Source organism: Manis javanica, chromosome X (genome assembly GCF_040802235.1).
Source record: "Manis javanica isolate MJ-LG chromosome X, MJ_LKY, whole genome shotgun sequence".
Classification (NCBI taxonomy): Eukaryota; Metazoa; Chordata; class Mammalia; order Pholidota; family Manidae; genus Manis; species Manis javanica.
In genome coordinates this window covers 27,167,178-27,239,266 of record NC_133174.1, presented here as the reverse complement: position 1 = coordinate 27,239,266, position 72,089 = coordinate 27,167,178, and the positions used below count along the sequence as shown (strand labels likewise).

At 37.8% G+C, this 72,089-nt stretch overlaps 1 protein-coding gene across 1 annotated transcript; it reads left to right on the top strand.

The window, feature by feature from the left end:
• Nucleotides 1-36,629: 36,629 nt before the first annotated feature.
• On the top strand, nt 36,630-65,241 carry LOC108397665 (transmembrane protein 47). Its single transcript, XM_036992419.2, has 3 exons — nt 36,630-37,130; nt 52,219-52,359; nt 61,880-65,241. The coding sequence occupies exons 1-3, from the start codon at nt 36,905-36,907 to the stop codon at nt 62,056-62,058; spliced, it is 546 nt and encodes a 181-aa protein (XP_036848314.1). The 5' UTR covers nt 36,630-36,904; the 3' UTR covers nt 62,059-65,241.
• Nucleotides 65,242-72,089: the final 6,848 nt, after the last annotated feature.

Here is a 72,089-nt window from a genome sequence, read left to right as displayed (position 1 = left end):
CACACATGCATTCATAAATATGTACACATGGACACACATGCACAATTCACAAATAGCCACATGTTCATAAACACACACACCCCTATTAACATACACATGTAGACATTCATGCACACAGAGAAACCTGAACTAATCCTTACATATCTTGACTATCTCAGATCTTCTAGATAAAATAGACAAAGAAATGTCCACAGTGTTTTGAGCATAAAATTTATAAACAGAATTTCTGATGTGTCACCACTGAAGTAAGGAACACCATGAACTAATGGCACCTAATTCATTTTTAAATAGGAAGAGAGAAGCCCCAGACCTCAGATCCTGCAACTGGTATTGTTTTAAGAGAACCCTCTCCCACTTGTATGTGAGTCACCCACACTAGCATTCATTTCTGTGCCATCTTCCTTCCTGAATCAGGGACCATCCATGTTGTTTCTCTCTGTCACCTAGTTCACTGGCACTTTTTTTCCAAATTCTGGGGTAAATGTCCCTTCCTTAGGGAAATCTTAACTGGAACAAGTACTAAGTGAGTGCCTCCTTTTATAGTCTTTGATAACTTTGAGTATATTGAGCTCACCAAAGGTTGCAATTGTATATTTATTTGTGTGATTATTTAATGAAAGGTTATCTCCTGCATGAGACTGTAAGCTAAGAAAACAAGGGTCATCTAATTTGTATATTATTATCTCCCCTGCACCTAGTAGAGTGACTAGGTGTACCCATATTAGATGAACAATAAGTATTTATTGATTTGACAGAAAGTTATCTCTGAAAGATCAGAAAACATGATCTTGTATCAGAACGCATTCAGCTGCAAAAAGACAAGCTGAATACGACGCAGACAATAAAGTCTGGTTCACGTTGCCAGAAAGTCCAGATGTGGGGTGCACTTCAAGGATGATTGGACTCAGCTGATCACTGGGGTCTACAAGAACCCTGATCCTTTTCACCTCTCTCCTTTGGCAGCATCATCTTAGACCTGGCCCCCTCCATGGTCGCAAGATGTCTGCCCCAAACTCCAAAGATTCCAGGCTTTCTTGTCCATATTTAGGGGAAAAAGTATCTGCCACAGTAAAATAAAGAAATCTACAGGTTCATAACAACTGTGGCCAAAAAGAATGGAATATGCTGATCTAAGCCAATCCAGGCTTACTTATTGGTGCTAATGAGCCCATAAACAGGTGAATATCTGAGGGACTTTCTTGGTAGTCTGAAGAAAGGGAAGAGAGAAATGGATATTGAATAACCATATAACTAAAATGTGCCTTAATATCAGTATGCAGCAGTGCAGTACATATTAAAGTACAGCAGATTAAGAGGGTTACAGATCAGTGATAAAAGACTTCATGAAATGTTAAGGACTGAATTGTGTCTACCCCAAATTCATATGCTGAAGCCTTAATCCCCAGTGACCCAACAGAGTGTGACTCTATTTGAAGATAGTATCTTTAAAAAGGTAATTAAGTTAAAGTGGGGTTGTTAGGGTGGGTCCTAATGCAATATAACTGGTGTCCTTATAAGAAGAGGAGATTAGGACACAAACAATACAGAGGGTCAACCATGAGAGTTCACAGCAAGAAGGCAGCCATCTGCAAGCCAAGGAGAGAGGTCTCAGAAGAAACCAAACCCTCCTACATCTTGAACAGTTCTACCTTCCAGAACTGTGAGAAAATACATTCATGTCATTTCAGCCACTCACTGTGTGGACTCTTATTGAAACAGCCCTAGAAAGCTAATGTATGGAGATAATGTAATTTCTAAATTAATTAACCAACTATATAGACCGTAATGAACCTATGGTGATAACACAGAGTTCAGTCAGAGGTATCATGCACTCACGTGGCTTTCACCTGGATTCTGGGTTCCTCCATCATCAACAGCTTCCTGTGACACTCTCAGGCCTGGCAGAGTTGAAAACATTCAAATTCCTGTTCTTTAATCCTTGGGCTTTTATACTATACAGTAATTTTCTTTTTTATAATCAGGCTTACATCATCCTCCTGGAAGACTTAACATAAGAATCTATATGTTTCTATTTAAAAGATGTTTATGATTACTAGGTATTTTTGTCTCTTGAACAAAACAGAACAAGAGCATGTTCACATTACTTACTCATCAAGAGAAATGAAGGACTTCCTAAACAGGGCTCCTTAGAAAATACCCAGGCCTCAGCTTTCCAGGTATCTGGGAAGCCAGTAGCCCCACAGTCTAATTCTAAGGACAATAATGCAAATCTACCTCTTCAGTAGATGTTCCCACTTCAGCAATGTGATGATTAGTAAATGTGAGGTAAGACTTGAGATTTTCCAAGAGCTAGAGAATGATAGACAAATTCAGGGCTCTGCATCTACATACGCTCCAGGGGATTTATTACAGAGACTTCCAGATCAGAAGAGGAAACAACTGCAGCATAAACCTACTAGCCCTTGAAAGAGTTGAAACTGGAGTCATCTGCTTTCCTTCTCCTGATTTAGGGTTCCTATATCACATATGAACACTGGGCCATAAACTCAGCTGTCCAGCAGAATTGTAGATGTATTTATTACCTCAGAGCTCATTTTAATTTCTGTAATGATCTTCTATTTCACTGTTATGCTGGTTATACTCCATTTTTCCCATCAGATTCATTCTCACCTCTCCTATGCCTGGTTCTGTGCCCCAGGAGGCTGACCTTTACAGACTGCATATCCTAGATTCCCTTGTTCTCTGGCTTCCAAGTGGCTTTGGCCACTGAAATTAGAAAGCAGGAGGCAGTCAGATCCCCACTCCTCACTTCTTTACTACGGTGAGCAGGGTACAGGAACTTTCTGCTCTGCCAGTCATGCTTTCTGCCCTACTGGATTGTGGGGAAATCTAGAAATTCCCAGGTAGGGAGGTATCAGGCAGGCTGGTGCAAGGCAAGTGGGAGATCCACATGGACGTTCATGGCAGCAGCAAACTACCAAATGGTACAGTAGTATTTCCAAATGTTAACAGTCATTTTAGTTAAATTGGTTCTTACTGGCTGAACATCAGCCCTAGTTCTGCTCTAATTCAGTGCCCTGCCTGTGGAGTGGTGTGAGGCTTCTGCTGAACTGTCCTGTGGTCTAAATGAGACACACTGACCTCACAGAGCTATAACCCAATATTTTTAAAAAGAAAAGTAAAGTGAAACTTGATTTTATAGTTCAATAAAAAACTAAACTACTCTGAGCCTCAATTTTTTCAACCAAAAGTGGAGATGGTACATACTTCATAGGATAACTCTAAAGGTAAATGAACTCAGCATGTGTAATATACTCAGTATTGTGAATGATACCTAGTTTAAGATGGTACTGGAGCAACCAGTCTATGACCAGAATGAGGCAAAGTAACATACACACACACATGTATATGTCTGTGTGTGTGTTGTGAATTTAAATCAGTACTTTGAATTTGTAATCAATGTGGTTAGTATATACTTCTATAGCAATATAGAAATCATTACTTTTCAAAATAATTTGGAATACTTCTCATTTCATTGTTTGAATTTAGTTTCTCTAAATTTCAAGTAGAAAAATCAGGATGGATCCATCCCCTCTTTCTGACATGAAAAAATTTTGTGAGGTTATAATTTCAACCTTAGTCCAATTCAACCCTTCCCATTCTCAACAGCTGCAGTTTTGCTGTGCTAGTTTTTCTCCTCCTAGATCAGAGAGGAAAATGCTTTCTTTTAGATTGTGAAAAGTCTTGAAATAGACAAGAAAACTATTTTTACATTGAAATGAACCATCTGGCCACTTTATCCTGTTCTACATCTAACATCCGGAGTTACTACAATATTTATTTATTAGATTCTTTATTCATGAAAGTGATATCACAACTATAAATTGCCATGAGTAGAAAGCAACTGCTTTTAACTGTTACTTTTCCTTTTTCTTTTATTAAGGTATCATTGACATGAACAACATTCTGGTTAGTAGATTCCCCCCCGTTCTCAAGTCCTCACCACATACCCCATTACAGTCACTGTCCATCAGCATAGTAAGATGCTATAAAATCACTACTTGTCTTCTCTGTGTTGTACTGCCTTCCCGTGCCACCCCATGTTATGTGCACTAATGGTAATGCCCCTTAATCCATTTATCCCTTCTGTGCCACCTACCCTCCCCAATCCCTTTCCCTTTGGTAACTGTTAGTCTATTCTTGGATTCTGTACGTCTGCTGCTGTTTTGTTCCTTCAGTTTTTGCTTTGTTGTTACACTCCACAAATGAGTGAAGTCATTTGGTGCTTGTCTTCCTCTGCCTGACTTATTTCACTGAGCATAATACCCTGTAGCTCCATCCATGTTCTTGCAAACAGTAGGATTTGTTTTCTTCTTATGGCTGAATAATATTCCATTGTGTATATGTACCACATCTTCTTTATCCATTCGTCTACTGATGGACACTTAGGTTGCTTCTATTTCTTGGCTATTGTAAATAGTGCTGCAATAAAAATAGGGGTGCATCTGTCTGTTTCAAACTGGGCTGCTGTATGCTTAGGGTAAATTCCTAGAAGTGGAATTCTTAGGACAAATGGCATTGCTATTTTGAGCTTTTTGAGGAACCTCCATACTGCTTTCCACAGTGGTTGAACTAATTTACATCCCCACCAGCAGTGTAGGAGGGTTCCCCTTTCTCTGCATTCTTGCCAGCATTTGTTGTTCCTAGTCTTTTGGATGTTGGCCATCCTAACTGATGTGAGGTGATATCTCACTGTGGTTTTAATTTGCATTTCGCTGATAATTAGTAATGTGGAGCACCTTTTCATTTGCCTGTTGGCCATCTGAATTTCTTCTTTGAAAAAGTGTCCCTTCAGGTCCTCTGCCCATTTTTTAATTGGGTTATTTGGTTTTGACGTGTGTGAGCTCTTTATCTATTTTGGATGTCAACCCCTTATCATATATGTCATTTATGAATATATTCTCCCATACAGTAGAATGCCTTCTTGTTCTACTGATGGTGCCCTTTGCTGTACAGAAATTTTTAGTTTGCTATAGTCCCATTTGTTCATTTTTTCTTTTGTTTCCCTTGAGTGAGGAGATGTGCTCAGAAAAAAGTTGCTCATGTTTGTATTCAAGAGAGTTTTGCCTATGTTTTCTTCTAGTTTTATGGTTTCATGACTTACATATAGGTCTTTGTACATTTCAAGTTTACTTTTGTGTATGGATTTAGACAGTAACCCAGTTTCATTTTATTATGCACAGCTGTCCAGTTTTGCAAACACCAGTTGTTGAAGAGCCTATCATTTCCCCATTGTATATCCATGGCTCCTTTATTGCATATTAATTGACCATATGTTTGGATTAATATCTGGACTCTCTATTCAGTTCCATTGATTTATGGGTCTGTTCTTATGACAGTACCCAATTGTCTTGATTACTGTGGCTTTGTAGTAGAGCTTGAAGTTGGGGAGCATAATCCCCCCAGCTTTATTCTTCCTTCTCAGGATTGCCTTGGCTATTTGGGGTATTTTGTGGTTCCATATGAATTTTAGAACTATTTGTTCCAGTTCATTGAAGAATGTTGTTGGTATTTTGATAGGGATTGCACTGAATCTGTAGATTGCTTTAGACAGAATCACCATTTTGACAATATTAATTCTTCCTATCTGTGAGCATGGGATGAATTTCCATTTATTAGTGTCCTCTTTAGTTTCTCTTGAGTGTCTTATAGTTTTCAAGGTATAGGACTTTCACTTCCTTGGTTAGGTTGATTCCTAGGTATTTTATTCTTTTTGATGCAATTGTGAATGGAATTGTTTTTCTGATTTCTCTTTCTGCTAGTTCATTGTTAGTGTATAGGAATGCAAAAGATTTCTGTGTATTAATTTTGTATCCTGCAACTTTGCTGAATTCAGATATTAGTTCTAGTAGTTTTGGAGTGGATTCTGTAGGGTTTTTTATGTACAATATCATGTCATCTGCAAACAGTGACATTTGACTTCTTCCTTACCAATCTGGATGCCTTTTATTTCTTTGTGTTGTCTAATTTCCGTGGCTAGGACCTCCAGTACTATGTTGAATAAAACCAGGGAGAGTGGGTATCCTTGTCTTGTTCCCAATCTTAAAGGTCAAGCTTTCATCTTCTCACTGTTAAGTATGATGTTGGCTGTGGGTTTGTCATATGTGGCCTTTATTATGTTGAGATACTTGCCCTCTGTACCCATTTTGTTGAGATTTTTTATCATTAATGGGTGTTGAATTTTGTCAAATGCTTTTTCAGCATCTATGGAGATAATCATGTGGTTTTGTCCTTCTTTTAATTGTTATAGTGGATAATGTTGATGGATTTACAAATGTTGTACCATCCTTGCATCCCTGGGACAAATCCCACTTGATCATGTTATATGAACCTCTTGATGTATTTTTGAATTCTACATCTATGTTCCTCAGGGATATTGGTCTGTAGTTTTCTTTTTTTGTGGTGTCTTTGCCTGGTTTTGGTATAAGAGTGATGCTGGCTTCATAGAATGACTTTGGAACTATTCCCTCCTCTTCTACTTTTTTAGAAAACTTTAAGGAGAATGGGTATTATGTCTTCTCTAAATGTCTGATAAAATTCGGTGGTGAATCCTTCTAGTCTGGGAATTTTGTTCTTGGGTAGTTTTTTGATTACTGGTTCAATTTCGTTGCTGGTAATTGGTCTGTTTGGATTTTCTGTTTCTTCCTGGGTTAGTCTTGGAAGGTTGTATTTTTCTAGAAAGTTGTCCATTTCTTCTAGGTTATCCAGTTTTTTAGCATATAATTTTAAATAGTATTCTCTCACAATTCTTTGTATTTCAATTGTGTCCATAGTGATTTTTCCTTTCTCATTTCTGATTCTGTTTATGTGTGTAGACTCTGTTTTTTTCTTTGTAAGTCTGGGTAGGTTTATGTATTTTGTTTATTTTCTCAAAGAACCAGTTCTTGGTTTCATTAACTTTTTCTATTTTTTTATTTTTCTCAATTTTATTTATTTTTTCTCTGATCTTTTTTATGTCCCTTCTTCTACTACCATTGGGCCTCATTTGTTCTTCTTTCTCCAGTTTCAATAATTATGACTTCAGACTATTCATTTGGGATTGTTCTTCCTTCTTTAAATAAGCCTGGATTGCTATATACTTTCTGTTAGAACTGACTTCTCTGCTTCCCACAGAAGTTGGGGCATTGTGCTGTTGTTTTCATTTGTCTCCATATATTGCTTGATCTTTGTTTTAATTTGGTCATTGATCCATTGATTATTTAGGAGCATGTTGTTAAGCCTCCATGTGTTTGTGAGCCTTTTTGTTTTCTTTGTATAATTTATTTCTAGTTTCATACCTTTGTGATCTGAGAATTTGGTTGGTAGAATTTCAATCTTTTTTAATTTACTGAGGCTTTTTTTGTGACCTAGTATGTGGTGTATTCTGGAAAATGTTCCATGTGCACTTAAGAAAAATGTGTATCCATCTGCTTTTGAGTGTAGAGTTCTGTACATATCTGTTAGGTCCATTTGTTCTAGTGTGTTATTCAGTGCCTCTGTGTCCTTACTTGTTTTCTGTCTGGCTGACCTGTCCTTTGGAATGAGTGGTGTGTTGAAGTCTCCTAAAATGAATGCATTACATTCTATTTCCTCCTTTAGTTCTGTTAGTATTTGTTTCACATATGTAGGTGCTCCTGTGTTGGATGCATTATATTTATAATGGTTATATCCTCTTGTTGGACTGAGCCCTTTATCATTATGTAATGTCCTTCTTTGTCTCTTGTTACTTTCTTTGTTTTGAAGTCTATTTTGTGTGATACAAGTACTGTGACACCTGCTTTTTTCTCTCTATTGTTTGCACGAAATATCTTTTTCCATCCCTTGACTTTTAGTCTGTGTATGTCTTTGGGTTTAAAGTGATTCTCTTGTAGGCAGCATGTAGATAGGTCTTGCTTTTTTAGTCATTCTGTAACTCTGTGTCTTTTTATTGGTGCATTCAGTCCATTTGCATTTAGGGTGATTATTGATAGATATGTACTTATTGCCATTACAGGCTTTGGATTCATGGTTACCAAAGGTTCAAGGGCAGTTTCTTTACTATCTAGCAGTCTACCTTAACTCACTTATTACACTATTATTAACACAGTTCGATGATTCTTTTTTCTCTCCCTTCTTTTTCTTCCTCCTCCACTCTTTATATGTTTAGTGTCATATTCTGTACTCTTTGTGTATCCCTTGACTGACTTTGCGGGTAGCTGATTTAATTTTCATTTGTTTAGTATGTAGTTGGTCTACTTCCTTTGCTGTGTTTTTATTTTATCTGGTGACAGCTATTTAGTCTTAGGCACACTTCTATCTAGACCAGTCCATTTAAAACACACTGTAGAGATGTTTTGTGGGAGGTAAATTCCCTCAACTTTTACTTATATGGGAATTGTTAAATCCCTCCTTCAAATTTAAGTGATAATCTTGCTGGGTAGAGTATTCCTCATTTGAGGCTCTTCTGTTTCATTTCATTGAATATATCATGCCACTCTCTTCTGGCCTATAAGGTTTTTGTTGAGAAGTCTGATGATAGCCTGATGGGTTTTCCATTGTAGGTGATCATTTTTCTCTCTCTGGCTGCTTTAAATACTCTGTCTTTGTCTTTGATCCTTGCCATCTTAATTATTATATGTCTTGGTGTTGTCTTCCTTAGGTCCATTGTGTTGGGAGATCTGTGGACTTCCATGGCCTGAGAAACTATTTCCTTCCCCAGATTGGGGAAGTTTTCAGCAATTATTTCTTCAAAGACACTTTCTATCTCTTTTTTCCCTCTCTTCTTCTGTTGCCCCTATAATGCAAATATGTTATTCCTTTTGCATTTGTCACACAGTTCTATTAATATTCTCTCATTCCTAGAGATCTTTTTTCTCTCTCTGCCTCAGCTTCTCTGTATTCCTGTTCTCTTATTTCTATTCCATTCACTGTCTCCTCTACCTCACCTAATCTGCTTTTAAATCCCTCCAATGTTTGTTTCATTTCAGCTATCCCGCTCCTGAATTCATACCTTAATTCTTGAATATTTTTCTGTAGCTCCATTAGAATGCTTATGACTTTTAATTTGAATTCTTTTTCAGGAAGATTTGTGATTTCAGTCTCACTGAGCCCTTTTTCTGGTGTTTGAGGGAGTTTGGATTGAACAAGGTTCTTCTGCCTTTTCAAATTCCTGGAGCAATGGCAGTGGTAGCCAGCAAGTGGCATGGGTGTCAGCTGGGAGGACAAAGTCCCTTCCTGCTTGTCGGTCACCATGCCTGTCTCTACTATCTGTGCCTATTAACCACACACAGGGAGCATCCTGTGGGTTAATCCCCTAAACTGCTGTGGGCCTGGTGGCCCTCAGGATGGCCTAGGACTATAGCAGGGGTCACAGATGAGTGGCATGGGTTCTGCTTCAAAAACAAAGCCCCTTCATGGCTCCTGGTCTCAGCACCCATCTCTGCTGTCTGTGCCAGTCAACTGCTCACATGAAGCAGCCTCTGGGTCTGGGCCAGTTAGCCACGCACATGGAGAAGCCTCTGTGTCAAGCTGTGTAGTTGCCGTAGGCTGGGCTGCCCTCCAGCTGGTCTGCAGCAATGGTGGAGAAAGGCTAACTTTTTGCACGTAGGTGCCTGTGGGGAGGAAAGAGTGGCAGGCTGCTTATTATGGTGAGGGACCTCGGCACTGTGTTGCTAACCAGGGGGATAGGGCACCTGAAGCTCCTTAAAGTTCCCAACCTTCTGGGCTGAGTGTGCCAGGATGACTTTGTCCACCTGTTCCTTCTCCTATACCTTTGCCCCTTGAAACAGCCCGCTGACTCTTGAGAGGTCCGTTAAATCACCTTCTTTTCTTTTGCCTCAGGGCAGCCAGTTGTGGGAACCTGCTCACAGTCTTAGTCTCTGACTTTGGTTTTCACCCCCTCTAATGTCCAGAGCACCATGCAAGGTGTGTCTGTGCTCCCGAGGCAGATCTAGGGCTGGTTATTTAGCAGTCCTGTGCTTCCACTCCGTCCCTGCTCTGATTCTTTCTCTCCCACCAGTGAACTGGGGTAGGGGGAGTGCTTGGGTCCTGCTGGATCATGGCTTTTTACTTTACCCTTTTCTGTGAGATGTTGACTTCTCCCAGATGCAGACCAGCTGGTGTACTATTACTTCTGGTCACTCTTTTAGGAGTCCTTGTATTTGCTGTATTTTCAAAATGTATGTGATTTTGGGATGAGATTTCTGCCATACTACTCATGCTGCCATCTTTTCTCCACCCTTTCTTTTCCTTTATTAACTAACAAAATTCTCTGTAAGAACTAGAATTAAGAAATGTTCATGTAAAATAACAGTAGACTCATAGACACTGAGAAGTGACTGGTGGTTAACATGGGGGAGGGGCTGGGGTGGGTAGTTAGGGAGGGTGAGGGGCATAAAAAGGCACAGAAATTCTCAATCATAATATAAGTTGGTCATGTGTATAGTACAGCACGAAGAATACAGTCAGTGATTCTGTAACATCTTCCTATGTTGGCAGAGAGTAACTGCACTAGTTGGGTGTGAGGATTTAATAATATTGGTAACTAATAAACCACTGTGTTGTATACTATAAACCAATATAAGATTGTATATCAATGATACTTCAATATAAAAATAAATGTTCATGAAAATTAGCACACCAGTTAAGAAATCTACAACCAAACTTTAATTTTGCCACTATCTAATTTTGTAATCAACTAATAATTCACCCAATTTCCTCACCAGTTAAATATAGTATTGGGATAGGTCATCCTTAAGGAACACTCTAAGTTCAATTACTATATCCTGGTATTTCTAAGGTATTTTTAGCTTAAAATAGAAGCTAATATATATTCAGCCATTATATCTTGGGCCATGTGCATTTCATAATCACAATACCTCTACTTTCCATATAGGCAACAACCATGAGGTTAACTCTCAGACTCCAATCTTATAGGTAGTTAGTGGCAGTCATAGCTTGAAATGGTCACTTTGAATTCAAATTCTATAACTCAGTGAATATTACCTTATTTTTATTATGATTTTGCAAAATAAATTAGAAGCTTAAAGGACTGGAAAAAAAGCAAAGTTTCACAACCAATCAGTCAGCCAGGAAGTAAATAAACAATTTTGGCAAATTTGAAAGTCTGATAGTTATTCACAATGTGTCAGTTGAGAAATGCGGAGATATTTTTAATCCATTTATAAATACACTATAAATGTAACTGCATTTAGAGTGAACAGAATAACAGCACAAGAAAGAACACCCTCTTTCTTCCTCAATGGAACCAGGGATTGTTTTACTCTAAGCAAATCCCAAGAGCATGGCACCTGCTGCCTATTGTCTTGCTGTGCTTCTTGGGCAGGTGTTTCTTTGTTGGGCGCTTGTAGAATCCAGTGGATGGTTGGCTCATAATCTGCAAATCATTACTTATGTACATATTTTTATAGTCAGTAGATTGTTTTCAGGATAGATTATGATGGTTTCCTAAGATTTACATGAAACCAGTGACTCAAATTCCTACTGGTGGAAGTTTCAAAAAGATTCACAAACTAGAAGTGTTTGTAATTGTTTTATAGAGTAGAAAAGAATAGGAAATATAAAATACCCTTAAATGAATTTCTAAAATTTAATATGCACTTCAAATTAACGTAGTAAAAGGAAATGACAATACCCTCTCTGTGGCAGTATTCTGGGAAGGAAAGGAATGGTACTGACAAAACATTTTTTTTAATGTGAGATGATATTGCTCTTGGTTAACTGTTAATTTCATTTGTAAAGTCTAAAAGAAATACTTTTCTGAGGTAATGATGACATTTCCCTTCACACTACACAATGTTTGGCTATGTAGAGTGCTGTAAAAATTATCTTTTGGGGGTGTAGAATTTGAGCTTCACTTCTATTTCTTGATGAAAAAGTATTAGCAAATAGAAATGTCAGTAATTAGAATCAGTAAATAGAAATCACACATTATTTATATTTGGTCTGATGTCAGTTCTTCTGACCCATTGAAATTAAAGCTTAATATATTTCTTTCCCTGGATAGAGCAATAGAAAAAATTTCACTATCAACTGATCAAGATAAAATTTTACAGCTAATGCTGTGGTGCCAGGCTTTTTGGCAATTGAGCATTTCAAGACCACTCACTATATCTGCTCTTCACAGATGACATGATCTTACATGTAGAAACCCTAAATATTCCACACAAATTAAAACTGTTAGAACAAATCAATGAATTCAGCAAAGTTGCACAATACAAAATCAACACATACAAATGAATTACATTTCTGTACACTAATAAAGAACTATTCAATAAGGAAATTAAGAAAACAATTCCACTTACAATAGCATCTAAAAGAATAAAATACTTAAGAATAAACTAACTAATGAGAGGAAACATTTGTACTCTGAAAACTATAACACACTGCCAAAAGGAATTAAAGAAGACATAAGTAGATAGACATCTTAGGTTCCTAGATTGTAAGATTTAATATTGTTAACATGTCCATACAATCCAAAGCAATTTACAGATTCAAAGCAATCTCTATCAAAATCTCAGCATCATTTTTTGTGGAAATAGAAAAAATTCCTAAAATTCAGGTGAAATCTCAAAGGACCCTAAATAACCAAGACAGTCTGAAGAAAGAACAAGGTTGGCAGTATTATACTTCCCTGATTTCAAAACATATTAAAAGCTACAGTAATAAAATCAAGTGTGGGACTGGCAAAAAGACAGACAAATAGAACAATGGAAGATAGTAGAGATCCCAGAAATAAACCCTTACCTATATGGTCAAATGATCTTCAGCAAGAGTGCCAAGACCTCACAAGGGGGCAAAGAAGTCTCTTTAACCGATTGTGTCAAGAAAACTGGATATCCACATACCAAAAGAGAAAATGGACCCTTATCTGATACCACATACAAAAATTTCATCAAAATGTATTATAGACCTAAATGTAAGACTTAAAACTATAAAACTTTTAACAGAAAGCATAGGGGAAAAGCTTCATGACAGGAGACTTGGCAATTATTTCTTAAATATTATACCAAAAGCAAAAACAACAAAAGCAGAACTAGACAATAGGACTACATCAACTTAAAAACTTCTGTGTATTAAAGGAAACAATTGACAGATTAAATAGGCAATCTAAAAGAGGAAAAAATATTTACAAACCATATATCTGACAAGAGATTGATATCCAGAGTATATGAAGAACTCCTACAACTCAATGACAAAAAATAAAATAGCCCAACTAAAAAATGGACAAAGGACTTTAACAGACAGTTCTCCTAAGATGATATATGAATGGCCAATAAACTTGGGAAAATATGTGAATATATTTTTAGAGCATTGATCTCAGGAAATGTGCTTTCAAATGAAGAGTGAATGACCAGCACCCTCAGTGTACGCAGCACAACCATAACAGTCATGGTGATGATTTAGCTGTCAGTGCCACCAAAAGTAACATTCACGCTCATTTGCCATATAATTTCAGCCATCTTTAGAGAAAAAATTCTTGAAGTATGGTACATCTTCGTCTCTAAGAAAAATACTTAAAAACTTAAATCTGTGTGACATTTCCACTATAAATAAGGCTACTAGTCTTATAGCTATGGTTTGCTTTTCATATCATGACCGAAATAAGCCCCTCCTGCCTAAAGAGCCATTTATTCCTAGATCAGAAGACTCTTCCTGCCAACTTGCCAGTAAACAAAATAGTATATACTCCCTGCTATTGAGTTATTTCATATTTTACCTCTTTGACCACAAATTAGTGTATCAGGTTCTTGGAAGAAATTCAGGGTTCATTTCTTTTACTGTAACTGTAAGGATAAAATAAACTTGAGAAGCTTTTTTGCTCTTGCTAAAATGAATGCCTCTTAGCAGCATTTTATGCAGTAAAGAATTTTCTCTTCTTTTAAAAATATTGCTTTTAGCAGTTACTGTGTGCTGACCTCCAATGAGTTCTGCACAGTGGTATAGAGGGCATGTCAAAGTGTGGGCAAAGGGTCTGTTTGTTTCTATGCAGAAGATCAAGGCCTAGCTTGGATACCCAGAAAATGAACTAAGATACGATATGAGGAGGAGCTTCCGGCATCAGCACTCTCTGGAGGACTTGTGCCGGAGGATGATCATCAAAAAGCCTCCACAGGGATCCAGACGATGCTGCGGTTGTGGCTGCATCCAGCCCACCGTCTCCTGGACTTGCCATAAGAAGGAGGAGGGAGATGTCTAGGCTGGCATGTGCATACAGTGAGACAACGAATTTGACCGGATCTGTACTGTTGGAACTCAACCAGGAGTTGGGAGGTGTGCAAGTTGTAGCACCCCAAAATCTCATGACTATAGACTATCTATGGTTAAAAGAACATATGGGATGTGAACAGATCCCAGAAATGGGCTGCTTTAATTTGTCTGATGGTTCAAGTACAGTTGGACAATATCCATCATATCATAGATAAATTTTCACAAATGCCTAGGGTGCCTAAATGGTTTTCTTGGCTTCACTGGAGATGGCTGGTAATTATAGATTTGCTTTGTTTATGTCACCGTATTCCTATTATGTTAATATGTGTGTGCAAATTAATTAGTAGTTTAAAACCTATACATACTTAAGGTACTATACAAGAAGATATGTCAAAGAAATAATCAATCCTCCCAAGTTTCCTTCATATGCTACATCTATAGCTTTTCTTCTTCCTTCCTAATTACAAACCTTAAATAGAATTCGTGCCTCATATCGAATTTACCGAGTATCATAATTCCTCCAGGTGGTAAAGATACCTCGAGACAAGTGCTGGGCATAGAAGCCACAGGGCATAAATCTGCAAAGAAGTAAAAAGCTAACCTTTGCAAACAATATGGCTTCTCTCTCACTTACCAACTTTACATTTCCCTGTATGGCCCCGGAAGATGACTGGTTAGCCAGAGACGGGTAAGATTCCTCAAGGGAGGAACAACCTAAGACAGGCACAGTCGCAGGGGGGCCATCAGGTGAGAATTTGGGGATCAACAGAGGTGAGGCTCAGAACCTCACCCCCCCTGCTTTGAGAGAAATCTTCTGCATCCGTGGATGTCTTGCTGCCCTTGTCTAGCCTGGATTAATACTTAGTCCATAGGCACACACCTGATCATCTGATCATCTACATTTGCCTTCTTACAGCACTAAAATATGTTTTCTACCTTTATCTTGCATCTACCTACCACTTCAGCATTTTATTAAAAATAAAAATAATAATAATAATAGGAGAAATGTGGGATCAACATATAAATCAAGTACAAAAATCAAACGAATATTCATATTTGACCTGATGGTTTATAGGTCATATTGCATGATCAAAACCAAAAGTTTCTGTGATGACTGCCCTTGTACTGTTCACCATGTAAGAATTTATTCACTATGTAAGAATTCGTTCACCATGTAAGAACTTGTTCGTTATGCTTCAGAAGATTGGAGACTGACGAGAATTAGGCTTGAGATGGATTAATGATTGTACATTGAGCGTTGACCCCCCTATACTGAATTTTATTGTTGTTAACAACCATTTGATCAATAAATATGAGAGATGCCCTCTCAAAAAAAAAAAAAAATATTGCTTTTAAACAGGCATCTAACCTTTTGCCCATGATAGAAATGGAGTCATACTTCACATTTTGCTTTCCCTTAGAATAAATCCCCACAATCTGCTCATTTTACCAAATAATGTTAACAAATCCATTCATTTTTTGATCAACAGTTAGTCTTGAGTTTGTAAAGAGTATGGATTCTGGAACAACGTATCTTGAGTTTATGAGCAGGTTCATCTACCTCTTAACTCTGACCTTTAGGAATATACTTAAACTTTCTTAGCTACAGTTTCCTAAAAATGAGGAGAATAATTTCTATTACTATGGCTGTTGTATTAAATGACTTATGTAAACTAATAATATAGTTATTAGATTTTATCAGGATTGTCTCTATTGTCAATGTCATAGTTTCAAGTCCTGTGGTTTCACACTGGAGAGCTATTTTGTCCCCCAAATTACTCACTTCTAATTCCATGCTCTAAATAACCTTCACAGCAAACAATCTAGAGTATAAATCTGACCATAACACTCCTGTACTTATTAGCCATCCACAGCTTCCTGCCACTGACAAGACAAAAGGACTTCGTATGGCAAACAAGAGCCTCCGTGATTGGATGCCACATTATCTCTTCAGCCCTATCTCATGACATCCAGTCCCTCATATTACACTTCAACAGTCACCAACTATTTATGATTCCCAAGGTATGTCACGTTGTATTGTGTCTTCATACAAGTGAATCCATGCTGTGCCCATCTGCATTGCTTTGATTGAGAGCTTTCTTTAGTTACGGAGGTCTATTTTCTCACCTGTATAGCAGGCAAAAAGTGCTGGGAAATCAACACCTCCTAGGAGAAACCTTCAATCAATGACAGGAACTGGTGTATAAAAACTCTTACTCTCTCACCCTTCAGGAATTACTTAGGAGTAACTCTGAAGTATATATTCTATGCTGCCTCTCAGAAGTCACCAGCAGGTTCAAATTCAAGTTACCCATAATAACTGCTTGAAAACAAACTTTTTATTCACCATTATTTCTTCAACACCCTGCTTCCTCATTGATGTGTCCTGGTGTCACCTCCCCAATAAACTACTTGTTCTCAAATCCCAGTGCTGGGGTCTGTTTTGGGGGGACTGCAAACAAAGACTTTATTGTAAAGGTAATTAACATTACCTATAGCTATAGCCAGAACATCTCAAAACTAAATACAATCAATGTTTTTTCTCACTTTTGTTAAGTCTAATGGAGATTGATCAGTCCTTCTCCATATTGGTGGTCATTAGGAACACTCATTTTCCTAAGCCAGGTCAGTAGGCAAAGCAGGATGGAAGAGACACTCCCACTCTTAACTGCCTTGGCTAAGAAGTGACTTATGCTACTTTTACTCATTGGCCAGAACTGGTCACATGGCATAACTTAACTGCAAACAAGTCGCAAGATATAGATGGGATAATTGGTAAGTATCCACAGCTTCACTCCATTTTTCTACAAAGCCCATTGTGGCTCAACACCTCAGCCCATGATACTGGATGAGAGTGCTTTCCTATGTGATCTCATAATGGTTTTAATAAATCTATATTCATTGTATGAATTTAGCTTTTTGTTGGGCTGGTTGAACTACCACCCAGTCAGCCCCTTGAATACAGAGATAGTATCTTGCCTTTCTTTTAATGCAAACTCTTAACAGAAAATAAACTTCTCATCAGCGAGCTTATATTATCAGTATTCTATAAAAGATTCTGAATTTTGATGATCAAATTCTACAAGCTTTTAAGTATATGTTCCGTGGTTGTCAGAATGGAAATCAAGACTAGGGAGAAATCAGAATGAAATTCAGGGATTGTGTTTTGTCCATCTCTCTGTCATAGAACCTGTCCAGTTTCTGGAGATAATGAGAAGAAACACAACATTAAAATAGAGGTTAAATTGAGTGATTTTTACCTCTAGCTTTCAGACTACCATTTTGTAAAATGTTCACATTTTATACTAATTACTATGATTCATATTTTGCTGATTTCTAGTCAACTTGAGTGATATCATAACTGGAAATTTTCCTGTGACATACTAAAATACCATTTGTCTCCAATTTTTACCAATAATTATTAAATTTTAGGATTAACTCTGATTATCATAGTTACCATGTTCTTTATGGTATTGGAAGAGTCAAAGTGAAATAATGTATTTCATACGTATATAGGCCAAATACATAAAAGAGAAAAATAATACATATGAAGGGAAAGAGAGCATCTGTGAAGTGGCTTTTATTTCTAGTGGTATGGCAGACTTGAGACCTTGAACATCCTTTCTAAGGAAACTTTTTAAAGTTGCACAAAATGTAAACATCTATTTTTAATGTTGCCATGGATATGGCAAGAAATAAAGAATAGATAAATTACAAAAAATAAAATGAATACAGAAATCCCAGGATGTAATGCAGGTAGGCTTTATCCTCAAGATATCTATAAACCTTGGTGGCCTTGGGCAGAGCATTTGCTGCTGTTCTGAAAGGTACAGGGACAGGAGCAGAGCCTCAGGTTTGCTCAAGGCGGGAGTCAATACAACTCCCGGGTCAAAGCTGGGGCCCAGAAGGGACAGAACTCCCATGTAATGGTAATGAGAAATAAACCTAGCACACCAAGGGTACAATAAGAAAACTTGCTTATCTTGACATTCACCTTCTATGGAGGAGGAATAAAAGTCTCCCCTGAGAATATTTAAAGACAAGCAGTCCTTAGATACGTTTGTAGCCCAAATTCGCATAATCAGAAACATGAAGAGAAGTGTTTAAGATAAAAGCTCTGGACTCCTAGATGACTGGCAGAATCAAACGAGTCTTTCTTGGGGAAAAGAATTCCAACTCAGCCCTCAAATAATTACCCCAGATAACAATCTAAGGAACATGAGACCACAGAAAAAAGAGAAAACACAAATGCTACATAAAACCACTTACCATAGCCAAAAGGCCGAATCCAATGTGCAAAGAATTCCAATACTGCAATAGAATCATCAGACCCAGAATATAAAGTAACTATGGTTATATATTTCAAAACATGAAAGAGAAGTTTGAAAATTTAAACAAGATATGAGAACTAATAAAAAATAAAAATGCATATCTGAAATAGAATCAAAAGAATGTGTAGAAATGAAAACCATAATAATTAAAATTAAAATCTTGGTGGTTGGTTAAACAGCCAATTAGACCACTAAAGAGAGAAGAGATAAATGAAAGATGGTTCCTTACAAACTCTCCAAAAAGCAGCTCAAAAAGACAGAGTTGGAAAATGTGAGACTACATAAAGTATGCGTGTATAAATAGCTAGGGTAAATAACCAAGCAAAATAGACAAAAGAGTGTTACATCTAAAGCAATATAATGGAGAACTATACTTAAAAAGAAAAAAAATTGGCAATGCTAACAGAAGGGATAAGCAGTACAAAATGAACACATGAAGATATCAGAATTAATTCTAATACATCAGGAATCCTAGAACAATGTCCATGGACTAAATTCTCAACCTGAAAGACAATTCTTTTCTAGACCATATATAAAATAAAATCTAGCCATATGTTGTTTACATGAGACCTACCTATATTATCAAAATACAGAAAGATTGAAAGCCAAATGGTAGAAATATATACCAGGTGAACACTAATCAAAGTAAAGGTGGTGTCAATATATTTGAAATAAAATAAGTAGATTTTAAGACTAATGCATTGTTGAAGATAGAGTCCTACGTAGTGATTTAAAGTTTCAATTTGCCCGAAGATAATAATGAGTCTTGACTCATGTGTTTAAATAATATACCCTCAAGCTGTATAAAGCACAAATTGACAGAATTAGGTGGGAAATTAGAAAAACTCTTTAACACATATCTGTAGTGACTTATGGTTCAAACAGCTAAAAACTTGGCAAGAATGCAGAAAATCTGAGCACCATAGGAATAATTTTGATCCAATGAATGTATATTAACTATAGAATGGCTGAAGAATACGTTTTCTACAAGAACTTGAGGAACATTATGAAAATTGACCATATTCCAATCTAGAAAGTAAATGGCAATATGTTTTTTTGTCTTCTTCCCTTCCCCTTTGTTCTTATTCAGTCTAGTCTCAACTCCACAACCAGAATGATCCTGGGAAAACCTAACCTGGATCATACCTATATAGAGCCATACCTCTCTATAGATTTCTCCAATGGCTTCACTTAATACTACAAATTAAAACCCAAATCCACAGTCATTACAGTATCCCACGAGGCCTACCCACCTACCCCTCCAGCTGGCTTTGTCTCTCCAATCTTGTCTCCTCTTGTCTCCCTCACCGAATGTGCTCCAGGTACCTGGGCCTCTGCTCTACCAGTAACACATTAAGCTTGGTGCAACCTCTGAAGTTTCTGCTTGCTATTTTTTCTGCCAAGATTCTTCCTGCAGTTATCTGAACACTCACTCCTTCATCTCCTTCAGGTCATTTTACAAATATTAGTTTTTTACTGAGGCCTTCAATACCTTATCCATAACTCTTTCTCTATTCCTCTTCCATACTTAATTTTCCTCTAAATTATGTCATGCCATCTAAAAAATTACTTATTTTATCATCTCTCTACATTCACTAGCATATAAACTTGTTGAGTCTATAGTTTTTATTCTGCTCTACTTACTGCTAGAGCAGTGACTAGAGTAGCTCCTGGTACTTTTTCTGTATATAACAAATACTGACTGCATAAATAAAGAATTAATGAATTTGGAAATTTAAAAGCATTTTTTATATAACCCTTGAGTCAGAGTAAAAAATCATAATGAAATTATAAAGTATTTCAAACTAAATGACCAAAATCATTAATATCAAAACTGTAGTATATAGCTAAAGGGGTACTTAGAGGAAATGTTATACTTTTCAGTATGTATATTAGAAAAGAAGAATCACTTGAAAAAATAATTAGCTAGTCATCCAGGCTAAGAATAAAAAAGAACAAGACAATAAACCTCTCTAAAATAGTAGGGAATAAATAACAAAGATCATAAATAAAATAGGAACAAAAATAAGAGGCCAACAAGGCTCCCAAAAACAATTATTAGAAAAGGCTAATAACTTGCACAAATCTCTAGTCCTATTAGCGAAGAAAACAAAATAGAGAAGGCAAAATAGACAATATTAGGAGTGAAAGAGATGACATAACTGCAGATACTATAATGACTCAAAAGGTAAAATAATGTTATGAATAATTTTATCAATAAATTTTAAATATTAGATAAAATGTGAAATATTTCTAGAAAAATGCAACCTACCTAAACTGGTTCAATTAGAAAAAATAGAAAACCATTAAAATACAGAATCAATAGTTTAAATTATTCTACCAAAAAGCACACTAGAATTGACAGTTTTGCAGGGAAGTTCCAGAAACATGAACTAACAAAGAATTCCAACAATAAGCCAACTTTTTCAGCAGAAAAAAAGAAGGAACATTTCTTCCAACTCATTTCATGACATAATAACCTTAAAAGAATTTTTTTTAAATAGTGTATTAAAAAGTTGTACGACTGGTCTCCTGGAGAAATGGCTGACTCGAACTGGAGCTAAAAATATACACAATGCGCCTGGAGCATCTTGTAATCCCAGAAAGGAAGTGTTTGAAAAAACAAAACAAAATCACACAATGATTTGGGTATGTCAAAGGAACATAGGAGCCAGCATTTGAGTAACAAAATAAATAACATAGCATTGTAACTTAAAGTATAAAATAAATATCCATGAGTCTATAGTAATATAAATAAATGATTAAATAAACAAATCATTAAGAGAGACAAAGCAAGTCTTCTGTGCAGATTTACAAACGATTTATGTAAATACTCTTCCCTCAGGGAGCACAGATCTCCACTCCTTAACTGGACTGTGTATAGTGACTTCCTTGCAGAGGGTACAGTATGGAAAGTTACAGGAACACTTCAAGAATACAGATGCACTACTCCTAAACAAACTACCAACAACCTGAATATAGTCTTGTTGGAAAAAAAATCATTACCAAATTGGTATTATCCCAGGATTATTTTCCTATTAATGAAAATATTAATAAAATTTACTCTATCAAGAGACTACAGGAGGGAAAAAAACATGTGATCACATAAATAGATCAATATAACACGTTTGATAGTATTCAACATCCTTTTCTAATAAGAATTTTTAGAGAACTAGAAATAAAAGGGAATCATTAACTGGCAGGAAGGCACATCAGCAGTTACCCAGGACTGGGTCAGATGGGTGTTGGGTGGGGGTAGGGTGAGGAGAGATTGACTGTAAAATAAACATGAGGGAATTTATTGGGGTGAAGGAAAGGTTTTATATCATGATGATGGTGGAGGTTACATTAGTCAAAAATCATTGAACTTCATACTTAAAAGTGGCAAAAATCAAAAAGGAACTATGAACTTGATAGAGAACACCTACAAAAAAAAAACTACAAAAATTATAAAATATCCTGCATACCAACTCTTATTTCACCTCTTGCTGCAGCAACCATTTCTATGAGACCTTTAATGAGTTTGCTCAAAAAGATAACTTGAGGCGCTCCCTCCCCTGGAGGTGCATTCTATACCCCTCCCTTCCTGCAACCATGTTGGCAAACGTTACTTGCATGAACTCACTTACACTCATGCATACGAAACTTAAAAGTACAGAGTAGTTAACACCCTGTGAGTCCATCTCAGCCAACAGGTTAAAAGAGCCCGTGTATCAATCAGTGCTTACCTCCTTCGTCCAGGTAGGCCGTTAGGAGGTGTTTTTCCTAAGGCTCTTCAGAAATTCCAAGTGTTAATGAGGAGGAGGAGCAACAGAAACTATTTCACTGTTGTTTTGCAAACTGGCCCCTGAACCCAGAGGGCAAGGAGAGACCAGGGAAAGAGGCAGGCGACTCCAGATTGGTAGGTGGCAGGTTTAATAAGCAGAGGGACTTACCTACCAGGCTTGTCCTGGGTGATGAGATGACTAGATCTGCACAGAATCTTAAAAGTTTATACAGAAGCCTTAACAAGTTTCAGTCATATATACAATCCAGATGGTCTGAAGAACACCTTATTCTCTCAAGACTACATTCTTGGAACAGCTCATAGTGTGGGGATGGCAAGCGGAACACACATCCCAAGGACAGGGGAGGATATGAGGAGTCTTCAATTGCCAAGTCCAGCTCATGGGGCAACCTGCAGTCATTGTCTTCCCTATGACCTCCACCAACATTCATGCACTGCTGGTGGAAGTATAAATTGGAAAAATGTTTCGTGTTGTCCAATAAAAGTAAACAAGAGCATACTTGATGGCCCATGAGCGCACTCCTGAGTATATAATGCTTGCACATTTGCCTTCAGCAACGCTTACAGAATGTTCGGAGCAGCACTGTTCTTAAAGGCAAAAATAGGGTCACCTCTTAGGGCCTTCCACAAGAGAATGGACAAATATAAACTGGAATATTACACAACAGAAAAAATGAAGGAATAACAACTGTGTACATCAGCATCATGAAGTTGATAAAAGAGTTACAGAAAAAGACATGCTGTGCAATTTTACTCACATAGTACTAAGAGTGATAAAGCTGAATAGTAATTTGTTTATGTAGTAAAAATATAAAGTAAAAGGAAGAGAGTAAATAATATAAATTTTTGGATCGTAAGTACATCTAGGTTAAAGAGAGGGAGATGGAATAGGAGCATACAGGGGACTCTGAGATGCTAATATTCTATTCTAAATTTGGTGCTGGATACAGGAGTGTTATTGTTATTTGTTTAAAATTGATATACCTCCCTTTTGTAAATGTGCAGAATAAAAAATGTGATTGTGAAGAAAAATGGTCTTTGGGTTGGCAGCTTGCTCAGAGGTGGCCTCTGTCAGATGTAGACTTGCTTCTCTGGAGTGGAAGAAATCACTTGCAATATTTACAGTGATTTGGGTATAAAACCCTATAAGGACCTACCCATACCATGCTGTGACACCCATCCCCACCTCACTCATGCCCAGTGGTGTTTTCATGAAGTTAAAATCATGTACACAAGTCCAGTGGAAACTGAAAAAGGTATTTACATTGCATATTTACAAAAGGGAGGTATGTCAATTTAACCAATAACAATTAAATGAGCACTCATATCCAACAAATTGAGCACAAATTTAGAAGAGCATATTTGCATCTCTTTAACTGAGAAATCATCCACTGCCTTTCAGCCACAGGAGAGCCTGTGAAAGCTCCCTCACACAGCGCGAGGTTTGGCAGATACTGCTACTTTTCAGGGAACTTTTCTTCATTCTACTTCTCCACTCTCCATTGTGAGCCTCCTAGATATCATCTCATTCCTTCAGTCCCAACCAGCTGCTATATTCCTGGAATTACTTCTTGGTCTGGCACCTTAGGGCTGACAATCTGCTTACGTGGTCGACTCGGCTTCTCCCCAGGGTGCATCTTCTTCTATTTTCTCACCTGTATTCATTGCACTGCCCATGAGCAAGTAATGTCCTAGCCCAAGACAGAGGAGCTGCCCTGCTCTTTCATGAATGAGGAAGGGGGATATACACCTGCTTTAGCTTAGTTCTTTTAACTGTATATTCACATGAGTTTTGTGGTGCAAAATCAACTGACCTACATGGAACTGAGTGCATACATTGGCCCAACCACAATATCAAAGTGATAAAGTTAATACTAAAACTATAAAGAATTTTTCAAGGATATGTACCTAGAAGTGTAATTATTAGATGAACCAAAGCAAGAAAATAATCTTAAATTAAATGCAGATATTATAATGCCTTTTAATACAAATCATATTTTCTCTAAACCCTTTGCTTTTTACATTTGCAAATGAATGGATATTAACTAAATTTATTTCTTGTCTTGGAAAGCTAATTAGATTATTTTATATTCAACCTAACAATATTTCCTAAAATAGGGTTTAATTTTTGTGAACTTTTTCAATAGGTTGGGATGTAAACAAGGACATATCTTTTTTATTTTTCAAACTGATAACTTAAAACCTGAGATGTCCTTATTAACAGCATGTGCAGTTTCTCCTCATTGAAGGCTTTAGATTACATTAACCAAGAAAAGGAGAATTTGTTTGGTCCAAAATTCTCCCAAACGCTCTCTACACAGAGAACTAGAAAGTCTGGTTCTAACACCATTGTGTTGTTACCATATGGAGTCACAACTGGACTCTGGTTCTCTGAGATCTGATGGTTGCTTGCCCACTTTTGAGATGAAGCCTTTGGTGATTTGGATCCTTTATGGGACACAGGGGTCCCAGTTTGGGATACAGGGGGTTCTGAGATGCAGATACGCTCTTCTAAGTTGTTCTCAATTTATTGAATATGAGTGCTCATTTAATTGTTATTGGTTAAATTGACATACCTCCCTTTTGTAAGTATGCACACAAAAAATCTGATTGTGAAGAAAAATGGTTTTAGGGTTGGTAGTTGGCTAGGGTTCCGACCTTACCATTGTGTGCTCGTGCGTGCGTGTGTGTGTGTTTGCATGTGCCTGCACATGCATGTTCTTAATGTCACACATTCTCGGTCCTTATTCTTCAAAGTAAAATGGGACTTCCTCAGAGACTGAACACCTGTTTACCAGTCTTGTGTTATAGGCCTAAGATACTCCCTTTGAATATGAGGCCATTTTTTATGAATAAATGATTATCTGTGTTTTGTTTTTGTTTATTTTAAGTACAAAAAGAACTTAGACACTTAGGCATTATTCTGGACTTGGACTGCATGTTGATTTTTTACCACTGCTTCTCCCACAGTTTATTTGACAATTACCAGAACATGTGCAAGAACCATAGAAGGTATGACAACAAACACCGATGGTTCTTGGTGAACATTCATCCCCATGGCAAGTGGGCCTACAACTGGGTAGCTCCCACCGTGAGTCTTGAGCACGCCCTGGGCATCAACTGGCTCACTTCACAGAGACAGGGGAAGATGTTCATTTGGTTAGTTAGTTGAGTAGAAAAAGGCTCCTTACAAGAGATCATGGTGCATTACAATGACATATAAAGTATGATAGCACAGAAGAAATCTAAACCAGGAGACACAGATGTCCCTACATTTATTATCTTTCACTTAAGATGCCTTAACTCATCCTTGGTTAATATAGTAGTCTTAGAAATTTTTGGTTTGTATTGGTATTCAGATCATGTTTTACACACAGTGAACTTAGTGTATGTTTTTTATAAACATTGCTTAGTCTGAAAGATTAAGTCTCCAGGTGGAGAGAAAGGAGATTAACAATGCCAAGGGAAGAAAAAAGGTGAATGGGGTGTCAGTTCTGAGGTGAAGCCTACCAGCAGGAATAAAACAAAAGACAATTAGCCATGCTTGTCAACTCTTGGTCCCTCCTACAACATAGCTTTAGGCCTTCTTGTAAAAAAAACAAATTACTTGTGAATAATGAAGCCTCTTGATGTTCTATCATCAATATCAGATGACAGAAGATAGAAATCTCAGCTTTCCTACTTAACTGCATGGCCTTAGGCAAGTAACTCAAACTTGACACAACTCGGTTATCTCACCTGAGAACCAATGTTGGTACCTACCTCTTTGTGTCGTTTTATTCATTTAATAAATTCAAACACATGTTAAAACACCTAGAAAATGCTAACAGTTGGTAGGTGCTCAATAAATTATGGTTAATAATGATATTAATAAAAACGATGTGCAATGAAATCTGATTTGGAGCTACTTACAGCTCTCACACACTAGGCTATCAATATACATGTGTCACAACAGTTAAGTCCTTTACAGTCCTTGACCAGTCATCTGATTGATGGCCACAGTATCCTCACTCTTTCCCAACCTTCTGGCCAAACTTGACAGCACACTGTAACAGGGTCTCCCTTGCCTCAAATTTAAATGAGGTACCAAACAGAACACATATTGGGATGCCAGAGTAAGGATGCCAGAGATTCCATCTTCCAATTACTGAATTTACAAAGAATACAAAGTAGGACCAGTTCCATATCTCTTGAACCCCTCAGCCTCATCAACATAAAAATAGACCTAGAACAGAAGCAGTACCCTGTAAAAAGAGAATAGCTTTATCTATCCAACCTACATCAACCCTGAGCTACAAAAAAAGTTTTAATGCTAAATGCTGTTTGTGGAGTTTTGATTAATATATTGCAGCTGGACGTTCTAATTGCTGAATTGAGATTCATTTAACACCCAAAGTGACCATAGGATTCTCTATTACCTGAATGTGAACAGACATCTATGAGCTCTGTAAGAGATTTCAACAAAGAGTGGAGGAAAGTTATATATAACATAAAGTTCACCATTTAAAACATTTTTTTAACGTAGAGTTCAGTGGAATTAAATGTATTCATAATGTTGCACTACATCACCACTAAGGATCTCCAGAGCTCTTCGTCTTATAAAGCTGAAATTCTGAATCCATTAAACAATTCCTCCCTTCCCCTCAGCCTGTAGCAATCAACATTCGACTTTCCGTAAGTTGCCCTTTGAACCATGTTTTTTCAAACAGACTGGTTACCCATAAATAGTGGAATCATTTCCACCTCTTCACTCTTTAACATCCACATACCTTGCTTGTTTCCAAACACGCTTTGCATCTTTTTTTTTTCTTTAGAATACTTTTCCAAACTTTTTCTTCTTAGGGAGCCATTGTCAAATAAATTATTTAGAGTACGGTCAACTCTAACTTAATCTAGACTTATTTCTCTTCTGATCTCTTTTCAATTAGAGCACTATTAATGATTACCACCAAAACTATCCTCATTAATGCACATAGCCTACTGTCTTACATTTGTTCTGATACATCAGAACAAGGGGTGATGGGAAGGCAAGAAACATCTTACAAGATCAAGCATTAGTGGATATGATGAGAAACTACGGCATGGTTGGAAAACCATTTGGAGGAGTGAAGGAAAAGTACAGTGGTGGCTAAGCCATTTAAATGTTTGGCTTCAATAATAAAGAAGTGTGACTGAGAACAGAGATCAAAGGCAGACTGAACATTTTGCACTACAGCTTCAGCAATCCCATCTCCAGATTTTGCACATCGCTCCTGATTTTCAATATTTTGTCCAGTTGTTCCTTTAGAACACTAAGTCGGTCAGTCCTTGTGTCCTGAATTTGGGTTGGATGACTTGCTGGTTGGCATGGATCTGGCTCAGTAAAGGCAAAACTAGACCCATATTCAGGAAAATGGCAGTAGGAACATTATCCCAAAATATGCAGAGTTTTCAGTTTGGTGAAATTGGTCACATTCAAAAGAAATTGGACTCTACTTCAAGGAAAGACAGTTCTACATATTTCCTGGGGAGAATCAAGGATGTTCACAAACATTGGATGTTATACAAATAACAGTATGGGCTCTGTGTGTGTGTGTTTTTTTAGACAATTTGATTCGATACTTGCTTATTCCAAAAACAAAAATGTCAGAATGTGGATCACGTAAGAAACCAAATATGACAGCAGTAGAAAAAGGAATAAAAAGGAGCACAATTTTTAAAATGAGACAAAGTAAATCCTGTATACATACTTTAGAAATGCCTTTTGATTACTTTTACCACCCTTTGTTTCTCTCAGTGGATTTAAGAAATGGAAGTAAACATTGAAAATAACCAGGAAAACACCATGAATTTAAGAGGATATGATAAATGAAAGTAGAATTAAGAAGCATGGAGTAACTGAAAGTATTTTGCAGCAGGTCTATCAATAATTAAGCCATACCCTTCAAAATAATTTCTATTTTAGTTTTGCTGACTCCAGAGCGCAACTTTAATATATTTATTTTTATTACATTATTTGATCCTGCATTCAGAAACATGAGCAAAGAATGAAAACCAGTCTGGTTTTTCTCCTAACAGGGAGCTTATTTGTAAGAGAGAGATGTGCTCCAGGAAAGGCATGCACAATCCAGTCAATGAAAAATATGCTAAAAAATAAAAGATCCAAAGCACGCACAACACATACAAAATATGTGTTCTTTCTCCTGGGCACACGCAGACTATTAAAATGTATTACCAAAGAAGTGTCCAAAAATTGAAATGAAAGTGACAGTAAATCAGTAAAAACATTCAAAATATTTTGAGAGAAATTGCAATACATATTGAATAAAAGAATATATTGGGAAAATGTAGTTCTCTGAATGTGTTTAGGAATTTGCCTTATCTGACTTGCTTTATCAAAGCTGGTGATATCTTGCCAAGAAATCATAAAGGGTTATCAGAAATTACAGCTTCACTTAGTTCAATGTAGGGCAATAGTGTCAAAACGTAGAATGGTGGTGTCAATCACCCTGATTCTATGCTAGCTATGAAAAATTGGTCCCCGCAAGGGTTACTAGCCTGTCCGTCAGTCTTAATTGTCAACTATAGCAATCAATGACTTTTATTATCTTCTGTTTTTGCTCCTGACCTGCCAACTATTCATATATAATTGAGCTCTTATAATTTTTCAAGTAAGTTTTACTTATCTTTTCCACTTTAGTTTTCTCTCCATCATACTGAAAATCCTGTATCCACTCTCTCTATACATCATACCCCCTGGAGTAACTTTCCCAAATGGCATCTTTAGCTTACTGTTGCTTCTCCTGGCAGTTTCTGTTCACTGGCATACCACTTTTTGTTTGTCGGTTTGTCTATTAAGAAGGCTCTATGTGAGTTCCCAAAGTCTAATAACTGGGTTGGCTAAAGATAAGGAATTTAAAAGGAGTCAGGAGAGCAAAGGTCAAAGTGGCCAGGGTGTGAAACCACAACAGTGCAGCTGCGTCCTTTACCTAGAGATATCATTTCCAGGCCTGTGACTCAGCTGGCTTTGACGGTCTTTATCAGCGGGGATTAACTTTGTTGCGTGATGTTCTTTCAGATGACTTGGGTAATTGAACTTCTACCTTTTATTTCTAGATCCCTCGTAGTTTATTTATGTATTGTGAAGCCACATAAATGTCTCAAAGTGAATTCACAAGGAGCTAGGGGGTCACTCTTAAGTGTTCCTCAGTCTTAAAAGTTGTTTTTTAAGGTGTGTTTGGAGAGGCAACATCATTTGTCTTCATCAGTGAGTTAACATGTCGTCAGAACCTTGGGACTGCTCTGAGAATCACAGCTCTCAGAAATGGGAGCAAAACAAAGTATAGTGGTTTAGGACTACCAAGTGAAGAACACACTGATGCCAAGTAAGGTAGACAACAGGGATTAATCAGTGCAATGGGGCCAAAATCAGCAACAATTAAAACCTGCTGACAAGCGGACATGAAAGAAACACTATTCTCCTGGTCACCAGGTCAAGCATTGAAGAGTAAGGAAGAACATAATGGTTTTTTATTCTCTTAGCAGCTGCTTTCATACAACTACTTGCAGTTGGGGTTGAGCCCTGAGAGGCCTAAGAAGATGATGCAGATCAGGCACTTTCCAGACTTTAATTTGTACCTGAATCACTACTGATCCCATTAAACTACAGATTTTGATTCAGTAGGTCTGGGGAGAGACCAGGAATCTGCAGTTCTAGCAAAATTCTGGGTGATGCCAGTACTGCCAGTATTGCTGGCATCCTTGAACCACATTCCAAGCAGCCAGGATTGAGAGCATTGGGGATGGGATCAGCTGTATGAGCAGGTGGGGAGACGAGGGAAAGATGAGACTGAGAGAGAGAAGAGGGGATAGATGTGGACTCTGATAAGGCAGGCAAGATGGGGAAGGCTCTACTCTTCATAATGTAGCACCCCTTCTCGTGACTTCCCACGTAGTCAGAAAGGTTTCGTAGATTGAAACTTATGTAGTGCTATTTGGTGTGCTTTTCCTGAAAATTGGTGAAGCAGCTGACATTTGCACCTAGGTTGGTGAGGGGTAGCACTGAGCATTTGACTAGATGCAGTACCAAATACAGAGCAGAACAGACGAAGCAAGGATTTGGGAAAGGATTCTGGACTCCGAAGGATTGTGAAATTAGAGGTTTGAACAAAGTTTACCTAAATCTCCTGGGAACCAGAAGGCCATAGCTGACATCGGGATTATAATAATATAATAATTATGATTAGTGTTTACCATATGCCAGACGTTATGTATCACATGAATTACCTTATTCATCCTGATAACTTGATAGCAACATAGGTATGACCCCATTTTATAAAGGAGGAAACTGAGGTAGTGCCATATCTAAATCTGTGTAGTCAGTAGGTTCCAGAGTGAGTATCTTAACCTTGGTCTGGCCGAATCAAAAGCAATTCCCATTCTTGTTTACTGAAGACAAGAAAGCTTGAAAGGAGAGGGGGAGAAATGTGAAACAGGTAAACTAAGGAAAAGTTGGGGAACAAATGATTCATGGAATGACAAAAGCACTGATCCTCATATTGTTCTGATATTTCCACCTATATTTGTTTGGACCGGAATGAGCTGACATTTTGAATTTTGACAGACTGCTGACGAATCATGCAGTACTACTCACTTACAGACAAATTTTAAAAGGTGAAATTCAGAGGTGAGAGCCACACTGAAATATAATTCCTAAGAGGATCTTTTTTCCACTAGCCTCAATCCCCTTGCATTGCTGACATTTAAGACCACCTTTTGGAAATTCCAGACAGAAGTAGCTTAGCTGCACTCTTTTACTTGGAAGTGTGAGTATAATTGCTCCAGGTACCCTTTCTACTTAATCCTTTTTTAATTTCAGCCTTTCCTTCAATTAACTCTGAGCCAACACTGTACTTGAAATATATGGATTTGGGGTTCATTTTATTCCCTTTGCAAATGTGAGTCCTTCAGATCACAAAGGAGAGGAGGGATCCACACTTTCTAATGAAAGAGACCTCTCTTACACTACAGACGTAGTCACTATCAGGAGAATGTTTAGGAAGGACTCCCAGCTATAACAACTTTGAGACTGTCTGTATTACATAAAATAAACACATGGGAGAGAATGCAACAATGCCAGTCATCACAGATGAAACGATTCTTGAGATGAGAAACTGACATGGCTGCAGTCTAATTTGGGAAGGGGGTGGTCTTAAGCAGGCATTTCTTGGGATTTTTCCATCTAGTCACAAGTGTCTTCATTCAAATGTCCAAGGGTAAAAATTCTCTATGAAAACTCACCAAGAAGTGGACAAAAGACGGCTTTAGACTCAAATCTAAAGTCACGGAGGAAGCTTAGCTAACAAGCTCCAAAGAGAGCCATGGAAATGGTGAACAATTTCCTGGGGTTACTCCTGATGGTGATGACTCCATCTCTACTCTCACTTTCCTTGCTTGTGTTTAAGTCAACACCCAAGTCATGATTCAACACTAATCCCCTTCAAACTCCACCAAGCATAAGCAAAACCTGCCCATCCTATGAACCAAAGTATTCAACTAGTCAGGGTAACTATTTCTGACACTTCCAGGGTTCCATTTTCCATTCAGTCCTCAGACATGGGGCACACCAGGAGAGATGTAGAAATGGCGTATCATGCCGATGGTGAGCAAGGATAACTGAAATGCCACCAGGGTGAGGATATGTTGGTAGGCAGGCACTTGCTTCAGGGTAACCAAAAGTTACAACTTACAGTCATAGAAACAAAAACACAAAAAGATTAAGATGAGGTGCTTGATGTGTTTACACCCCGTCATTTCTCCACAAAGCTCTAAGTGAATACAAATAAAATTCAAATATGGAGTAAGATTTGTGCCCATAAGTGATCATTGTTAAGGAAACAGATGCTTGAAAAAGATAGAAAAGACATTTAGAATTAGTCCCACTGGAAATATTCTAATTTTCCCTGTGTTCCCACCTCCTGGGCATCTGACTCACAATTCTTTCATTACGATAAACATATTTATTTTAAAACTAATCATCCATCATACCAGTGGCTTCTTGTGTTTTCACTTCCATGATTTATTTCTTTTCTTTGCGGACGAGTAAATTATTATAGTCATAGGTACTACCATGAAACAACAATTAATTTGAAGTCAAGTTAACTTGAAACCTAGTCAACACACAACGTGAATAGTGTATGTGCTATTATTGACACACATTAAACTGATTCAACAATATCATATGTTTTTAGATTGGAAAAATATTAGAAAATGAAGGAATTCATAGTTTTTTTACATGTAAAATTCTTTATCAATTTTTTTGAAAAACAGAAATACCACTTTTACTCACAATTCTTATAATAACCTAAGCCAAGAACCTGCCACAATGCAACAACATATCTCAATACTGCAATACAGAATACACCCAAAACTGGAACTCTCGGACCTAGTCATTATTACAAATAGTAGGCAGGCCTCATTACATCATGGTTTCCCTCGTATCTGAATCCTTCCAGCATGGACTTCAAGAATGGAATTATAATAAAGAGAGTAAACCACTAAAGTGCTCTTCCTAATTTTTAAAGTATTTTGCCAACATTATTATCTGCTACACTAGAAAACGAGTTGGTGGATATTTCTAATGTTTTAATGATTGTTTCATCGTTATTCCGTCCATTCTATTTCTTCCTTTCTGAGCAAATAGGTCTAACCAGGGCATTTCTGGAAGTGATCCCAGTGCTGAAAGTCCTCAGCACAGGAGGACCTTTCTAGGATCTGGCAAAAGAAGTACAACTCAAAGAGCAGAGCCAAATGGCTCTGTCCTTGATGGATAGAGCCTACTCTTACATGGATGGTGACCTGGATTCAGAAAAACTAGAAGACACCTCCCCAGTGCCTACCTAAACAAGGGCGACAGGGCTGACATTGACCAGAGGCTGCTGGGACAGTGACAAGATTGGTGGCTTGAACAATGTGTGAGGTAGGCTGGGCTTATTCCTGAAAACAAAAAAATTATTTCTCCCTTCCTAACTGATTAAATCCCCTCTCGTTTCTTCTAAATGACTGAACCATAGTAGTTGTACCTTTCAACTGTTAAGCAAATGTAGAGATGGTGCCCTTATTGACAGACTGTGAGCAAATAACATGGCATTTACTCCTACTTATTCTCTTAAGACTCATCCATTCTGGAATGTGCTCCTCTTCCCCATCTTTTGTACACCCTCTACCTCCATCAGGACACTTTCCTATGTTTCTGATGAACTTCCCAATCTCTTCCAGCTGACATTACCTCCCATTGTTATCCTGTTTTTCCAGCCTGGTTCAAGCATGAGGCTAATATCTTCCTTTACTTCAGGGTCTAGGGATTGACTCTTTCCTGCCTTTCCCTGGCTGCACAACTTACACAGTCACCCGTCAGAATTCTGTGACTCCAATTTCCATGGGGCTCCTATGGGATAGAGTTTGGGTTCCTAGCCCTTGCCCCCCCATAGGCCCCAAGATAGGGGTGACCATGGTGACATGGTACCCCAGGCTAGGCTCAGATAAAAGAGGGGTGTTTGTATGATGTTATAATGCAGGGCCAGCAAAGTCATTGTTCCTAAGAGATCTCGAGTGAATTCTCCTTTAAATTCTAGCTTTCTTCAAAATTCACTGTAGGCTCATATAATTTTTCAGATATGTGTCTATTTCAATCCTTGTTTCTACCCCACTCCTAAACACACACATACATACACGCACACACACGCACACATGCCCACCTTAGTTGTCACCTCCCATCCTACTTCCAGCCAGATACCCTTTTTTTTGTAGGTTTTTATTCAATGTTTACTAACTGTTGGAATCCCCAATTTTACTTTTTCAATCTTTAGGGTAAATGCAGTTCCACTATCCCTTATTTGAAACCTTTGGGGCCATCTGTGTTGAGAATTCAGACTTTTTCAGATTTTGACGGCTACTATGGTGCATATACATAAATGAGACAACAACCAGCAGGATCTGTGGTTGCATAGTTACTCACACTGACTGGGATGAACCAAAACCAGAAATAGCCTCACATCAGTTTGAAATTGGTTTTTCCCCCCAGACAAGAGTCTGCTACAAACTTCTGAAAAGGAAAAAAACAAACAAACATACTTTTGTCTGGAGAGCCTTTTTGTATTTTTGAATTTGAGGAATAAGGATGGTTGATCTGTATTTTGTTTTGCAAATTCTACATATGATTCACAGAGGAATGGAGTATTTCAGAATTTGATTTTGTTGCTAAAAATGTTCTATACGTTCTAATTTTGGAGACAACAGAGAGACAATTTGTAGGTAGTACAAAGAAGGATGCGCCACTCAAATAAGCAGTTGAGAACAAGCCAGAAAAATTAAGCAAAGTGAATGGGGTGGTAGAAGTCAGGGTGGAGATGGAGGAGGAAGAAAACCCAAATTAGAGGGAAGAAAGATAACAAAAACTATTGGCCGAATGGAAACGGAATTTACTAAAGGGCAGGTTAATAGAATTTGGAGAAAAAAGATTTCTTTTTAACTTTGATGGTAGAGTCAAGAAATCTTATATATGATTTTCAAATGTGCATTCTAAACCCACAAACATAAATCCATCTTTAAAAAATATCACAAACTTGGTGGTCCCTTCTTAATCGTCCTGGTTTTTAATTTTGCAGAGTTCCATGAGAACTTTCTTTCCGAGAAGCATTCAGGCTTCTTTCTCCTTGGAAAGTTGGGAGGCCTGTTGGAAGCTGAGATTATGAAGCTCAGAGTGCCCTAGGCATTCTTAATTAAGGGCAGTAAATATCATGATTGAGAGGTAAGAGAAATTTGCCAGTTTTCTAATTTCCAAATATAAGAAAACCATGGGTTTTTATTTCAAATGGGGTTGGTTTTTGCTCTCATGTCATGTGACACTAACTCAATTGTTTCTTACATTCAAAATATTGCTTCGGTCAAAATGTAGTCTGTTGTAGGGAAAGATGTGGTTAGAAGGAACGAAATTGTTATCAACAAGAAGTATGAAATCCTTCAGTGTCAAATACAGTATTTGATTGAAAGAGCAGGCATTTCTTCCATTCTTCAGATTTTAACCACTATTTTGGTTCCTTACCAAATTTTCCAGATGGTGAAAGATCTGGGATAGCTCTACCTGCAATGATCTATTAATATATTTTTCTTTTATAGTAAAGTTAAGTCATCAAAGCGATATGAGAGAGAACGCCAATCACAAGTTGAAGTAGACAATTACAGAACCGCAAATTCAATTTCACGGAGTGTTTATTCTTCACGTATAGTAAAAAAAATAAAATAAATCCATGTCCTTAAGAACAGGGGCAAGGCCGTATTGAGCTGAAAATCCTTGTCCCAGAGCGCACAGTAGGTGCTCAATAAATATGCATAGCTTCATTAAAGAAACGCACTTTTCCTAATCCAGGCGCCAGGCTAGGTCTTGCGGCGCACAAAAACAGGTTAATGCCCAGAAAGGGATTCAGGTCCAACTTGGCATAGTGCACAGTCGAATGAATAGTTTTAGTCAGCACACAATCAAAGAACAGAGCAGCGGGAAAGTAAGGTTTACTTCACATTTTGCAGGAGTTCTTATTCGCATTTTGGCGCCTCGGTTCCCTTAGCAATCGCCCTTTATGGGGGGCGCAAAAGGAGGCGAGCCCAGAGAATGGAAGCGGCGGCAGGCTTGGAGGGAAAGTTAGGAAATAGAGAAAACGGAGGGGTTACTAGGTCTGAGACGGGGTCTGTCCTGGGTTTGAAAAGAGAGGATGAAAATGTTTTTTGCACTTTTCTCTTCCTTCCTCCAAATCTCCCAGCATGAGAAATCTGGGGATGGGGTTGGAGGTGGTATTACATCATTGAGAGAGAGAACCTCTCTTTGCTCCAACGGCCACAGCCCCGGAAACCTAGGAATCCACAGCTAACGTCTTCTAGAAAAGGACCCACCCCGGCTCACTGAGTAAAATGAACCCACGTGACGGAATTGGGGAGGGGGAAGCGACCCCGGAACGAGAGCGGCCAGGGGCGGGGCTCGGGGCCCCGCAGCTTCGAGGAATCGCCTCGCGCAGTAGGGAAGGGGCGGGGGGCTCGCCCTAGGCTCCGCGCACATAGTGCACGGGGCAAGAAGACTCGTGCCGCGAGCGGGGCAACACAGAAGAGGGACCTGCCCCGCATGCACGGGGTACGGGCAGGGCGGGCCGAGCCTCTCGCGCCAGAAGCCGGAGCCTGACACCGCCTGGGTGCGGACCCACCGCCCTCTCCCCCGCTCGGCACCGCCTCCTGCAGCCCGGGGAGGGGCCGGGGCGGAGCGAGCCGCGCTGCGCCGGGGCGGAGCGGGTCCCGGCAGAGCGCGGCGCGGGGCCGGTGGCGAAGGTCCGCGGCGGGATCGGCGTCGCTGCGGCTGCTCACGATCCCCCCCCGGCCGGCCGCCTTAGCAGATCCACCTGCTCGGCGCGGCGGAAGGGGTGCGAAGCCCCGAGGGAGCGAGTCCTCGCGCGCGGCGGCGCGGCTGCTTGGCTCCGGGGACGGTAGGGCTCCGGGCTCTCCGGACCCGCCTGGCGTCCTCGCCTCCGGCGGGGCCGACCGGCCGCGGCGCCCGGGCATGGCTTCGGCGGGCAGCGGCATGGAGGAGGTGCGCGTGTCGGTGCTGACCCCGCTGAAGCTGGTCGGGCTGGTGTGCATCTTCCTGGCGCTGTGTCTGGACCTGGGGGCCGTGCTGAGCCCCGCCTGGGTCACCGCCGACCACCAGTACTACCTGTCCCTCTGGGAGTCCTGCCGGAAGCCCGCCAGCTTGGACATCTGGCACTGCGAGTCCACGCTCAGCAGCGGTGAGAACCGGCGCGCCGCGCCCCCTGCCTCCCGCTCCGGCTGCCCGCGCCCCCCGCCCAGACGGCCACCCCCACCCCCACCCCCGGTGTCCCCTGCCCTTGTGCGCCTCCCTCCGTCCTGGCCACTCGCGGCTCCGGACTCCAGCCGCCTCCCTGCACCCAGCCCTCTCCTCTCCCCAGCCCTGGTCGCCATACCCAAGGCGCCGTCCCACGCCCTCTCCCTCCTCCCGCAGCCGTTCCTCGGGCCCTGGAGTAACCCGTTAGCTCTTTTGGGTGATTGTTATCACTTCAGGCGAGAAGCACGCGGCTGCGCTAAAAATGTAACGCCTTCCATACCCCGGTTAAAAAAGAAACAGGCTGAAATGCCCCAAGTCCACCAAGATGCTGTGGGCGCTGTGCGCAGTCCTCCCCACTCTCTTCGCCCTCCTCTCAAGGAGGAATTTGCCTGAGTTTACCTCTTCGTGCCCCCATTTCTGCCTGTTCTGCTCCACTTTCTCTGGGTTTTTCCCAGTGAGTTGCGGTTTGGATATTGTTTCTTTAAATGTTTGAGGGATGTGTGGAGGGTTGGGAGGGGGAAAGGCTTAATATCCTTTCCTTTTTTGGTGACACCGTCGTTGGCACTGTGTGTTGCCCTTCTTTCCCTCCTGCTCCAAGTACCTCCTCTGTCCTCCAGACCTTTCTCTTGTCCAAGAGCTGCTGCTCACGGATGCCTGGAACTTTATAGCTTATTCAGCTGAAGCAGGAAACTGCGAATGGATGGGGTGGAGGGTGGAGAAGAAGGTAGTCACTGGGGCTACTGGTCCCAGGGAGACTTAACAGCTTTACTCGCTCCTTGATCCCCCAGTTGCCTTCCCCTGCGCCCTACTTACGTACGCCCTTAGCAGAAATGTGCCAACTTCCGATTTCTTGCTGCGAACCGTTTTCCTCCCTAATCTCGATCCTTAAACTGCTGGTGTCAGTGCAGAGAAAGGGGGATAAAGGAAGAAGACCTGCCCGTTATTTTACACAGGTACACACTCGCACCCCTGAGAAAATGATTAAATTTCTTACTGACAGTTTCATGTCTTATCTGGGACTACTTATAAAGCTTTCCTGGAAACGTTTCAAGTTCAAAGAAAGTTGCAATCGCACAAAAAGCCGCAAAAATACGATTTACTTTTGTCTTCGGTTCCTTGTTATAATTAGTTCACTTGGTTAAGTTTCTTCCATAAATTTTATTTTCTGTTTACAAAAGGCTTTTTCTTTGATATTACCTCAAAATTCCCGTGGAAGGGTTTGTCTTTGTTGCCTAATTCACTGTGGGGGGGGGGGGCGGGTACTGGTTGGCAGCAGGAGGTCAGCATTTGGGTCTTTTAATTCTTTCAGGGTTGGTTGTTTACAACTAAAGATAAAGTAAATCGGCAAAATGCCTTTCTTCAGTAACCAGGGGATCCAAATAAACTTTGGAGAAAATATCTTTTCTTTCCCCTGTCCAATAGAAATGGAAATTTATGTAGGAATGCCAGCTTCAACATGTCTCCTTAGCAACGTGAATCTTTTGCCCCTTTCTCACTGTCTCCTGAAATAATAGCCTTCTGATTGTATAAAGACTTTTAAGATAGGTTAGAGAAACCAGCTTCCACTCCCATTTTCTTTTCAGGCTCGTATCCTTTTCTCTTGGCCAGGAATGTGGGGAGTGGGGAGAAGCCAGCGCTAGTTTGTTGAGCTGTACGCAGTGTTTGCTAATCTTTTCTTAATTGCCTCCGTACCCATTTATCTCAGCTTCTTTCCCTCCTTAGGCAAGGAAATAGGGAGATGGGAGCTTAATGCAAATTTAGTGATAATAGGACTCGGCAAGGTAAAAACGGATGCAGGTACGGTTTCCTATTTTTGTCCCCTAAACCTGTAATTCTACCCTATTGCTGAAACTTACACCACAGCATTTATTTCTACTTGGGCTCCTGAAAATCAGCCTTAGTTTTATATGCTTAAGGAATAGTTTTCATCCCAGAAAAAGAACAGTTTGGAAGCAAGTTGGGTAGGGGGTGTAAAGATGGTTTTGTTTGAGGCTATCTGGAACAAATTCTTGACTTTCTTTTACGTAGTAGCAGTTCATTTTTCCTCTCCAAGGTGGTGGTAGTTGTGCATGGGGGTTGGGGGGGGGGTAGATTGGACTTTGGGGAATGTGGGAAGAAAGGAAACAAAATATGGAAAATTGCTTTGTCTCCTCACTTTACAAAATGTGCTTTCTTAAAATGTTCTGTGGACTTGAAGCTTCTATCCACCAGTGTTTTGAAACGAAGGGGGAAGCTTGAATTGAAATGAGCAATGCTTTGCTTGTCTGTTCCAAAGGGCAGGCAGCTTTTCTCATTCTGTTTGCTGTGTAGAGTAGCTGAAAGCAGGGAGGGAAATGTCTTCTCTGAAGATTTTAAGAGATCCACTACATTGCCTCAAAATGAATTACCTCGGGAGGAAAAACAAGGACAGTTTTACTGAAGGCCCTTCACCGGGATCTTCAGGGCTTAATTAAGAGCCTTCCTCTTAATTAGAATTAAAACTGTCGTGAAGAGGCAAGCTTGTATTTACAGAAGGGAAATTTCAGGAATGTTTCTACTGACGACAGTATGCCCTACTTAGGCCTAGTTCCTACGGAAACTTTCCCCATAGCCATTATTTTTAAAGCTGCATTTTAATTTTGGTACTAGATATGCATCGTTTGCTGCTTATAACCTTTTTTATGGTTTTAAGCGAAAGCAGAACCATGCTTTTTGTGTTCCTGGTGTACTGAAGGTTGCGTCAGCACTTCTAGTACAAACCAGTAATCCGGGTGTCAGTCAACTAATGCTTTTCTCCCGTGTCCCAATTGAATGTATGGGGGACATTCCAGGCAGTCATTTTGAGCTATAAATTTTCCAAAAAAAAAACAAAAACAAATGAAAAAAAATGCTAATTGACTGTCATTCACGGTGGAAACCAAAATCATAATCAACATCATAATACAGGAAGTTTAGAATAGGTAGTACTCACATGGCTGCTGGCCACAGAATTTCTCAGGATAGTTTTCCCCACTACTGATTTTGGCAGTCTTTTCATAAATCTTCAATCTTACTTTTTAAAAATGATAGTAATGTTTTAGACCTTTGCTTAGTCACATTTAGTTTTGATAGCTTTTTTCAGAATATAGGTGTTAGGGTTTCACAGCCATAGCCATTACAAAGAGAATCCTTAGTGCAAATAGGATTACTCAAGTGTGTCCGGAATGCTGATGCCCTAAACTGGACATCAGACATGCTGTATAACCTCTAGGGTGATGTTATGTGTCTTTAAAATTTCTAAATATGTAGCTATTTCATATAAAGCAGATTGCTTTTTTGATGTCTGTTTGATTTATTGACTAAGCAAAAAAGCAAGGACATGCAGATGGCCAAATGAACACATTTTACTGAGAGTAATTTTGGAGCATAACAAGTATGTTTATCTATCTTTACATCCGCAAAGTCTATCCATCTTTTCCATCCACGAAATACTTGATGAAGTAATTAGTGCCTTTTTCAAGGAATATTGGTAGCATGGTTCGAGCACTGTCCTAAAAATAGCTGCATTTGTAACATGAGTCACTGGCAGTTTTGAAATGGCAGTGCACGGTATGCTAATAGCAGGTGAATATTATTTTCAGTTGACAAGAAGTTCTTTTAAGAGTGCTTTATAGGTAGCTCATTTTTTTTTTTAACTGTAGCCTAAAAATCCACTTTGGAAGGCACTACAAGAAACCCTGTTTTAGATGGTAAAGATAAACTGAACTGCCTAAACCCCTGCAGATTTTAGGAAATATGAGATACAGTGATTCTGAGTTCAGAACTGTATGATCTGTGCACATTTTGAATCCATACCTCAATTGAGAAACAGAATTTCATTGGGACGGGATCTACTCCAGGGAACCTTCAGCTTGTTGCATGAAATGAGGTGATAGTGATGCATGTTTACAAATAGCTCAGCAAGCCTGTCAGGACAGTTACACCCTCCTCTGGCTTCCTGAAAAAAGAGCGTAAACAGAACAAATGCAGTTTTATTTAACCTACACAGTGTAGACAGGTGGAAAATTATACAAAGAGTAACACTTAGCACCAAAACTTCCCCAGTTAATAAACCAGAGAAAACGAAGTCTAATTTATTTCAAGATCTTTATGATGATTTTCTTCTAATGTCTCCTAAGATTTTCAAGTTCCCCAGATTGACTTTTACAAAGGGCATTTTAATTTGTGGGCCGATATAATTCTACTTTTGCTCACATTTATAGAATGCTTGTAATCTCCAGGGAGCCATTTAGATCAATCTTTGTCAGCTAAGGGATTTGATGAGTGTGTGAGAAGCCTGGTCTTTCATAAAACATTTCAAGACAAAACCAACACAAAAGCGTATCTCCAGCAATAGATTTTGCTTGCTGTCAGGAATACATTGTAGGAGTTTCTTTCCAGTTTCTGTTTAACAGTAAGGCCACTTGGTGAGACCATAGATACACCCAGTGCTACTAGATATGTCAGTGAAAAGGACTGTAGATGCCTGAAAATAAGTCTCTGGAATATATTACCTAAATACCACAGTAAAATTCTATGAACTTTGCTAAATTATAACATAATCCTGTAGAAGGCAGAACTGTGGACAGTACATGAGGTTTTGGATTCAAAGAGCTCTGAACTTCACCACTTACAATTGTGTGACCTCATACAACTTCCTTAGTCTTCAAATGGTTTGTCATGAAGATTAAATATACAAAAGTACCTGCTTATTAAGGTTGTGTTTCTTCCTCTATATATTCACAAAGACCAACCCATGAGGGGGAGGTGGGGGGGATGGGTGAAATAAATGGAGGGGGAAAACATTAGAATGTTTGATATCTTGATCCTGGTGATAGTTACATGTTAGTGGTGTAAAATAACAGCCATTTTAGAATGCTTATGACTTTTGTGGTCAGGGATTCAAACAGGGCATAGTGAGGATGGTTTGTCTCTGCTCCTGGGTATCTGGGACCATAGTCCAGAGTGACTTGAATGACTGGTGAACTGGAACATTTGGAACTGCAGGATCCACTTCCAAAGGTTTCACTGTGTTTGGCACCTTTGTGGAAATGGCCAGGAGGCTGGACTCAACTGGGTCTGACCTTTTTAGCATGGTGGTTCTATGATAGTTGGGCTTCTTACAGGATGAGTGCTTTTCTCCAGAGTGAGGTTCTAAGAGAACCAGGCTCTGTCTGAACTAGCCTGAGAAGGCACAGAGGAGCCATATGGCCAGCCCAGATTCCAGGGGAGGAGAACTGGACTCTACCTCTTGATGGAGTAGCAAGCAAGGTCACACTGCATGTAGACTAGGGGATGCTGTTGGGCCATGGTTGCAGCATATACTGTACCACACAGGAGTCTAGCTGCAAATCTATATTCTCAGTTTATTACCTTTGGAGAACAAAGACACCTTACAGCTTAACTTCTTTCCTTAAGAACTTTGAATTATGTAAACAATGTTTGGCTAGGGCAAAACTGCCCTCAACCAACATGTGGCTTTAATGATTGGTTCCTTGTATGGGATTACTTTGGATTTGGAATAAACTGTTGAATAATTTGGACTAACTGTAATCCGCTACTTCATGTTGCATGATAAAATTTTAGTCTTTCTTTAGAAAGTTGTGTATGAGTCTGATGAGATGTCTTCTTCGCACATGAACATTAAAATATTTTTTATTTCATTCTAGACAGGAGCCAAGTTCTGTGGTGCTAGAAAGGTATTAGAGAGCTGATTTCTGTTTGCTTGTTTTTTCTTTATTTTAATAACATCATTCTACTCCTGATAATTGCCATATATTGAATTGCAGAATCATAGTATATTTAGAGTAGGAATTAAAGAAAAATCTTTCCCAATCATTTATTGCATGGGTAAAAAAAATGAGACGAGACACAATGTTAAAAACTCAATAGAGAGATTGTATTTAGCTGTTGTATTTTTGTAGGGTAGGTTTTCAAAATTTCCTATAATAATCCCCTCTTGGTGTTTGAAGGATTGTTGAATACTATCATGTATGGAATTTAGGATAAAGAGGTTAAGGACTGTACATGAAATAGATGTCCACTTTTTATGAGATTATTTAATCACTCAAGATGTGATTTCACATAGAATTTAAAGTCTTCAAATAGACTCACATGTTGGTAAGTCCATTAAGTTTTAGATGTTAATTATCATCAAATTGACATTGTTAGTAGGACTAGTCCTTCAACATCAACAAACTTCTTTTTAAGTTTCTTCATAATAGGGTACTTTAAAACTTCAAACAACTGCTTAATTTTAAGTTCAAAATAATTTGAAAAGTATGTGGAACCCAGCCATGTAAACTTCTTAAATTGATTAAGTGAATATAAATTTCACTAGATTAACTCAGTACTCTGCATTTTGGCTTTATTTTTAAGAAAATAACATTTACTTATCAAAAGAGACTGAATTTTCCTTAAGCAGAATTTCATCCTCACATGTCAAAGGTACTTGACAGTTGAATCTTACCAGTCTTTTCAGATTATTGAGTATTGGATCAACTCCTATGAAAAAAAGGCAAGGACTCCTTACCTTATACATTTTCGCTCCCTATATCTGTGTGGGATTTTGAGACACTTGTAGGCTATCAGTTTGCTATTCCATTGCCTTTGACACCAAGGACGCCCATTAAAAAACAAAACAAAACAAAACAAAACAAAAACCCTACAAAAATGAGGCATCCGTAGTTTCCAAAGAACTAGGAAAAAATATATAGGAAACTGTTTTTGTCTCTGCCAGCTTTTTAACTGTTGTAAGATTTTAAATGATTGTGTAATGAGCAACATTTCAAGATAATATCACAAATATTGATTCTTTTTTCAAAATAGGTGTTCACTAGGCAAAAAAGATGTTAAAAAATAGATGTTGGGACCCGTGAGTCACATATTCTCTATGCATAGAAAGGCACACCCACAAAAGAAAGACTTCTATCAAAGGTGGTTTTATTGCTGTTATGTTTTAAAGTCCCGAAACAAAATGTTCATCTGCATGCTACCCTAGTGCTTTATGAATGCAACCCAGTGTCTGTTCTGAGCACCACTAGGTAACTTAAAGAGATAGAAGTGACCCATCCCCTCTTTCCTATCTTCTCACACGTACCCAAGGAGTTAACTTTACTGAAACATATTCACTGATTTCCTAGCAGGGAGTTGGCATTATCCTGGGACAAAGTCAACTAGTCAGTCTGTGTGCCAGGCACTGTAGTGGGAGGTCAAAGTAAGGTGATAAATGAAAACAGGCAGTTTCCATCAAACAAATTAATGAAATAATATATAAATACAAAGGTGCAGTAAAGAAGGAAATAAAAGTTTGCCTTCCACTGGGGGTAGAAGGGATCTCATGTAAAGAAGCTCGCTAACGGAACTGGTGGGTGCACTAGCTTACCAATTTTAGCTCCCCGTGTTTACTAAGGGGGGTGTCTTAATATGGATTGTGGGTGACTGGCTGACTGTCTTCTGTCTACTCTGATTATTATTAGCTACCCTAAACCCATCACAAAAGCTTTTTAGTTGCTAAGAGGAGGGTCACTCACTCCTAGTCCTGGTATGGGTTTTCCTCTTCCTGCTTTTCCCAATAACCAAGTTTTTCAAATGGTAACCCTTCTTAGGTTTTTTCCCAAAGAGTGGAGAAGGAACAATTTTCAGTGTTACAAATTCATCACTACTTTATAGAAATACTGTGATTAAAAATTACTATTGAGGAATGCCAGTACCCATTAGATAATATTAGTTACCATCAAATGCTAATGAAAGCTTTCTAATACAGAACATGGCAAGAAACAGCAGTCAGTAGTGATAATGGTGGCTTCCTTTTGGTCTCTATTCTGAAACATGCTTTAGTAGCAGGCTCTTTGCTAAGCACTATACATTTTTTTTTTTTAGGGGAGAGTTCCATATGTTACAGGATTTAGATGATAGATTACGTTTCCACTAAATTGTCTAAGATAGAATTCTGTGAAGAAACTAAAATGCCCCTTCATTTATTAAAGAAAAAGAGATGAATATTCTTCTCATATCAACACAAAACAAGACAAAAGGCTTGAATGAAATTGTAATGATTGAAAATTAACTTGCTTGGCACTTTCAGACAATTTTGGCAAAAGTGACCTGTACTTTGGTCATTGGAGTTGTTGCCTCACTTATTTGGATAATTAAATGGGGTCACTTATGTGCTTAAAATCAGGTTGGCGCTGTACTTTTGACACACATTTTATGGATAAATGGGCCTAAAGAGTAGGCCTGTGAGTTGTGTCACTGTCAATGTGATTAATGCAGGAGCTTCTGTAATACTGCACTTCACCATGCAGCACAGAGCACTGTGTCTATATTGTCAGTCATTTTATAAAAGACAAATAGGTTGCCCTAAATACTTGTTTGCACATGAAGAAAATTATTTTTGATGTTAGTTGTTTGTAAGAAGAGGTGGTCATTTTAATTACTAAAATTAGAATCCAGATTCTTCTTTTGACTGCCTTTGGTGTCTGTAACTCAAGGAATAGTGGAAAATTAATGCAATGCCGACAGATTGAGGTCAGAATGCAACTTGGCCAAGAAAACAAAGTTGAAACTGCCTCAATGATGGTTTTGGTTTTCCACTTCATGAGTCACATGCAGACTACTTGAAAAAGTTAAGTATATCATTTGGTACCTCTGGAAATACTTCAGTGGTTAAGTCTACAGTTACTTTCCTTTTACACAAGATAACAGCACTGTTTGAGTTCATTCTTCATATATGAGGATATGGACTTATTCTCTAAGCTCAGATGTAGGAAGCATTCATTTCAAAATAAGTTCTTAAATTACATTTGATGAAGATAATGAAATGCCATAATTCCTGAGCCAGTCAGGAAAAAGACACTGTCTTGGGGGAAGAGATGGCTATCTTGAGGAATAATAATCAGAGCTTTTCTTTTCCTTAAACAAATAGAAATCATCCAAACAGTTACAATTCCTGATGATAAAATACGCAACTGGTAATACTAAGTTCACTTTCTGAGTTCTCGCCAATATAACTCAAATAAATTTAAGTGTTTTGCTATACATATGTCCTACAGTGAATAAAGGTACTTAGAAGAACTGGATGGTTGCCGGGGATGAGTGAAATGGTCCAGTTCATGTGGGTGAATTAGGAAGAACCTGTGGATGATGTAGGGCGGTGTCCAGATAGGAAAGATCGCTCTTCAAGGGTGAATAGTGAATGATTTTGATTGCAGTTACGGATATCATCTTGGTTAATCCTTTCTTTTGGAGAATTCAGAGGTGAAAATATAAGTGCCTATCTGGCAAATTTGAATATGATTACAAAAGTTACTATAAGTCAGTATTTTATTTTGTGATGAGAATTACAGAAAAGAATCAGTCATTAAGACATTATTAGAATGCATTTAGGGAAATACTACGCACCTAAAGTATGGGAGTTGAATTTGTAAGGTTAAAAATCTGTTACTTCTTCTTTAATTACATCTAATTTCCTAGAAGAAGTGTGCTTAGGGATTTACATACAATAGAACTAATCATATAAACAGTACCTACAGAGGTAAATAAATTAACTAGTGTTTGACAAGTTAAAGGTTTTGAAATGAGATGGGTGGGGGAAAGCTATAGACACTGGTCTGGCACAATGACCTTGGCTCAAAAGTGTGGAAAATCTATTGTCATTAAGATTTTGTCTTTCCTGAAGCTTGGAACTAAATTTTGACCATGAATTCCCTAATGGAATGGAATTCTCCAATTTGGCAGTTAATAATGTGGCCATTAGAATTTTCATAATGCAATAGCAATTTCAGACCAGTCTCATGTATTAGACTGTAAAGTAAGTCAGCATAATTCTGCAGAATACTAAAGTGTTTTTAGACATTGGAAACTCTGGTACCGGCTGCTAAAAATACCTTGGAAGAGGACTTGAATTTAGTTCCTGGATTGCATATTAACACTGGACTTGATGTTATGACATAAGGACTGCTCAAATTTTATTCTGTAACTGCAGGGGAAAGTATAACTTTATATATTATATATATATTCATTCTTATTTTTTACTTTTTTTTCTGTTAGAGAAAGGACTAGTAGAGAAACACACACATCTTGAGTCTTGGCCTTCATACTTGGCAATTCTAATACCTCCAGTATTACTATGTCAATTTTGCCAAGATACGAGTAGTACTCCCCCACCCATGGGGATATGTTCAAAGACCCCCAGTGATGTCTGAAACATGAGATAATACCAAACCCCATATATAGTATATTTTTTCTATACATTCATACCTATGATAAAGTTTACTTCATAAATTATGCACAATAAGAGATGAATGATAACTAATAAGATACAACAATAATAATATATTGTAATGAAAGTTATGTGAATGTGGTTTCTCTCTCAAAATATCTTACTGTACTGTACTCACCCTTCTACTTATGTGATGATGTGAGATGAAAAAAATGCCTATGTGATGAGATGAAGTGAGGTGAACGATGTTAAGCATTGTGCCATAGTGTTAGGCTACTATGGGCCTTCTGACCATCTGGCAGAAGGAGGATCATCCGCTTCCTGACCTCTGTTAATCGTGGGTAACTGAAACCGTGGAAAGATAAACTGTGGATAAGGGGGCGACTACTGTACTTTCAAGTGGAACTTGACATATATAATAGCAGCCTTATTACAGGTCTGATTTCCAGATCCAAAACACTCTTCCCAGTCCATTAGAGTCCTTTTCAGTTTGTGGACCAAGGATGTATATTAGTTCCTCAAAACTGATTATCACTTTTCTCTCAGGGCTCAGAAAACAAACTCAGATTTCATACAAGCTAAACTGACATTGAACAATGACCAGTTTTAATTGTGCAGAGCATTACAATTTGTAAAACAGCACCATGGCCTTTGATGTTCTGCAGAGCTGGTTTATGTTCATTGTTTCACTATAGCATCAGTTTATCATTTATAGAAATTGTAAAACTAATGCACAGTAATAAATTTCTAAGGACTCTTTTAACACTTCATCTGACTAAATACTGTGAGGGCTATAAAACTGCGGGACTAAGATTGATAGAGAAATTAACCAATTATGAGAGCTTAAAATAGGTAATTTTTTTTAAGAAATGGGGCTGAAAATTGAGAATTTTATGACATTTTAATTTGTTATGCAAACACTCAGTGTGGGATAGTAAATATTTGTGGCTTGCAAACCATTTAATGGGAAAACCATTAGTGTAGAGACAAGTTTTCTGTTCATTTATTATAATTTTGCTATAAAATTGCCCAAAGAATATGATACATAACAAGACATTTTATGTGTATGTATTCTTATTAAATCTATGTTTGGTAGGTAAATAAATACCTGTGAAAACATGGAGCCCAGCCTATTATTTTAATGGCCTTTAATAGGTATCTGTAGAATGGATTTTTCACTTTTTTTAAAAATTCCTCATTCCTAGTCCTGTTCAGTAAGAAAGAGGCAAATAGTGTCAGGCTGATCTACATAAGTCCCTGACTTTAGCTCACCTGCAAGGCAGGCCTTAATACCTGGATAGTGGATTTCTAGCTGTTTACTGAAATGATGCCACAAGCACTGTTGTCAGCTCCAGAACACCTGGTGCTGAACTTCGAAAAGTGCCGCGGGCCTGTGTGACTGTGGTAGTCATCAAACCACTTTTTCAACTGCCTGATGGATGTTCAACTGGTTAGCAAGTTAAGCTTTGGTTCTGGGCAGCTGCCTGAGGGACTCATTCCAAATGAATATAATGACAACAATCCCCAAACTTGGCACCTTCTGCCAGATATGTAGCCACAATCTAAGCTCCAGCGTCTGGCAAAGACAGTGGCGACATGGCCCAGTTCTAGTCTCTTGGAAAATAAAATGGCTTTTCCATTTGAGCAGACATATCTATGGTTGTAGACCAGAGGGAAAGGTAGCAATATCACAACAATGGTGAAGCTGTGACATGCCTTTTTGACTTTATGTGTCAGGTGACTTTCTCATTAGCCACAGCCCTCAATACTAAAAGTAGATATAGGACATTTAGAAGAAAAGCGGAATTGGTTGTATTCATTTACTTTTTAGAACTATTTTCCTGTTGTGCAGTAAGAGACTGCCTTCCTAATTAGGTTCTAGTCCCTTAAAAGGGGGCTCAAAAAATAACTTGTTATTCTCCTGGTGCCTTCTACTGCATTTATTGGGTTCTCCCTATGAAATAAAGTCTTAGTATTTTAAGGAAATTCAACATTTTGTGAGATTGGGATTTTTTGCAGTTTTCTGTTGCTAAATTGGATATCATCACTTTGTTTTCCCATACTACTCACTCACCAGATTGACTTTGTTATGAAATAATTATTGTCTGGGAGGCCTTTACCTAGACAACATTTTAACATTTAAAAATGTATGTGAAGTATAGACCAGGGGCCAGCAAACTACAGCCAGAGGATCAAAATTGGCCTACCACCTGTTTTTTGTAGATAAAGTTTTATTCAGACAAGCCATGCTCAGTTCATTTATATACCATCTATGCCTGTTTTCTCACTATGTGGCAGAGTTGAGTAGTTACAATGGAGACCATGTCCCAGGAGCTGAAAATATTTATTCTCTGACCCTTTAGAGGGAAACTTTGCCAGTTTTTTTTCTTTTTCTTTTCTTTTTTTATTTTGGTATCATTAATCTATAATTACATGAAGGACATTATGTTTACTAGCCAGTTTTTTTCTGATCTTTGTTTTTCATATCTATACAAAATGCAAATAATTACATTATTTTAGCTATTCCTTGAGGATATTTTGAGAAAAGTGATCAAAATTCATTCCTATATTATTTTGGGTTGAAAGTGGAAATAAATGGCATTTTATGCATGTGTATTGGGCCATGGGAAAGCTTATCAGAAAAAATGCATTGTACTTTCAAGATACTTTTAAAGTAAATATTCAGTTGCATCTTGATTTTAAAAAAAGTTGATATTTTAAAAATTCATATTTATTTAAAGTAATTTGGAGGAAGTTACTAAAAATAGTAATCATTTTATAGAAGTAATAGTCCAACTAGAAAGTATTTCAGCATAGGCAGTCTTAAAGTCTCCAGGAATTGGATGGATGGATGGGTGGATGGATGGATGGATAGATAGATTTTATTTTCTTTGTACCCTAAACACTTTGATATAATGAAAATTAGACTCACTATTTGGAAATTTCAACTTAGAAGTTTACAGAAGGATTTGTTATGCTATAATGCACTATAATCGTGCTGTGTATAAACTTTTTCAAAGATATAAGGATTATTCTTTTTTTTAATCCAAAGTTACATGCTGTTATGGAATAAAGAAGCCATAGTATGGCTATCCTTTTAAACTCTACTTGAAAGCCAGATGCACTTTTGTTTGAAGTTACATGGCTTTGTTACAAGTAGATGGCACAAAAAAATGCTCTCTGCTTTCTGGTGATTCACCTTTATATTTTAAAAATGTGAATTTCTTCTGTTCTCCCCTTGTTTGTTTCCTGAATGCAGTGCAAGTTCTAGTTCAGTGCCAGTTATATATCTAGAATTTCTTAGGAGGAGAGTTTATGGAAGAGGCACTTGAGGCAGGGATATACAAGTATAAATAAAAGGAGATTTTAGCGTATCCTAGGTTCCTCCGCTCATCTCCCTTTTCCTACAGTGCAAAGAGTGCACTTTGGAAGCTTACCGGAGGGATAATTGCAGAGTGCAGCATCAAGTTATCAGGAGTCCTTGACTTTGAATAGGCTGTATTGCAATCTAACCATGGATTAAAGTCTATTTTCATTTCCTGCACATACATTACAGTGAGGGGCAGAAGAGGCAGCCTGGGACTTCCAGTCCCCCACTGAAGAATGTTCTCCACAGTATTATTTTCTGTGGTGCTTCCTAAGCTGGATAGTGCTTTCACATACTCACTTTCCTTCTCCTTCGAGAACATTCTACTCTTCTTACAGAATGGAAAGTAGGCCAGTTTTTTTGTCAACTCTATTTCTACATCTTTATTTTGTAAGAAATGACAAGTGCATTTCAATGAGGATTCTGTTTTAGTTGGGCTATGGGAGATTCTGTTAAAGTATCTGTGTACAGAGACCTGCCCATATAGTAAGTGGTCAATATATGCTTCCTGTTTCCGTGTATGAATGAAGAAATGCTTTGAACAGCCATTTAGAGTCCATTTTGGCTCCCTGGGAATACTTAATTTCATAAATCATTCCTGCGTTGGTAATGCAACAGTACGGTTAGAATGAAATGGAAGGAGGAAAAAACAACAACAAATCCTCCTGGTGCTCATTTTTGGGAAGTTGTTTCAGTGAAGGGGAGGGGAAGAAAGGCAAATAAAAACTTGTTTTTTTTTCTTTTGGGCAGAGAAGAAAGGCTGTCCAAGACAGGCCAACAATTCTAAAAAGAAGAATATTATTGCCACACACAACATGGATGAATATCAGAAACATAAAAGTCAGACATAAAATAAATGTCACAGATGTAAAAGCCAGACACTAAAGAGTTTGTACCACTTATATGAAATTTAAGAACAGGCAAAACAAATCCAAGGTGATAGATGTCCTTCAGTAGCTTGAGTGGGAGGGTGGTTATTGACTGGGTGAGGGGCACAAGGCAACCGTCTGGGTGATGGAAATGTTCTATATCTTAATCTGGGTGGTGGTTACATGGGTGTCTAAATATAAAAATTCATCAAGTTCTCTACTTTCTATGTTTAAGATTCGTGAACTTTATAGCTCAGTAGAAAATGAAATAATAATAATAATGAAAATTTGGAGGGGTAACCAAATTTAGCATGAAGGCTTAGTAGCTTCCTTGGAAGAAAAGCATGGCAAACCTCTGGTCTAAAAAGCTCTGCTGAATTTAGCATAGGAGACTTTTCTAAATAAGGACATTTATAGTAGTTTTTGTTGCAAAACATTTCAAATCCCAAAGGATGCCTAGTATGCAGTAAAGTCACATCTGTTTGGCTACAGCAAGGAGGAAGGCTGCTGAGCACAGTTCTATTGATTCTTTGAGGACCCTCTGCTTAAAAACGATACCTTTCTTTTTTCTTTCCAGATTGGCAGATTGCTACTCTGGCTTTACTTCTGGGCGGTGCTGCCATCATTCTCATTGCATTCCTGGTGGGCTTGATTTCTATCTGCGTGGGATCTCGAAGGCGCTTCTACAGACCTGTTGCTGTCATGCTTTTTGCAGCAGGTAAATATATTCATTACTTTCAAACCGGTATTAAAGTTTCATGAACCTTCCTACTATCCTTTCTCAGGCAGAAGCAGTGTATGGTTGCTTGTATTACATACAGATGGAGAGGCATTTGTTATATTTTAAGGTAAATTGATTAAGGGTTTATCACATTATCAGTTTTCAGTGTGTTAAGCATTTCACAAAGTACAGTGGCAATTTCCAAACTTCTAACTGAAAAAACATGAATAAGTAATAGTTCTTGACAGGGCTGCTGCCTTAGGAATTGCAGCCAGGTGTATTAACCAAGTCTTTTCTTCACATCCAGTTCCCCCACCCCCCTCCTTTGACTGCCGCCTTGCTGATCTTGAGGCAACATTATTTTTTCTGCGGTGGAACTGAAAAAAAATTCTAATATATGTATGCTTAAAAGTGTAAATCTGTTTGGAAATGTTTACATGGTTATACTGAAAAATCATAATGTGTAACAGGAACCATCAGCTAGTTTAGTTGGATGAGGTTGATGGCATATTCACTAATTTAACAAGTATCATTCCATAAAGCACAGCTTGGATGAATGTAACAACCAAAGTAAAAGTTTTACTTTTACTAAAAGTCACAGAGGTATTTAGAAAAGGGGCTTAAAAGACTAAAAGCTCAGTACATTATTTTATGTGTTTAATTTTCATTTATACGAACAGCCTTGACTATATTGTTCTTTTTGACTCAAACTGAAATAATCTTTTGGTGCCTTCAATTTACCCTGTCAGTCACATCTGATTTGAAGACTGAAAAATAAGTCCCTATGACTGTCAATAATGAAGACACTGACAGAACCCTTTAAGATGTTAGATAGATTTTTTTTTAAGCTGTTTAAAGATGGGAATAGATGAAATTTTCAGGATTTGAAGGGTAATTTGAGCTAAAAAAACAATCAGAAGTGTTCTGCTGCCCCCTGCTGTTTGTGTTCATTTTCCTCTATAGACCAGCCGAAATGCAGATATAAAAATGAAGGTCCAAAGGGGCTGAAGGAATTTAGACATACATCTAATTCACTTGCTCAAGATCACATAGTAGTTACTGGTTGACCTGGGGCTGAGAGGCTACTGAATCTTAAACTAGTGGTTCATTCACTACTGACTCCCTCACTCACTCATTCAACTGTTTTGTGGGTGCCTATTAATGGACTGAACATTGTATTGATACCTGTAAAAGTGGCTAAACAGTACCACAGATAGTTTCTAATAGAGTAGAGAACACTACTGCAAAAAACATTTTGAAGATTTAGGCAGTGGCCGTAGGTAGTATCATTACTTTGTTAATCTCATGTGTGATAAAGATCTCCATTGTGAATCACATAGTATAACATGAAGATTCTTCTAAAGATTCCATCACTCTAGTTTATTTCTTAGTTCATGGATTTACCATGGCGATTTTTAGAATGAAATAATTTAGATATTTTAATTATAGTATAAGTTTTTCTTTGCAGCTAGGATTTATTAACATAGTGATTAGATAATCAGTTATAATAGACTTTTGATAAGTTCTAAAATGCTGTGCCATTCTTTCAAACTGGAATTATGTTTTAAATAATTTTTAGACTACTCAGATATTTCTGATTTTAGGAAGGTAAAGAGATATTCTAGGCATTCTCTTATAATATCCAATTGTTACTGTACTACTTAGTTACTATCCCACTTAGCCTTTAACTTACCACATGACATATGCAGCATCTATAAAGAAATGCATTGTTCATAACACCTATTGTCAACATGCTTAGTAAAGTAACTCAAAATTTCATTTTTTCTAAAAAAGTTCTGTATGTTTTTCCAAGCATAGCAATATTCATGAAAATGTGAAAGTAAATACTGGTTATAACAGCAAACAAACATTGCAAATGAACATAAGTTACAGGTAATGGAAATAAAGATTTTGATACAGCTCTAGCTACCACAAATATTAGTAAATGATAAAATAATGAAAAGAATCCCTATAGCAACACTCATAAGATTATTCTACCTGCTGAGACCTAAAATGAGCATTATACTCCTTCATTTTAAAAATGTACATGTGCTGAGATTTAATTTTATCCATTTTGTTCTGACACTGTATTTGTGAAGCTCTTTTTTAAAATAACCATTAGTTTAGTGTTACTTTGCATATAGGCAAGGTAAAACTAGGGGCTGTTTTGAAACATGAAATGAAAAGGTTTCTCCAATCTGCAAAAGCCATTAAAGAGTCGCCTATAGCCGATTTCTGGGAAGGTTATTCATTATACATAATAATCCATTATTTATTTGGACATCAGATTAACAAATTTGGAAAGTCTCCCTGCAACAATGCTAGCTAAAATCATGGTGGTCTACTTTGCTTGCTTCTTAGTAAACATACTTATTCTAGTGGATGGCTTGTGTCACTTGTAATTCAGTTTGGTGATTCTTTGCAAATGTGCATTTGGGGCCATTTCCCCTTTTTACTCATCTTGGTCTGCTTGAAAGTAGTCTGTTTCTCCTCTTTTCTCAAAATGTTTTCTTTTTCTCCATGTGATACGAAGCTTTGTCTTGGTGTTCACACACAAATATCTTTCTCAACAAAGAAATATTCTTTGTTTTCTCCTGCTGAGACATGCAGTACATAAAGTAGAAACAGACATAGCATTGCCACTCTGAAACATCTCTACACAGGACTACATACGTAATTAATTCATTATCATGTGCTGTGTCTGGTTTTCTTAGGCAGTCAATAAATAGTTGAGTGAATGATAGAAAGATGACTAAGTTATGTGGCTTCTAATGTGATAGGCATGTAAACAACTAGCTAACTATAATTCAGTTTTTCATAAACCATTTCTCTTTCTTTGGATATATAAAGCAGGGAGTTTCACCTGACCACAAAGCTAAGACCAAAACAACTCAAACAAGTAATAGTTGTAAGAAAGATTTTTTTATTGATTCATGTTTTCATCCATTTATTTAACAAATACATGTTGCGCCCCTGTAGTATGTGACTATACTGTCTTGGTGTTAAATAATATATTCCCTAAGGGTTTTTACTAGAAGCTGATGATGAAACCTCATAAAGACAGCCAAACAGATTTGAAAGGTTTTTGTTGATCTCTTTTTCTCTGAGGTCCTAACTGAGAATCGGCTCATTACCTTCTTGAATAGTTGCTAGAAGTGCTAAGAGTTAGTCATCACTACAGCCTATTTAAAATGTCTCATGTTCTACAACTCTCTCACTCATTGGTCCTAGAAATCTAGACTTCAGCTTAAGATGGCATCTGTAACAATAATGTTGATAATAATCATTCACTGAGCACCTACTATGTGTCACACTGCTAGACACATAGCATATGCTATCTCTGATGTAACAGTCTTAAGATTAGATATTCCTTATCCTCATATTATCAATGAAGAAATAGGTTTAGAAAGGTTAAGTAATACCCCAGGATGATCCAACTAGTAAGTTACAGAGCCAAGGGTTTCAGTTCAGGGCATCTTATCTGGCTTGAAAGCTCATGTGTGGATTCATGAACCATCTTCGCTTGGGTACATAGAACACGTAGGAAAACGAGCAGAATCAGCCTTGAATTTTAAATGCACCTGCCAACTGTGTACTGCATTTGGAGTCCATTCTGGAAGCAGCACCTGAAGGAAGTCAACAACTTGAGATGCCATAAAGACCATAAACAATCAGTACAGCATGACTGAACCAGAGCACATCATGAAAGCTGTGCATGTTTCCAGCACAGTTGACTACAGCACATTTCCTAGTGTCTAACTGACAGTGACAGATAATGTACGATGAGATTTTGCTAACTGGCATCTAGTTCTCACTAAAGACTTGGTGAAATTAGAGGGGTTGCCTCTTTCTGGAGTCCTCTTCTTTTACTCTCTGGCTTTATAGATCTTTTTATACCCCACTTGGACTTACGATGATTGTTTCCCTTTTTTCTAAGGCCTTTGATACAAGTTGCAGAAAATTCCCACTCTTTTATAATTCAGATTTTAAACAACAGAATCCCCACTGATTTTACTAATGATGTTTCCTCTCTGTAACATCTGCAAAAAGCCTCCTGTCAAGAAATGCTTATGCAAAATGGTGACTTTGTTTTTTAGAATCCTGCGACCACTTTCCATCTCTGAGCTTTGATTAGAGGCTTGCATATGGCAGCCCTCCTCACCACCCTGTATTAGAGATGGCTGGAGGTATTTCAGTCTACATTTTGACAGAAAAATTAATGTCCAGCTTAGATTTCAAACTTAAAAGGAGTTCTCCTATTTTAGGTTTTTATCAATATCAAACTGTCCTTTGGCTAGAACAGTTTACATGATCACTGCCAATAATTAATTTAATATGTGGTTTAGGTACTGAGTAAATTCTAACAAGAAAAGAAATGGATAGCTTCGTATCAATCCTTCATGGGCAAATGTTTTTATTCTCCAAATTACCATTCCTTTTATGTAAATTCTATATTTAAGGACTTGGCTGCTAAGTTCTATCAATTTTGTCTTTAAAATTATCTTCTAAGTCTGTAGCTTCTTTGCATAAATCACCATTACTGCCTTAGTTGAGGACATAACTCTTCCCCAAATGGAACTTCTTGGTTCCCTAATTGCACTTCCCCTACTGTGTTTTATTTTCTATGGTAACATCTGACTTTAAATGTCTGTAGCTCTTCTTTTCTTTCCCAGAACCCAGCTTCAGTTTTTCTTCTATCTGTAGTCTCTTCTTTACATTCTCTGGACTTTCTTTCCTGCTGACATCAACCTTAGTTATCACTACACACGGGTCTGCACGTGTTGACTAATTTCCTAGGGGCCTGTCCTTCTCTAGTCTCCTCTGCATTATTCTGTCTTGCATATAAACACACGAGATGTCGTTCTGGAATCCAAGGCTGGTGTCACTTGCCCTTTTGGTTTCCCCAGAGGCAGAACCTGAGACCAGGAATCAAGTGCAAGTACTTATTTGGGGAAGTAAAAAAAAATAAAGGATGTGGAAATTGACACAGGAAAGGGAAGGCAGCTAATAGAGAGTGCCTTATCAAACCAAGTTGTTGCCATAAGCAGCTGTAGCTTAATCTTCCTGGCAAAATTCTAGAAACCAGTATATAACACACACCTCAGTAATCTCACTGGAAGGCCTGGGGATCTGGGTATTTATAAACCATATTCTGAGAGTCATTGGAAAGGGCTGTTGCTGATGATGGAAAGACAGCAGAGTTCATTTCCCAGAATGCCAGACCCGCCCTAAAGTCAGACAAAGTAGCTTTAGTGGCCAGAGGAAAAGTCAGGCAAAGAAGTGTAGGTGTTGACAATTGGAAGTCAGATGGACATGTACTGGGGTGATGAGGACGACAGTATACAGACAGGGCACCAACAGCATCCACAATTTTAAAAACCTCCAAGATGTCTCCCTGGAAAAACCAGTGTATTATTTTTATGACACACTAAGCCTTTTATAGTATGAACCAAACATGTCCGTGTGAGTGTACCCTTCTTTCAACCCATGTACCTTTTCTACAAGCACACCCTCATATCTTTAAGTGCTATACAAGCTGCTTCCTCTTCCTAGAGGTCTTTTCCTCTTTCACTTCTGACCACATCCTGTCCATCCATCAAGAACCGGTTCAAACGGAGCTTCCTTTCTGAATACCCTCTCTTATTTTGCCAAGATGAAGTGTGGTGCTTGGAATGTTGTCAGAGCTCAGTAAACACATGATGAGTGGATTAGAAGTGAACATGCTTCTAGTAACTACTGCTGAACACATTCATTTGGAATGATTATTTCTGTGTTTCTCCACTATAAAGTATGAAATATCTTAATCCCTTTCACCTAGAACCCAGTGTGCGGCCAGTAAATGGTTGTTGAAATACTGAAATGTCTATCCTCTTAGAAGAAAATATCAAATATTTTGAATATTTCAATTTTGAAAACAGTGAAAAATACCCGCTTAAAACTAGAAATAACACAAGAATAGGTACATCTAAACTCTTGTTATGCATCTCTCCACACAATTTCAGGGCTGGTAGTTGTATTGCCTCTTTTCAAAAAAGTGGGGAGGGGGAATCAAATGAACCTCAAATTCCCTTCAAATTCTAAAATGCTATACAACTTTACCCACGTTGCCTCTAAGGTAGAGTACAGAGAATACCTCAGCTAGTGCCTGTTAGATTTCATTGGTCGGCAGTAAAGTAGAAATACAGTGTGGTGGTGTTTTCTTGAGTTCTGGACTCTTAGTTTGTTTTTTCCTTTACAGCATCTATAAAAGTCAAGGAGGCATTTTTACCTGCATCTATGTTATTTTTATTAAATGGAAAAAATTATTTACAAATGCGGGATTATCTGTTTTCTCAATTTTGCTATTACATGCCTTTTTCTCAGCGATTCCAAAGAGAGTAAAATTAAGTCAAAGGCATAAAACGTTTTAGGGTAGTTTTCATCTGGCTGAACACCATAAAGTTTTATCTCTATGAAAGCTGCTCAGAAGAGTATGCCAGTGGAGCCTAATGAAGTTGTATTTCCACTTTTCCATTAGAGGGACATATTGTACCCTGGAGGCCAAATGTTTGCTAAATAAAACACATTGAAATGAATATTAAAAGCAGTTTAGGTAAACATCTCACTCCAGATACTAGCTGATTCACAAAAGAAGCGGTATAATTCTTCTAGAATCTAATGTGGGTAAATTATTACTTCTCTGCTCAAACTCCTCTCGCAGCTGTGCAGCGCAGTTAGAATCAAATCCAGACCCCTGACCATGGTGTGTAGGGCCATCCCTGAACAGGCCCCCAGCTCTCTTGTCCCTCTCATCTCATGCCAGTCCCTTCCTTACTCTCTTGATACAACCACCACATCTTTACTGAAGTTTCACTGCACCCAGTGTACTCCTGTGGCAGAAGTTTTGCACTGCATGTGCCTTCCACCCAGATTGCTCACTCCCCACTATATGGATGTGCACCCCTCACTTCATTCAGGTCTGTGCGCAAATGACTCCTCCCTAGAAAGGCCGCCCTCAACTCTCAGTCTTAAAGAGCAGCCTGTGCCCCTCCGTCTTGTCTTGCTTTTTTGTATTTTCATTTCTCAGCAATACTTGTTGTATTCTGTATTTATTTACTAATGGATTGCCTGTCCATGAGAGTAGCAACTTTTGTTACCAGCACCTTAACTGTCTCACCTTAGAAACATTCAAATATTTATTGAATGAATGAATGTGTTGAATGAGTCAATGAATTACAATTCCTAATTCACATTCATATTTCAGTCATGTCAAGGCAGCATCAGTCATGCTTTGACTAGTAACCAGAATATAGAGACCTAGGAGAAATGCCTTTTTTTTGAACTTGCTTAGTAACTTTGGAATTTCTTTCTCTTCATCCTTCATAGTTGGTAGCCACTGACGTCTTGTTAGTTTTAAGACATCTAAAACATCAGAGCTCCCTTTCCATGACAAAGGCACAGAGCCAGCTGAATATTTTTAAATTAATATACATTTAACACTTACTGGCTGGAAATAGATGAAGTGTGTGTTGTATAATATGCTGTCAGTTGTCCTAACAACGACTTTAAACTTATTTCTGAGATTTTTAAGCTATAAATAAGGTGTGATTTCCATTTTGGATGTTGAGAGATTCTCCTTTTATATGGACCTATATATCCACCTGCTCAGTAATAATGTGGAAGTGTGGTGGGCCAGTGCTGGCCTACAGCGGTGCTGAGCTGCGTGGCAGAGATGTTGGAATTCTTTTATCTGGTTCCACAAAGGTCACTTGACCCCGCAGTCAGAGCCTGATGGAAAGTAATGATCTTGAGTAATCTTGCCCTCATGAATTTTCTGTTATGCATCAGTTTTATGCCACACATAGATGGCTTGTATAGACTTTCTAGGAACATTAATTATATTGGTAGTAATGATCTTTCACAGGTAGTGGGAATAGATGAGAGTATATTTTAAAGCACAAAATTCTAGTTTATTAAAGACAGTATCCATCCTATTGCTCTTAAGAAATGTAATAAACTACCTTTTTTTAGTATATCAAAGTATATTCTTATCTCCTACTCCTTAATTGTTTTTGTTGTTGACATTTGGAATTTACAGTATTTTTAAGATGTAGTAAATAACAATTGTTTTAAACAAAAGTTTATGTATCAGGCACTGGCAAAGTTTGTAATAAAGGGGCAAATAGTAAATATTTTGCCTTTGTGGGCCACATGGTTTCTGCTGCAGAAACCTGTCATCGTAGTGCGGACAGGATATAAATGAACACACCTGGCTATGCTCCAATAAAACTTTTTTCCAAAAACAAACAGCAAACTAGATTTGGTAGTTTGCCAAACCCCTGTCAAGTATTACTGTATGCCAAACTTTTCAGGGAGAAGAGTGTCTGTTTTTGAGGATGTTAGCAATCATATAGCAGAGAATGAGGCCACTGCATCCCATAAATTCTACTTAAATTGATTTAAATAAAATAGAAATTATATAATATTCGATCTAATAGGAAATTATGATTCTGAATGGAAGACATCATCTCTTGTATAATCCTGTGTCTCTCATGTAAAAATATCCACGGGATAAATACCATTTTAATTTTAGATACTCAAAAAAACACACAAAAACCCTTCCCTTTCCTGATAATCGGTTTGTTGTCTTTCATTAGGTATGACTCATCACATTTCCCCTTGAGCCCTCACAGGGTACTAGGATTTAACTAAGAACTAAGAGCCAAGTTTTGTGCTCTATTGTAGATAGCCATCATTAGGTTAGGTTTTCCAGGACCATTATCTCCTCTGCCTTCATCGAATTAATTCTTTTTTAAAAGTACGTGAGGAATAAATATGTAAATGTCATCTGTTATAGCTAATAGAAAATGTATAATTAGATGCGGCTTCTTGACAAAGATGACGTTTGAGTCCCTTTTTAAAGATGAGCAGTATGGACTGGATGAGAGGAAAAGTATGAAAATAGTTTTCGATCAGAGTAATAGAAGTAAAGACATCAAGGTAGGAATTGGTGAAATACTGGGCTGAGTTAGAAGCAACAACAGTGAAAGCAAGACTTAAATCACAGGTTGACCAGTTTCATCAGTACAAATGAATTCAAATTCTCCAGTTCCCTAAGAGCATAAATAAGTAACAAGGATTTTAGCTGGTATCCCAGGTCACTGTCCTTAGGGAGCTATTTACAGGGTTTGTATAGTGGAACAGTTTAGCTTAACTACCACTACTTGCCATCATAGCGATAATAATGTATGTGTTTGTAAAGTGAAAATCGCTACTTTGTATGCTCATATAAACTATTCTGTTGTGCTAATTATTTCCTCAAATACTGTTATAGTGATTTACTGATTATTAATATAGTAATTCTTACTGTATTGTGAAATAGAAAAACCATTAGTATTTTAAAGTATACCATCTAGAAATAAGCAATGCTTCACATATTTATTGGTTAAAAAGTAATTCTCATATATATGTGTGTTTGTTGTATCATTTTATTTCCTGTAAGTAACATTTTTCTAATTTTGATTTGCTTTTCTTTCAGTTGTTCTACAGGTTTGCAGCCTGGTCCTTTACCCAATCAAGTTCATTGAAACTGTGAGCTTGAAAATTTACCATGAGTTCAATTGGGGTTATGGCCTGGCCTGGGGTGCAACTATATTTTCGTTTGGGGGTGCCATCCTTTATTGCCTGAACCCTAAGAACTACGAAGACTACTACTAGAACCAATAGTCTCAAATTTAAAAACAAACAACCATTCAACAAAAGGATTACGCCTGCATCTTTTCTAACTCACTGTTTTCTAAAACACTTGTGGAGCATCAAGCAGTTTACTTGATTTAACGTCTTTTGCCTTTTGGCTGTCAACATCATAACCAGCTTTTACATCCATGTTAGGGACCTGCACAAGTTAAGAGAGCTGATTAGACATAGGCAAATGCTGCAAACTTCCAATACGTTCATGTCATTTTTCTTGACAAGTGAAGGGTCCTAAATGCCAGCAAGCATTGTGAGAAACTAGCTGGAGTGCAAAATGCCTGAGTCTCCTATTGCCTGCAGGGGAGCAGCTGGCATAAGCAACATTTAGAAGTTTCTTTACTCCCACAAGGATTCCACTCAGAGTGCTTATCACCTGCTTAGCCCACCCATTGGCCCTCGGTTATTTGAGAGAGCTCTTGAAAAGTGAACTGCCCTTAGGCATTAATGGGAGTTCTGAATGTAACTGGTTAATGGTACATATTCCATCTTTATGAATACTCTTTTTAGTGGGAGATTATGCTCTGGCAATCAGCATCTCTCTGGGAAGGGAGTCAAGACTTAGAGACATGTGCTTTTCATTATGTGGTTAGAAGTTGTGCCTCAGCCATATCTAGAATGAGGAAAATGGAGAGGCTCTACTTTCCCTAGGGCAACTAGAAAGAAATATGCATGAGTTGCTTTTGTCCCAATTGCCCTTTAAATCATTTACCAAACATTACAGCAAATAACTGTGCATATGTAACAGCTTAAATATTTTTATAGAAGGTGAACCATTAGTATAAATGATAATGAGCTGTTCCCTAGCCCTACACCATGCATTTGCCTATTACACGTAAAATTAATGTTTGCTCTAGTGAAGTGATTTGAACACTAACTTTGTACACGTTGTTAAGAGGCTTAGATCGGTATTCACGCTTACTTAATGTACAAAAGCACATATACCTTAAAGCTTTTGCTCTACGTACTCTACTGTTTGACTGGAAAGTTGTAATAGAATTGTATAGGAAGAAGAATTGAAATGGTGTTAATCGGAAAATGATTCTTCTATAAGCGCTGTAGTTGAAGAGAGTAGCAATTAGGATGATCATTTTGTTTAAAATTCATTAAAATAGAACGCTGCTTTTTTCAAGTATTTTAAATGTCTTTATGAAAAAGGAATAGCAATAGATTTTTATAAATGTCTAAATGTCTCAGTAGAGGAGTAGAATTCATCTGGTTATTACCTGGTCCTCTGAATTAACTCATGGGCTAACTGATTTGTGCACACAGCAATGATGGATTTATGTCAAGGGAATCGTTTGCCGGCTGTTCAAATGGAAGGAAAAATCAATAATAGGGAATAAGTTTGCAACTATCTCACTATGCAAACTTGTGATAATCCTATTTAATACACAAATTTGGATAGTTTATTTATAAACATATTTTTATATCACATATACAGTTCTAATATAAAACTTATAAATGGTATTTTTGTTAACAAAGACACTAAAACAGTTATGTCCTGGTTTTGGCCCTCTTGCAGAAAGAAGCACTGGAAAAATCACTTAAAATGTACCTATGTTCTACTGTATTGCAAAATCCATTAAGAGCAAGACCGCATCAGTGGTATTTAATAATTTGCTTTCCTTCCCAAAGCAGAGTTCTGCTTTCAGCTTGTCTTAGGATCTGTTGCCAAAACAGCAGGAAAGAAAAACCTATTTTATTATTCAAATGCTTAAAAAAAAACTCTTGCCTTGTAATTTTTCTATAGAATCACAAAGTAAACAAGAAGAACCAGGCTTATTCTGATTTTAGCAATGATAGAAGTGATTAAATGCATGCTAGAGAGAAACCATTATAAAAGTATATGATTCTATATAGAATCATAATAAACTGTGAGTGGAAGTTTTCCAGAAGGATACTAGTATTACAGACTCTTTTGAAGCAATTTTCTTGACAAATAAGTAAAATCTGGGCCAAACTGTCCTGCAGTTAATTACCTATTGTCAGAGCAGCATGAGAAATAGATTTGTTGGATAGAGAATTTGGCTACTGAACACTCTATTGTGAGAGAACCTCTTTATTCTTGAATAATGGAAGAACAGTATGTTGGTGCTGACATCAATGAGGCGCTTTTCTTAGTCCTAGTAGAGGATACAGTGTGCTATTAGACCAATATCACATCTCAAGTTTTACCAAGTTTTCATTCTCTGTCAATATGACAAGCTGGAAAATGACAGAATATATTATAGGCTAAGGCACACACATTTGCAGTTTACTGGAAAGTAGACTTATTATATAACTTTTCCCTTTCCTGGTGAAGAGCCGTATGCTATATGTCTACCATCACTAATATTTGAAAGTGTTTTCAGTACTAACAAGCTCAGTACAACATGAACGTTATTGTTGCTCACCTGAAACACTGTTTTGTCTATCAGAATAAACACAAGTGAATTTTCACCTACATTAACATAATGTTTTTGCAGCTTGAGGTTTGTTGGATGTTTTCTTACGAGCAAACCTGTTAACTACAAACCCACTGTCTATCTTAGAGAGATATATATTCACATACACATACACACATATAGCATAAAGTACTCAGCAGGGCTAGTTATTTGGATTTCTTGCACAACTGTTTAGCTTTTTGTAAGTTCAACATGTAAATTTTAAAGACAAATATAGAGAGACCTACGTGTTTGAAATATAAATGATATATATGGATTAGCATGTACCTGTATATTATTAAACATGCAATGAACTGACTGGTAAGTGATGTCCAATTGTATGGCTAGCAATGTAATTTATTCAGACTGTATTTTTGTACAGAGCAGCGCACACTAACCTATGCCTCTGTGTCCTCTTTAATGCCTAAAACTGTGCCTAGAAACTTCATCTGTCTTAAAAAATAAAATATACTTCATGCTGTTTATGCTATTAGTTTCTCTCTTGCTGTTCTATATTTATTATTTTTAAATATACATGTTTACTACTTAAATATGAATTCATGGTATTCTGATTATTTTTTGTAACAGTCCTCTGGGGGAACGTGTTTATCACTCCAGTGGTTTTGAGTTTGCAGTTTCACAATCGGTTCTTCATTTCATGGTTTTTGTAGCTGACATGAAATTATCTACATGGAAAAAATAAAAATAAAAGTGGTTTCACTGATGTGGTTTGACTGAGTCTTCTCTACTGTGCAGACCCTTTAACAGGTGCCTAAATTATATGTCTTCAGTTCATTTTCTCCTTTATAATACATATTATTTAGAAAACGGGTAAGTATGACGTGCTATTTTGTATACAATTTAGCCTTTTCATTTCGAATGTTCTCTGAAAATGCTATGCTGTGAAGCTGAGTTATACGAACAGTTAAAGAAAGAAATGATATTAAATGTCTTTCTAAACAGTGTTTTAAAGTGCACAGAAGAAGGTACAATATAGGCTATTGTTTCTCCTATTTTCTAATCACACAATTAGAAAAAAGTAGTAAAAGGGTTTGTTACTCTGTTTTGGTTTTTGCTTAGTTTTCAGTGTTTGCAAGGTATGTTAAAGCAGGCTTTCCTGAATTCTATATTTAATTAGAGAGGCACTTTAAATTTTCAATGTGCATATACACACGTGTGTATGTGAAAAAATGAATAGAATTAGTCAAAATTACACATCAACCTTTGTGTATATAAAATGTGAATATATTTGTAAAGAAATTTAAATTAGTCAAAATTCACTTTAGAAAATTTTCTTAACAATATAAATAGAACCATATGTAATTGAGAAAACTTACATTTTAGATAAAATAGTCTGAATGTAAAATATGTATTTTTGTAGTGAAGATATTCTTTCATGTCTCATATGAACCCTCACATTTTGAGAGGTTCACAATGTATTTTTCTGCTAAGAAGAAAATTTTGTAAATCGTCTGCAACCCTATGATATATTTAATATCAAACTTTAAAAAGTATGCATATTTAACAGTTAGAAATTCTAACATTTTCACAAACTTTGATTTTGGAAATTTTCCTTTCCAATGGCCTTATTCTAATTTGATGGAGTAGCATGATTCGCTTGATGTATTTTATTTTCAGTATAAAGTATTTTCATTTTTATACAGAATTCTCATGGACAAAACACCTTTACAAACATGTTCTGCCTGATAATTATCCACGACCCAGTTTCTCTGAACTTAGAAGACATTGGAGACATAACTTCACTGGCTTGGACAAAGGAAAATCCTTTGCCTCAGAGATTTCATTGTGAATATGAAACAGGAAGGCAATTTCAATTTGCTTTGCCGTAATGGCCATATAGCCTGTTAGCAGTTTGTTTAATTAAGTCAGGCCCATACTATGTCAACACAGTGTTGCATTTTGATGGCTTTTAATTCATTTTGGTTAGAAAATAAATTGGTAGTAATTTTGTATTCTGTAGAATAATCCACTGAATACCTGGATTTCTAATTTATTTATAAACTTTTCACCTTATGACCTATTAATAGCTTTTCAGAAGTGTGAGCTTAGATTAAAAGAGTAAATAAATTTAGAATTAAGTGCTTAGTATTTTCACAGAAAGCACTGGTTTATGTGTATAAATTAACTCATGTGATTTATGAACATGTTATCAGAGTCACCGGCTAGGTGATAGATACACATTTATATTCCAGCAGTAAGTCTAATGTTTCTAAAGTGTAACCAAGAGAACAGGAGCTGAGCTGTTTAAGTGGGAAGAATACTGTGTGCTGTTTCTTAGCCAAGATTAATAGCATACAAAGAATGGTATTCTTTGTAAAACTAAAGCTGTGTCGAGTGGTTCACCAGAGGGACTCAGTTTTGGCAAGCAATTATTTTCAAGTTGAATGACTTCATAGGAATAATGATTATAAAAGAAGCTTGGAACAAGTACTGGAAAACCATGTCATCAAACCAGCAGAAACCTTGAGTACTTCCATTTCTGCATGTGACAAGGATTAATGAAGAAAATAGTATCTAAACAGTTTAGATATTTTTATACTAATTTTGGCATGGGTGAGAATAAGTTTGTGGGTGACCTAGAGGCATTTCTTATACTGTATATAGAAGAAAGGCAGTCAGGCATAGAGTAAAACTTAAAACATTGCATATATATATATATATATATATATATATATATATATATATATATATATATATATATATAATATATGATGGACTGAAGACTGCCCCCTGGTTGTTTGAATTTGTCATAGATACAAAATAATATGATACAGCCTATTTAATTATTTTTAGTAAAAATATAGTTCATAAGGGAAAGTTGAAAGAAATTGTTTTAAACCTGAACAGAAAGCATTTCTCTTAAGATTATTTTAAATTTGGGGAGTTAAATTACTGAGGATTAAATGGAGAAACACGGCGGGTCTTTGATGCTGTGTTAACTGGAAAGATAAGGGGATCATGCTTGGGAATCTTTCCCAGGCAAAGCTCTGTATCAAGCGTTCTTGGAGAATGACTCCCCCTTTTGCGGCCTTATCACTGCTCAGTGGGAATGGGGCAACTCCTGACATGAAGAACAAGTTTTCCAGTTCTTAACATGATCTAGCCATTACGGTTGTGCTAATGATTTGGATAGCTGTATGTTTGAAAGAAGCTAAAGGAGAAATTTTAATTGTTGGGGAGGAAGAATTTTCCTATACCCTTCAAGTTTCTTCTGGCTAGTCTAAGAATCAGATTGACATAAGACAGATTAACAGGAGAAAATCAAATTTAATTATGTACTTCTGGAGAATCCATATAAACATGAGACATTATAAAAACAGGTAAAATGAGGTATATATATCATTCTGGACTAAGGAGAGGTGGATAAGGGTCTGGGACTATATAGAGAAGGAAGGCAATTCATAGGAAGAATGACGAGTAAATGTTTGGTAAACAAATAGTTGCTGGGCCATCCAGAAACAATGGGACACAGAGAAGACTGGTAATAAGGCCTTGCTAAGTTCTTCCCTGTACATCACCTCAGTTCATGTTACAATGAAGTTAGTTATGTGTGGTGATAGCTCCCTTCCTAGAGCAGGTTGTCCATCTAAATTCTTTTTATGCAGTTGGAGGAAGGCAAAAAAGAAAAACTTGAGTCTTCCATTTCTTAAAAAGAATCAGCCTGAAATAATCCACATGCCAAAGACATTTTGGGGTAGCAAATTTTGCTCCCCTACATAAAACATTTAACACTTAAGATCGCTTATTTCCCATTGAACTCCCACCATGCTGTTCACTGTTGGAACAAATTCGACATAATATAGACATCCTTATGGAGGCATAATGCTTCATGTAAAATTTCCAGTTGTATTTTCTGAATACCTTGATATTTTTTAATGTAGCTTAATGAAGTAGAGTTGGAAAATCTAAGAGTATTTGCAAACCTCAGTATTTAGCACATACCTTTTCAACCAACTTTCAAGACATGAAAAACTGTCACCCTTATTTTTTCAGGCATGAATAAAATTATTTCTTATGTTTTGATATCAGAAAGTCAATAAACATTAGTACATATTTAGCCAGGTATTTGAAATTTAGGAAGTTCAAGTACAATCCTGAATACAGCAACCTCCTGCTGCCGATGATTGCATGACATCTTTGAATTAGAAATGCTCTGAAAGTTGAGGCAACAATTAAGACTTCTTATACCCATAAAAAATTAAAAACACTGTTTAGCTTCATTTAGGCTTGTTGGACTATGGTGCTGTTTGGGTGGGGAAAACACATGTAATGTGCTGTTTTCTTAAAGTTAGGCTGATTTTTATTTACCAGTATAAATATGTACAAATTCCATGCATGTATATACTTAGAATGGTTCGCATATTACCTGTTTTGGAACTGGAGCATTTTTAGAGTTATTTATAATTTATGGAAATATAAAGTAAAAGTGAGGATTGGGAGAACTATCTAGAGGAAAAGGAGATCAAACAGTTGGATCTTCCAAGCTTAACATTTAGTCATAACTGTGTGGTACAGGACTGTATGAGAGTAGAAACCTGACAGGTTGATGTAATTGATTAGCTTTGGAGTCTATGTTCCCATAATGATTTTCTGAGAACAACAGATACTTAGCAGGCAGCCATATTTGTACCACATGACCCTGCACCCCTGGTCAGAGGTGATTACAGCAGAGATGGTTCCTGCCTTAAGCTAGTCCCCTCTGTTTCTCTTGCCCATTATTTGGAATTGGTCTCTGCATGTAGCTAGTAATAAAGTACATAAACTATGGGGTCCTGGGGTGTGTGCAAGGATGTAAAGAAAAACTGCAGAGAAGAAAGGAATGAAATAGATGTGCAGAGAGAAGCATCAAGAGGGACCATGTAAGACCCAGAGAGAATGAAAGAGTTCGTGGTCCCTGTTATTCATAAGGTCAAGCTGCCTTGCGTTCCATGAAATACTCCCGTGTCCTTCCAATAATTTCCTGTTTTGAATAAGCCAGTTATAGTTGGAAGCGACAGAATTTGTTTGACAAAGCATCCTTTGTTAGAAGGTTCAGTATTCGGGTTGCGCTAAATCTCAAAAAAGGAATTGGGAAGCACATGAAGATTTCTTGACACATTTCCCATCCCACCCCAGGGTGCCTAACTCTATTGCCCATCAAAAATTCCTCCCAGCTGTCTCATTCACAGTAAAAATGTAACTAAGTAAAAATATTTTAGTGTAAACTCTCCCTTCTGTGTGTATATTTTTTCCAGGATCAAAGTCATTTGCTAAGAAAGATCAATGACTCTCAGATGGCAGGAAAGCCCTGGAATCTCTGAAGCCACTCACGGTACTATGTGCCCCATATTTCGTTTAGAATGCATTGGCAATCTACCTTAGCCCATAAGGGTTATCGTGCTGCACAACTACAGAGAGCACCATCCACCTGTGTTGTCCAAAAACATTAGTTCTGCTGACTTCAGCTATTTCTTTTGACTTAAGGCTTCTCACAAGGATTTCAGAGTGATACTTGAATACACACAATGCCGTCAACCAAGGTTCCATTGTCTTCACTCTAGTGCTATTTGGGCTCAGGTGAATCAAACCTAGGTAGAATCAAGCATGTTGGAGTGAATCTGTTGTTTGCATATGGAAAAGGAGTCTACTCCTCCAACTCCTCTAGCCACCTGATCTGCATGGGTGCTTAAGCAAGTCAACCTAATGGTTATGGTTATTCTTGGACCATCCTTTGTAATGTAGTAGCTCCATACAGGAAAAAGTAGTTATACACAAGCAGACAACCCAAGGTCAAGGACTTAATCTCCCCCAATATTTGTATTCCCAACTCAAACAAGAGATGGGAAGTAACCCCCAACCCACCACTTCTTGCTATTGTGTTCTAAAGGCAAATCTGTGTGTGAATGTGTTTTAAGACAACATCATTACTTGTTCATGAAAATCCACTGATGTCATATGTGTTTCAATATCAGATGCACTGTGACACCTTCAAAAGGATGATTATTCTTTCTTGCAATGAGACCAAAAATATTTAGGTGTTGAAATGGCATGCTAGTATGATTTTTTTTACTTCCTAGCACAAAGTATTATAGGCAGTTAAATTATCTGTCATCTCCACATCTTTCATCCAGGGGCTAAATCATCCACTTTGAGAGTGGTTTTTTTCCCCCCTATTTAATTTCCAAATAAAGTTCTATTGATTGATGTGAATTTCAGCTTTGGGGACATTTTTCTGTGATTCTGTATGACAGCAGAGGGCCCTGAGCCCTTAAGCCAAAGTGATCCATTACCAGAAGCATCCACTGGTATAATACATGATGCATGCTGTTTGTGAACAGTATCTTCAAGTCACCCAGACAAGCCACATGCACCCAGAATGTGAGACAAAAGAGTGGTCCTGACAACTGGTACTACTGAAAGAAGGGTCCCTTAAGACTCAATTGATAGAAGACCTCAGGAATATGGTGAGACTTCCTCTGGGCCATTTTAGTTGCTTCAATATTTGATATCACTAAATAATATCATCATGGTGTCAAATTTCTCAGACCTTCAAAAGATCCTTGAACATATTTAACAAAAAGTCCAATCCTTTAGAATATTCTGTTCCTGTAGTCTGAGCAGCAGAGGCCCTTTGTTTTTGAAATGCCAGGCAACTGTCACATTTCCTCGGGTCAAAGGAAAATGTATGTGTCATAACTCCATTTTTACTTGGATCTAACAATGCAAGGCAAAATAATTTTGCATTCCTGACTCCTTCATCAGGAAAATGCCATAAGAATCCACATAACACACATAGCATGAGGCATTTAGGAGTGCTGTATTTTACACACTATATTTAAGTGCTGCAGGAGTAAGAATAGAGCCTTAAAAATACATCCAGTCAGGACTTGCTTCCTCCTCTCTCCAGTCTTTAAATGGATGCATGCAAATGCATGCATACTGACAGCTCTCAGAAAAATAGCCCTAATGAGAATTTCTCCCTTTCCCAAGGGGTGCCCTCTGCTACCATCTATTTATGGAATAATAGTGGGCTCCCTACTTCATTCTCACATCATACATTTAAAAGAGCAATTTCCATTTTTGAAGTATTGCTGAAAGAAAAGAAGTCATCTTTTATCACAGTCAGGAAAGGTCAGAAAGTCAGTAATCCTCCATTCACTTACTGACAGAAATACCCTCTTTCCTTTCACAGCCGACAGAAAAGTGATTTATTTGAGATTGGCATTAATACATAAAATGGCCAATGCACCTAGCTATACCAGGGCAATCCCTCACACGGTCCAGAGGGTCCTTTTAGTAGTGCTACTGCTGTGAATGGAATCTGTTGGAGCAAGCATTGTAGATAGGATTCCCAATCCCCTCCCATGCACTCTCCCATAATCTAATCCTGGCAAGGCCAAAATATTTTCATAATGAAGACCAACCAAGAAGCTCTCGTTGCTTCTGTGCCTGGATTTGTATTCACATGCACACACACATGCACCCTATTTATGGAAATTTTGCTTGTTTGTTTCTTGCAAACCTCATATGTTTGTTTTTCAGCCCTCCAAACTTTCACGAAGTTTTATCACA

Coding starts and splice junctions, on each gene's coding strand:
- LOC108397665 (XM_036992419.2), top strand. CDS start 36,905: ATGGCTTCGGCGGGCAGCGGCATGGAGGAGGTGCGCGTGTCGGTGCTG. Junction 37,131..52,218: donor CGAGTCCACGCTCAGCAGCG/GTGAGAACCGGC, acceptor TTTTCTTTCCAG/ATTGGCAGATTGCTACTCTG. Junction 52,360..61,879: donor TGTCATGCTTTTTGCAGCAG/GTAAATATATTC, acceptor CTTTTCTTTCAG/TTGTTCTACAGGTTTGCAGC.